The sequence below is a fragment of the Lithobates pipiens genome, unplaced genomic scaffold (genome assembly GCF_037356315.1).
Source record: "Lithobates pipiens isolate NorthernLeopardFrog02 unplaced genomic scaffold, aLitPip1_a1.2 Scaffold_22, whole genome shotgun sequence".
In the NCBI taxonomy this organism is placed as follows: Eukaryota; Metazoa; Chordata; class Amphibia; order Anura; family Ranidae; genus Lithobates; species Lithobates pipiens.
Genome location: NW_027507784.1, coordinates 50,640,266 through 50,712,354, shown reverse-complemented (window position 1 = coordinate 50,712,354; position 72,089 = coordinate 50,640,266).

The window sequence follows — 72,089 nt, the reverse complement described above, 5'->3', positions numbered from 1 at the left end:
ACACTTATTTCACAACCCAGACTTCTACCCGGGCCTAGACATCAAAGCGTTCCAGTGGTGGCTAGACAAAGGGCTCTACAGAATCGGTCACTTTCTCAGACCTTTAGGGCCCCTAACGAAGGCCTATTGCGTGAGTAAACTGGACATGCCCAGATCTGAATTCTTCAGATTTACACAGATATCTTTTCTTCACAAAAAATGCAGATCCTTCCCAGACGGTCCACAAATTACCCCTTATGAACAATGGTGTGGGCAAGGCATCAAGCAGAGGGGTGGGATCTCACTGGTTTACAGGGCACTCTCCAGTAAACAGTCCAAAACCTCTTACATGTTGGCTTGGGAAGATGACTTAGCCCAATCTTGGAACCTGGAGACTTGGCAAAGGAATTTCTCCTACTCATACAAGGGCATCATGAATACTGGTCTCATAGAAGCGAGCATTAAAGTACTTACCAGGTGGTACTTAGTACCCACGAGACTTGCCCACATCTTCCCGTCCACATCTCCTCTATGTTTCAGGGGCTGTAACCTTAGAGGTGATATGCTTCATGTTTGGTGGTCCTGTCCCAGGGTGCGACATTTCTGGCGTAAAATTTTCTCCTGGATAAGCATAATTACCTCACAGCCTATCTTACCATCCCCCCTCATTGCACTTCTCAACTTCCCAGTCATGGGAGCGCCCAAGATTACACAACACCTCATCCACTTTATTTTACTGGGTGCCAAACTTACCCTGGCAAAAGCCTGGAAGACGCCTACTGTATCACCCAGAGTAGCAAAGAAAAAAATTTCTTGGATCATGAACCAAGAAAAAATGGCCGATGTAATCTTGGATCGTTCTGAGAAATTCTATCACACTTGGGAACCTTGGGCATCTTTTGTTGGGATCACCCTCCCACATTGAAATAGCTGTACTACTGGCTGTCGCTCACTTCTCCAGACGACCTTCTACACCCCCCTTTATCTCCTTTTACACTCTTCTGCGCTAATTGCCTTTTTCCTCTACTTTTCCTCTACTTTTCCTGCTCTTATTTTCTTTGTCTATCCCCTTTTCCTCCTATACTCCCTTTTCCCCTCCCTGTAGGGGATGCTCCCTTTGGTTGCAAATATTCTTTGTGATTAGTTAACATTTCACTTATTGCATTTCCTATTCTATACGCTGCAAGGAAATCTTCATTTGTTCTACTATGTTCTTTTGCTCTCCCTCCCAGATATTGAGTATATATCACGTGTGCCTCATTCAGTTGCATAACTCATAGTTCTCACTTGCTATATTTCGAATGCATAACCAATGTAGTTGGTTGACCAGTCCCTTTCGCTGGGGGGTGGGGGGGGGCCTGGGGAGTTGCCCGGTCGCAGTGTGTTCCCATTTGGGGCGGCAGGGCGATCTTCCCTGGGCCCGTCTCGGCCTCGGGTGGAAGGTGTTAAGGGGGGATCTCCGGGTCCCCACGACTTAGGAGGGGGCCTCGTTGATCCCTTGTTCTCGAATGTACCATTGCTATCACGCGCTCTCATTCTCGGACTGGTCAAGGTTTATTCTCTTACCTTCTATATTGCAACCTTGGTCTGGGGAGGGATTTGTTTTTCTTACTTGTTTTCCCATTATATGCTTTACCAGTATGATGCATTTGTCTTTTAGGGGGCATCTCGCCCTACTGCCACTTATTATTGACATGTTTTGTAAACTGTTGTTATAATTATCAATAAAAATCTATTGCAACAAAAAAAAAATTTGCACAGCAGTAGTCACTCTCAATCAGATAATCAAGGAGTGCGTACATGCCGCAAGATGTACACCGAGTCGCATCTCCACACCCGCCAGGCACCAATTTAATAAGGATTGGGGATTATACCCTGTCCAAATTACATAACAACTAGCTTCCTGACTCTAATACTCAACAATACATTATACAGGTACTTAATAAGACAATACACAGGTACTTGCAGACCCACGTGCCCCTGCAGACCCACGTGCACCCACTGACCCACATGCACTCACAGATCCATGTGCACTCGCAGACCCTCATGCACTCACAGACACGTGCACTCACAGACCCACTTGTACTCGCATGAGTTGGCGTGGAGTAAATATGCTATACCAGGAAGCTACAGACCAGTCAGTCTAACATCAATAGTATTGAAGGCAGTTGAGGGAATGGTAAGGCACTCTATACAGAAATACAATATGTCTGTGATAAAGGTATCATAAGTGACAGACAGTATCAATGTATAGATCTTTCTTGTCAGAAAAGCCTGTTATTGTTTTTTGAGGAAGTAAGTGAGAAATCACATTGTTGAGTGGAAGTCCAGTGGATGTAGATTTTTTAGATTATCTAGATTTTGCTAAGTCATTTGATTTTGTACCTCATAAATGTTTATTCTATAAAATAATGTCTGCTGGAGTTGATAAAATTGTATGTACGTGGATAACGTGCTTACAAGAAGAGGTCCAGAGAGTCATCATAAATGACTCATTCTCTGAATAATCTAAAATTGGGAGTGGTATGCCCTATGGTTCTGTTTTAAGGATACAGAGCAGTGGTTGTCAATTACAAGGTGTAGGGGGCTTCAACTATGGCCCCTGAGAGCACCAAAGCACCACACATAATATTCAATATATGATAGAAGACACCACACATAGTAGAGGAAACAATCACAGACTGCAGATGGTTGGAGTGGTTGGAGACTGTATACACATCTAGGGAGATAGGGAGAGGCTGGAGACATGCTACATAAAACTGCCAGATCACTGTTACTATAGCCTCTTTACCAATTAATTCTTCCATTACTGACTGCTGAGGTCTGCAAAGGGCTTCACAGCAAGTACCAAAGGGCCACATGTGGCCCTTGGGCATAAGGTTGGGCACCAGGGATGTAGCTGTTGAATTCAGGAACTCAATTTCAGTGCTTTCATATGATACAAAATGATGCTGTAAAACAACTTCGGCACAGGATTTTGCATCATTACGGGAAGATGTTGAGAAAGTAGGTGGTTGAGCAGCTACATGGCAAATGGAGTTCAGTACTGAGAAGTATACATAGTCGCATCTCCACACCCGCCAGGCACCAATTTAATAAGGATTGGGGATTATACCCTGTCCAAATTACATAACAACTAGCTTCCTGACTCTAATACTCAACAATACATTATACAGGTACTTAATAAGACAATACACAGGTACTTGCAGACCCACGTGCCCCTGCAGACCCACGTGCACCCACTGACCCACATGCACTCACAGATCCATGTGCACTCGCAGACCCTCATGCACTCACAGACACGTGCACTCACAGACCCACTTGTACTCGCATGAGTTGGCGTGGAGTAAATATGCTATACCAGGAAGCTACAGACCAGTCAGTCTAACATCAATAGTATTGAAGGCAGTTGAGGGAATGGTAAGGCACTCTATACAGAAATACAATATGTCTGTGATAAAGGTATCATAAGTGACAGACAGTATCAATGTATAGATCTTTCTTGTCAGAAAAGCCTGTTATTGTTTTTTGAGGAAGTAAGTGAGAAATCACATTGTTGAGTGGAAGTCCAGTGGATGTAGATTTTTTAGATTATCTAGATTTTGCTAAGTCATTTGATTTTGTACCTCATAAATGTTTATTCTATAAAATAATGTCTGCTGGAGTTGATAAAATTGTATGTACGTGGATAACGTGCTTACAAGAAGAGGTCCAGAGAGTCATCATAAATGACTCATTCTCTGAATAATCTAAAATTGGGAGTGGTATGCCCTATGGTTCTGTTTTAAGGATACAGAGCAGTGGTTGTCAATTACAAGGTGTAGGGGGCTTCAACTATGGCCCCTGAGAGCACCAAAGCACCACACATAATATTCAATATATGATAGAAGACACCACACATAGTAGAGGAAACAATCACAGACTGCAGATGGTTGGAGTGGTTGGAGACTGTATACACATCTAGGGAGATAGGGAGAGGCTGGAGACATGCTACATAAAACTGCCAGATCACTGTTACTATAGCCTCTTTACCAATTAATTCTTCCATTACTGACTGCTGAGGTCTGCAAAGGGCTTCACAGCAAGTACCAAAGGGCCACATGTGGCCCTTGGGCATAAGGTTGGGCACCAGGGATGTAGCTGTTGAATTCAGGAACTCAATTTCAGTGCTTTCATATGATACAAAATGATGCTGTAAAACAACTTCGGCACAGGATTTTGCATCATTACGGGAAGATGTTGAGAAAGTAGGTGGTTGAGCAGCTACATGGCAAATGGAGTTCAGTACTGAGAAGTATACATGTATGCATTTGGATGACAAAAATACACATGCAGATTACACATTGATCAACAATCTTCATGAAAGACATGTCTATATAGAAAGAAACAAAATTAGTAAAAAGGATGGAGGACCTCAGCCATGAGGATTAGTTACTTAGATTATAGTTATCACTTTTGAGAAGAGGAGCATAATAAGGAATATGATTACAATGTACAAATGTATCAATGGTGACTCTAGTAACTGTGATAAACTAACCACTCTAATGCCGCGTACACACGGTCGGAGAATCCGTTGGAATGCGTCTTATCGGACCGTGTCATCAGATAATCTGACTGTGTGTGGTATGCATCGGACTAATTCCGTCCGAATCTCCGTCGGACCCAATTTTCCAACATGTTGGAAATATTTCCCGACCAACTGGGCCGGTCGGACGTAATCCGATCATGTGTAGAGAATTTTGATCGGACCAAGTGCCACGCATGCTCAGATCAAATTCTTACATTAAAGCTATTGGCTACTAGCCTAAATCTAGTCCCATCGTAACGAAATTACGTCATCACGTTCTGAAAGATCGGATTTTTCGACAACTTAGTCCAACCGTGTGTATGCAACAGTTTCGGACACAATCCGTCAGACTAAATCTGACGGACAAAATCCGACGGATTTGGTTTGCAGAATCTCCGACCGTGTGTACAGGGGCTTAGGTTCCTGAAAAGAACATGTGGCTACAATTTGTATTATATGTACTTCATATGTACTTCATGAAAATCTTGGCTTTCGTTCAAGTGATAAAACGCTATTTTGCATCTGCAATATATCATCTAAATTGAAACATTCAGAAGCACCTTTTCTCCACACTGTCCAATGAGAGTCACTTATTTGGCCACTGAGGCATACTCATTGAAGAGGGGAATTGTAGCTGTTGGACCTTAGTCCTAAAGACAGAGATATAAGATCTCTAATAATATGCACAAGAAGCAATGGACCTTGGTCTGAGACCTCAACAATGAACAGATCGTCCTTCAAATACTCATGAATATAACTTATTCAAATTGAATTTCATGTTTCTTCTTCATGTTAGCCTCATTTTACCATGCTAGTAAGCATTTGTATTCCTTTTTTAATTTAAAAATGATGATCAATGTGTTTTAAGCCTAATTTTTACTAGTAGTAAATGTTACCAAGCAAAAATCGTAATTAGTAATGCTTGATTATAATTGTGCATACACACTGAACATTGAAGAAACGAGACTCATGGACTGTTGTTACATAATTGTAAAACAATTTGGTTTTTGTAAGAAAACTTTATAGTGCAATTTGCTTAATGGTGTGAACACTTGTTAATTTAATTAAAGGGTTCAATAAAACTGAATTCTCCATAAGTTTTTTTCTTTTTTCCTGTTCATGAGATGTAAAAACTACTTACAGGCAAATTATTTTATTTTTTTATTTTGTGAGGTTTTGTGGATTTTAAGTTGTATTGGTGAAGTTATTTGCTGTTGAGGTCTGGACTAAGACTTGGCCAAAGTACACATTTTTTGCCTGTATAATCTGTTGTTGTTTCACTCAGCCTAAACAAGAAACAAATTCAGAATCCAGAAGTGAGGTCAATTTTTCATTACCTAACTTCATACATCTTCAAACAACATTCTAAAAAGACAGAAAACAGACAACTTAATTGTGGTTTTATGATGATTTGTTCTTAATTTTAGATGGCTGGCAAGAATTAGCACCCCCCGTTGGGTTTTTACCAGGGCTCCAGGGCTCCATTAAAGAGACTTACTCTAACTTCCTGTCATTATGAAATTGTTTTATCAGACAGGAAGTAAAGAGAATTCTCTAAACATAAAAATGGGTTTATTTAGTAGAGTAGTGAATGATTAGAACCTCGACCAGATTTTTATTTGTCTGTATCCCTGGTGCACACTTTCATTCACTTCCCATCTGGTAACATTGTTGTCACTGTAACAATAACCGAGAAGAACTCTCACAAATGTATTTTTTTTGTTTAGCAGTAAAAAAAAAAAGCTGACGTGTTCTAATCCTTCCTCACTCTATCCAAAACTAAAAAAGATTTTCTCTCACTTCCTGGGTGGCAAGCTTATTGTCAGCAAGTAAATCTCTCTAATGGAACCCCAGCAGTAAAAACCTGCAAAGGAGGTCTTATCCATCTGACTCTAAATAGGTCTAGAAAAAAGGTTGTGGCTTGATATATGAAATGGACAGACCATTATCTTTAAAGTGAAAATAGAGTAAGTAGTGATGCAATGTCAACCAAAGCAATAATAATGACTTAGCATATACAATGTAGATAATTCCTGTGCAATAATAATAAACACATGTGTCTCAAGGATGGACACCAATAATTGAGTGAAAATTGCCTGTAATTTTTTTCCCTATCTCGTTTCCTTAACGGCGTCACTTCCGGTATGCCTCAACTCACACCCTACTGTATGTGTTACTTCACGCCCACGTGACTTCTTCAGTATGTGGATTTATGTGTCCATCCTTGAGACACATGGTTGTATTTCACTGCACAGGAATCATTGCCACCTAATATATTTATTACTGTTTACAGGCATTCTTCACTCAATTATTGGTGTCCATCCTTGAGACACTTGTTTATCATTATTGCACAATAATTATCTACATTGTATATGCCAAGTCATTATTAATACTTTGGTTGACAGCGCATCACTACTTACTCTATTAAGGCTTACCTGAACCTTACTGTAACTATCTCCTCAACATGCACCATTTAGGACATATTTACTATATACGCTACCGTCGATGTCATCAGTGCATGTGCACTGAAGGAACGGGCAGTGCCATGATCAGCGGCACCCACGAGCATAAGCGGGAGTGACGTAATTGCAGCTCTGACTAATCACAGCACCGGAGCCTGCAAACCCGGAAATAAGTCCAGGAAACATATCAGCCGTGTGAGCGGTGTGCTGGTGCTGATCCAGGGCATTGTTCTAAGGTAAGTATTTCTTAGTGAGCTAGCATGCAATGCATACTAGCTCATTGTGCCTTTGTTTTGCAGGTTTTTTTTGGAGGGGGGATTTTTTTTGGAGGTTTATAATCTTTTTAAATGCATGCTTTTAAGTACTCCACAAACTTTTTTGGAGTAAGGGCTTCTGCTGTGGGTCCTTTGCGATGCCCTATAATTTTGTTTCATCCCTTTTGCTATTGAATATTTCACTGTTACCAAGATATTTACAGGGTGTCCACCCTCAAACATTAGGAAGAACACTGCCTTTACTGTAGACAATTTGTTTTACTGTGGAATGAGGAACAGATAGCCATTTAGAAATGTTTTTTGCAACTTTTTGTAGCTTGAGTTATCTTTACAATTATACTATACTATATCTTGTAAAGGGATCCTGCTCTTCTCCCAGAGCTGGTGAATGAGTCTGGGTTAGACCCTTGACTGGGTTTAGCAGAGTTCAGGTGCTGTGTATAGTAAGTCCAATGCTCGGTATGCAGCAGCTTGTGAGGGATGGAGCAGAGCTGACAGGTGATGGATACCCACAGGTACAGGTAGAGTGTAGTAGGGAGGTAAGAAAAATGCTGGATGGAGGTAGATGCAAGGGATGTGCAGGGTAGTGTCGATTTAGTCTCACCACTCTTTGACAGCATGAAAAGACTGGTATGCTCCGGGATCAGCCTCCAAAGCACCGTGATCACCGGGTCAAAACACCTTTTATTATCTCTGCTGGTTCCTGGAGCAGAGAGGCAAATCTGTTGGTTCCTGTCTGTGATGCTCAGACAGGAACCAAAAGACTCCCCTCTCCGGGGTATCCACCACCTGTCGGTTCTGCCCCGTCCCTCCCAAACTGCTGTATACCGAGCATAGGACTCACTGTACACAGCACAAAACTTTGCTACACCCGACCAAGGGTCTAACCCAGCCCCATTCACCAGCTCTGGGATCAGAGCAGGATCTCTTTACATGATACATCCACCCCAGCAGAGTCTGTGTCTGGATCCAGTCTCCATGGTCTGGATTCCACACTGATATCCCCAGCAGTACAGTTGTGGACTGAGGAATATTTTCCATTCCAAACTGCCTTGTTTGTTATCTCAGTTAACGAGATCTAGGTGTATGTATGGGGATGGATGTGCATCTTTTGCAGCTGCCTGTCTCTGATGACAATGTTTTCATATTTGAATAATTGCAGTGGTGGAGGTGTTGATATTTTATATTAGTGTTTGTAATTTTAAAAGAAAGATTTTGCAATTTTTCTGATATATAGGTCTTGTGGACCTTCAGTGCTCTTTGCCTATTCTGACTATCTTGTGTAAAAAGATTTGTATACGTACCTATTTTCAGGCCGAACCAGTCCAGTCACATGATCTCCCCTGTGTCAGCCTGTACTGGATGTGTTTTGCAGTTATACTGTTTCTTCAGGCAGCATAAAGAATAAACATAATTTGGCTTTGTGACTCTCAGTACAGATTACAATATATCTCCCATGGGGCTGCAGGGCAACCAATGACCTGAGAGCAGATTTTACAAGTTGAGAATATTTTACATACATATGGCAGTATTTAACTCAATTGAGTAAATAGAGTGGATATTACTCTCTTCTGATATGACTATTAGGTGTGTAATAATACTGCTCAGACAAACAGGGTGCACATCGCACCGTGTCCCCCTGTAGTTCGATCTTACTAAAAAGAAGCTGGTAATGAATGTCATTAAAGTCTAGTATGTATCTTAAGGAGGTAAAATGTGTGATATCCCCCAGGAAATCTATTTTAAGGGGGCCCTAAAAATCCATACCTGACTCTTAATCCCAACATGCATCATGGCTATAGGGAAAGTGTGGGGGGGGGGCGGGGGGTTGGGTTCACCATACTATACCAAGTCACATGCCCTCAACAATGGGGGAATACCTTAGCAGGGGGCCCTGTGGGTGAGGTGCTTATTGGAAGCCCCTTTTAATATTAAAATGGACCCCCCCATATGAGCTATCATCAGCTATATAAGGGAAGGGGCAGGGATGTTGACTTAATTGACCAAATATAACCATGGCCTTTTGCTTAAAAGAAGTGGAGATTTTTTTGGAGACATCAGGAGCAAGGATAGTGGTGACATCCTTGACCAAATATGGCCAGTGGACATATATGTCATCCCTTTGCTGCCAGAATGCCCGAGCAACAAAATTCAGTTCTAACCAGCAGCGGCTTGTCCATAATGGGAGCAGGGATGCTGCCCCCCCATCCATGTGTCCAGCCCCCTAATCTACATGCAGGGCACCAAAAGCATGGATTCCAATTTTTTTTTTTACGTACGTGATCAGATCCAGAGGCTCTACTAGGCTTCAAAAAAAGTTGATCTCTGGGGCTGGCAATGCACCCTGGAGCACAGCCACTTGTGTGACAATAGAGATAAAAGTGTGTATAAGGGCACTCTGAGTAACAGACCAGGCAGATATCAATCGATGTAGAATAAGAAGATAGTCTACATGCACTTCCGGCAGCCCTTGAAGAGAAAAGCAAACTCTGGAAGTAAAATGAAAAGAAAAAAAGGTGCCTCTAAGCGCAGAAGTAGGTTTAAAACAATTATAAAAGGGTGGATGGGTAGGAGCACATCATATTAGTAATATGGCAGGTGGTGCGGTGTTCTGGGAGTCTCAGGGATATCCGGAGATGTAATTCTATGGTAGCATATTCTGAAGTGGCTAGCAGATGGAAGCTACAACTCTCCTGGATACTGGGAAGACAGCTAGGCTGTCTAAGACAGCATGGAAGCCAAATCCGGGAAGTGACGTCAACAGGAAGAGACCAATAACCAGCGTGGACAGCAAACTGGAAGTGATGTCATCAACATACAACACTTTCAGAACAGCTAATTGGTTCCTTCTTCAAGCAATTCTCCTCCTGGACAATCAGGAAACAGGTCCTGAGACCTGTCACCCAATTGGCTGAAAAGACAGGCGATCCTATTGAATGCCCAGGAGGAGGCAGGAGGAGACACACGGTGGAAGCTGCCGTGATGCAGAGGAGGAGGCAGAGATGCGATGACAGCCACTTCCTGTAGGAGCCTTTCCCGCCTGTGACATAGGTGGGGTAAGTGCGGGGTTGGATTACAGACCAACAGCCCAAGGGGCTGGGGGGACTTGGTGCGGGTGACCTGGCTGACCACTGGGGGTGGTGGGGGGTCAGATTAAACTGTTGGCTCAATTCAATTGAGCTGACAGTTCGAAGTGAATGATCTTCCTGAGCTTGAAATTAACAAGAAAGTGTCACACCTACCAGGTCTTGGCTTCTTATACACTGTACATAGTGTACACAACATTGTCTCACAATAGCAAAGAAAAAGGGGCACACAGAAACAAACAGTGGACTTAAGGTGTAAAGAGAAATATCAAATCTTTTCACCTTTTTCCTTCTTTTCAACATTTATCAAAGACGTATCCAGAGCGAAGAATGATCCAAGCTTCTCAATTATTGACATAAGCATTCTTAGCCCCAACTGCAAGAAAAAAGAAACTACACTAATCTAGAAACAGAGACTCTAGAAATGTACCTTTGATGACTAAATATATGTGTATATTACCCTGTAAAGTTCTGTTGATAGATATTTAGCAACCACCTACAGGTATTTCCCCAGATCATCACAAGCTTAGGACAAAATGAACACTTTTAGCTATAGCTATACTGGAAATGATTCTGACAAAATTTCACTACACTGTTTAACTCACTGTATAGATAAATGCTTTCTTTTTCTTTCACGGTACATTAAATGCAACATTACTTCACTAGAGGGTGCTGTGAAGATAGAACAGAAAAAAATAAAGCATATGTTCATTTGAAACATAGGCATAGACAATTGTTTAAGAATGATTCCTCATTGCGTTGTGGAAACAGCAGAGTGCGAGGGAGAGAAAGAAGGGGGACAGAAAAAAGATAGGTGTAGAGAGATTAGAGAGATTTTTTCCATCAAATACAGTTGTGATAAGATCCATGTACTGCATTTGTATACTTTTTTTTTTTTTTTTTACTTTGCATGCATATCAGAGCTTTACAGTATAGTGTACAGTGACTCATCCACACATGTTCCTGCCCCAGAGGAGCTTATTGTTCCTGTACCTATAAGCATTCAATGTAGCTTGAGACCAGTTGACATACAAATATGTATTTAGACACTGGGCATAAAAGCTGCTAGAGGAAATCCATCGATATTTAAAAACGTACAAGCTCCATGCAGATATATTGCCAGTCAGCATCATATCTAGGACAACAGTGCTACAGGGCGAGTACTAACCTTTATAAATATGTGTATTCCACTCAGTATTTCTATAAACTCAAAGGATTTTAGCTATACATCTGGGGAGAACTGAGCTGGGGGTGGAGGGGGGAGGCATTTGTGACACAGGCCAGTGCAAAAAGGATATATTAGACTAGTATCATAGGATAACCTGAAGTCGGTGAGAATTTTATTGTTACCTGTTTTTTTTTTTCAACCTGCTATTACAACAGCTGGCAGAATAAAGATTTCCACTACTGACTTCTTTACAGCTCTGAGATGTCATTTGATCAAAAAAGCTGATGCTGGAAGTTGTAATCACACCTATGAAATTAAGATCACAGTAAAATCTTGGATTGCGAGCATAATTCGAAACATGCGTGTAATCCAAAGCATTTATATATTAAAGTGAAATCCCCATAAGAAATAATAGAAACTCAGATGATTCGCTCCACAACCTTTTATTCATAAGCCCTTTAGTTTATATTCCATATAAAAACAATTCTAGCAATGTGATAGGTTGTGTACCCATAAAATGTCCATCCACAAATGGCAGCCTCCACAAGGGGATTAGAAACAAAATTTAGCAGGAGCTACAGAGTATAAAAGTGACCATGGCGGAGGACCTGATGCACGTGGCCGGTGGGCGCGATTCCCGCCGGCCACCCGAGATAGCAGGCACAAGAGCAGGAACGGGATTTGTGTGTGTAAACATATACATCCCTGTCCTGTCAGGGGAGGAGAAACAGAGCATGTGTTCCTACTAATTAGGAATCTGTCTTCTCTCACAGTCAGTCCAATCCCCTCACAGTTAACCCCTTGAGCCAGTGACATCTATACAGTAATCAGTGGCTATTTTTAGCTCTGATCACTGTAAAAGTGTCAATGGTCCTAAAAAAGTGTCAAAAGTGTCCGATTTGTCCGCCGCAATATCGCAGTCCCGATAACAATTGCTGACCGCCGCCATTACTAGTAAAAATAATATATAAATAATAAAAATGTCTAAAATTGATCCCTTATTTTTTAAACGCTATAACTTTTGCGCAAACCACTCAATATACACTTATTGTGATTTTTTGTAACACAAATATTTAGAAGAATACATATGGGCCTAAACTGAAGAACTTTTTATTTTATTTATTTTTTAAATTGGGGATATTTATTATTGCAAAAAGTAAAAAAAATATTGAGTTTTATTGAAAAATTGTCACTCTTCTTTTGTTTATAGAGCAAAAAATGAAAAACACAGAGGTGATCAAATACCACCAAAAGAAGGCTCTATTTGTGGGAAAAAATGTTGTTTAGGTACATCGTCGCACGACCGTGCAATTGTCATTTAGAAATATGCAGTGCTGTATCGCAAAAAATGGCTTGGTCAGGAAGGTTGTAAACTCTTCTAGGGGTGAAGTGGTTAAAGCCAAATTCCAGGCAAAACTTTAAGTAGGGAAAATTTACAGCCTCTATCAAGTTTTTTTTGTGCTTGTCTCTCTGTACTGAATAGGGCATAATGGGACATCTGTCCAATCTTAACATGGACAAGGGGAAAATGGAAGGGTTGGGACTTTATATGAGGCACAGACCATAAAAGTCAATTGCCTCCATCCCTGATTACAAGACTGCTGAAAAGAAAAAAAGGTTGGGCCTTTATATACAGTATATCTGTGAACACTGTGCACCATTTTGGACAATATGGGTTGGTTATGGAGTTCAAGAGTTACTATGGTGATGCTAGTCACATCACCTTCATCACCTTGGAGGTCCACACTCCCAGGGTATACCTGTCTCCTGATGGTGTTCCACCATTGTGCCATGGGTTATACCATCTCAGCTCCTGGGAATGATGATCTTCCCAGCCCACCTTCAACCCTCATCACTGTAATTCAGACTCTTAGTTGATCTGTAAGCAGGATATCAATCCCACATCTGCTCCTGATGAGCGGAGGTCATCCACAAAATGTGTTGAGCTATTTAAATGCTACAATCATGTGTTTATATCTCAGAATTATCACAACTCATTTTCTTACTGTTTAATGCTATAACAGTTATGAACTTTGATTTATATAGACAATCTTAATATGGATCAAAGAAGTCTAGTGTTTTATATATGTTGTTTTTATTGTGTACTACTATGCTACTAAGTTTTCATGCTATGATGCTCATGTGTGTTATATATATTAAATACATTTCATTCAATTTATAATTCTTGTCTACAATATATATACTATGATATAGCGTTTCTAGATACCATTACAATCTATTCGCTAGACATATTTTTTTTCATTGTCACCTTTCCACGATATGCTTCAAATAAAGTCCCAACCTTTTTTCTCTTAAGCAATCTAGATATGGACACAGAGCAGGTAAATATCTAGCAAACAGACTTAAAGCATCTTGCACCAAAACGAGAATTGCACACCTGATACACCCTACATCATCACATAAAATTGCCAACCCCCATGAAATAGCAAACCAGTTCTCAGAATATTACAGCTCCCCATATAATCTACATGCTGATCCCAACACACCCCAACCCACTATAGGTAAAATACAAACATTTCCAGAGAAGATAAGACTCCCTGCAATCGGAGAAACACCTAGAGGAACTAAACCCAATCACAGCCCAAGAAATAGAAAAGATTATACTTACCCTCCCAAATGGGAAATCACCCGGACCTGATGGCTTCTCAAATTAATACTTTAAAACGTTCAAAGCCATACTCTCCCCTCACATGTCAACAATATTTAACAAAGCCACAGAATCAGCAACCATACCCCGGGAAATGCTGAGGGCACACATAGTGACACTTCCGAAACCAGGCAAAGATCCCAATACACCAGCCAACTTCAGGCCATTTTCACTTCTCAATTCAGACATTAACGTCTATGCGAAATTACTAGCCAAGAAATTAACAAACATCATTCCCATGATAATACAACGCGACCAGATGAGTTTTGTGAGGGGGAGACAAACCGCTGATGCTACTATTATTAATTTAATACACCATGCTGAACAGACTCGAACGCCTTCTCTGCTGTTATCTATTGATGCAGAGAAGGCATTCGATAGAGTACATTGCACCTACATGGAAATAGTTTTGGACAAGTTTGGATTCACAGGTTGCATACTGAGGACAATTAGAGCTCTATACTCAGGCCCATCGGCACAGGTATACTCGGCAGGCTTTTTATCCACTCCCTTCAACATTTCTAAAGGGACGAGACAGGCTGCCCCCTGTCTCCGACCATCTTTAACTTAATGATAGAACTGTTAGCCAAAGCTATTAGAACCCACCCCCTGATCAAGAGTTTCCAGTTTGGCTCCAGTACACACACTATAAATCTGTTTGCAGATGACGTAATGTTGCTCCTCACCAATCCATCTACATCTCTGCGTGAAGCACACAAAATTCTTGCCATCTTTGGAGATATCTCATACTACAAAGTAAATTATACCAAATCCCTAGTACTAGACCTAGGAGTTCCAACTCAATCGAGAGCTAATCTGCAAACACAGTTACCCTACACATGGAGTACAGGCGGCATCACATATTTGGGTATCACTATTACAAATAAAATATCCACACTAGCCAAAACCAATATGTCTTTGCTGATAGCCAGACTGGAAACCCAACTCAGAGACTTATCAAAAAGTGAAATATCATGGATGGGGAGGATTAACGCCTACAAAATGCTGATACTATGCACACATTTTATATACTTTTCATACATACCTCATCACATACCTCATCATTACCTCAAGAGTATAACAAATTTCAATTGCAGGTACATCTGGAACGGAAAAAAAGCCAGATGCTCACAAAACAATTTAACAAACCACAGGAAAGCAGAAGGGGCGGGACTAGCGGACATATATGACTACCTCTGGGCAGTATGCTTGAATCAGCTCAAACACTGGTTCCAAGAGAACAACATGCTTTTATGGGTTGCCATCGAAAGACTTACATCACCGACCAAAGACCTAAAACTACTACTTATGGGTGACAGATGGGCACAGTGGGATACGACATCACTTCCACCTCCAATGCAAACTTCAATTAAAGCATGGAGATTCCTCGTAGAACAATACCACCAAGACCTGATAGACACAAAATACGAACTACCCCTAATATTGCTAGAAGCCAAGATGCAGATGCTCAAAGTTAAAGACCTGACAGAACGAGGCATTACTTATATTTCAGACCTATATAAGGGAACGCGACACAAGTCAGTAGAACAAATCATGGCACAATATCATCATGAACGATAAAACATTCACATGCATAATAATTATTCACTTCATCAAACTTTTAAACCCCCCCCCCCCCCCCCCAATACGTCCATCCCCAGTAAAATATGGCATTTTTACTCTACAGCCAAACCAGAAACAAAAGGAATTTCCTTCTTTTACAATGTACTTCGAGACAAGTTAAAATTCTCAAAAACCACAGCTATGCAAAAATGGGAGGTAGACCTGGGTACCACATTCTCAGAGGAACAATGGCGGCACGCCTTTACAGAAACATACAAGGCATCCCACTGTGTGAACCATTGGGAACTACAAATTAAATTGTCCAATAGATGGCACTACACACCATATAGATTAGCCACCTACTTCCCAGGAACATCAGCAAAATGTTGGAGAGAATGTGGCCACATAGGTAACCTACTACACATGCTCTGGTACTGCCCTAATGTAAAGAGCCTATGGAAACACGTTTTCCAACTAATCTCATCTCTAACAGGAACAATTACAGACCCTGACCCAGCCCTAGCACTACTACTCTTAAACATAGACAAATTTCAGAATGCCATCTGACCAGTTATAACTCACATACTTCTAGAAACACGCTCACTGATACTGAGGAGCTGGAAATCCAATAAAGCTATAAACATATCTGACGTCATAACATCGGTACATAAAAACTATACATTTGAACGTCTTATAGCTATCAACTCTTTGAAATGCAATAAATTTGATAACTATTGGTCTATTTGGCCCAAAAGTGTTTAACATGTTAAATAACTGTTCAATTGTTATAATTCCCACAGTTTATGAAGTCCTGTAAAAGAACATGTAATTGTGCAAACTCATACCGGACAATGTGTATATCAATGTACTTTTCTTTATATATGTTAAATAATGAAAACTTTCAATAAACGCTATTGAAATAAAAAAATAATAATAATTTTTAGTAGCGTGGAGAAGGGTTCAAACCTTTGACAGTATTTTTAATGCTGTCCATGCCTTCCTGTCCCTGAGATGACCACACACCTAACTTTTGGCATGAGAGTTACAGGAACAAGAATTAGAGTGTTACTAAACCAAGGACCCTGCATTCGCTATATTAGTGAATGCAGGGTATATTATATATACCACAATACACAGAACGTGGACATGCAATTATTTTAGTAAATCTAAACGGCTAAATACCTTTTCTCATCTGCAGTGTATAGCAGTCTTGTGACTTCTATCAGTTCCTGGTAGAGCTTGTAGTAGGGGTTTTCATACTGCACTGAGCTGTACTACCAGGATCCAGGACCCAGGACCCCTGACCCTCTGTCTGGACAGTGCTGATTGGCCCTGTGCTGATACATGCACCTTCCCAGTCAAAAATAACCTCTCTACCAATACACACCAAACTGAGCATATGCAGCCTGACTCCAAAGGCTCTGTCTTATCTGGACTTGTTCTGGAGTCAATGGAAGATGAGGGGGATCTGTGCATACAGGATCAAACAGCCTTTTTACACAATGCAGAGGATTAACCCCTTAGGTTCCACAGAGAGTAGTATAACAAGCATGCCTTACTGCATATATAGACTAATTTTACTGTTGTGGGTTTATTAACAATTTAAGGGAAAATTTTACCAAAAGGTGACAGAGAACAATAAAATACCAACAGAAGTTCTGACTTCTACTCATTCTATTAAAAAATATACAAAATTACCTGGGTCTGAATTTGGGCTCTAAATCTAACTGGCTACCATAGCCACATCCCCATATTTGCAACAAATCTTAATTTGTATAAAACTATTTTTAAAATTAACATTTACATTGTTTCTTACATATGCACATGGCAAGTACAAGCATGTTACATGCACAGCTTTCTACTTTTTGACGCCAAGCACTCTTTAATATATTCAAAGGAAATATTTCACATATATATTAAAATTGTAGAGAATCTATTTGCATATATACTTCATTGCTTATAATGCATATGTAAAACCCTAGGGAACTGAGATAATGTACTTGTTTGGACCACTTTAATCAAGCTGGCAGATCTGGATGCATATCTATTTTATTTATCTGACTGTCTATATTTCTATCTATTCTTTCTTTTTTTCTCTGTATGTACATGCACACACACACACACACACACACACACACACACACACACACACACACACACACACACACACACACACACACACACACACACACACACACACACACACACACACACACACACACACACACACACACACACACACACACACACACACACACACACACACACACACACACACACACACACACACACACACACACACACACACACAAATGTGTTTCCTGCCTTATCCATCTTCCTAGATATAAAAGTCATATATGACTCTCCGTGCTGCTGTCTTCTCCTCCGAGAATACTACATGACCACTGTAGTTTTTTAACTACTTTACGCATCTAAATCCATGGTTTCCAAACTATACCCTTGGAGATGCATAACAAAATAGATTGTGAGCACTATCCATGAGTCAATAACTCATTTTTAGTAAATCATCTGCGTTCAAGTAATGATGTCAACTGTATCTGATATACCTTCAGCAGGGGAACCCTGCTAAAAATAACATAAAAGAGATTATTTAGCATTATAAATTTGCAATAACATCTCAAATGTTCACAGCTTTTGGACTATGCTAGGGGATACCTTTGCATGCATGTTTACCCTGTAAAAGTTACGTTCATTCAGCATTAATGTTTCAGGTATTTGTGGATAGTGGTGGGCTGACCACTCCCTCCCATGTGACTTCATAAATGCTCCTAAATTTTCCCATCAGAGTTTAAGGCTTTGCATCAGCATTCTAGGAAGTCTTGCTCCAATGTATCTGTGGTAGGTGAGCAGAGCTGGCAACCAATCCACAGTTACGAGAATTGCCAGGATATAGGAGAATTCAGTGACTATTGCAATATCCAGGCTTCTAAAACAAAAATTGTAATATTTGTTGTGGATAAATAGACCCTATAACAGAGAACTTTACTCGGATGAACAAAAAAAATCACTGGTGGAAAAGAAAATATCACTTTAATAAAGACATTTTAATAATATTTAATAATAAAAAAATCATCATATCTTATTTAATAATAAAAAAGGCAAATGATTTCCCTAAAAGTGCAACTTAAAAGTTGTGACTTTAAAACCATTGACCTCTCATCTGAGGAACATCCAAATATTTTAGCATTTAAGGCTGATATTTAATAGTGACTCATGTATAGAACATTTTCTGCCATTATGCAATAAAGAACAGCATATGAAACTACACTCTGGCGCTTACTGCCTGTATCTTAAATATGCCAAGATTTTATAAATTATTCATAAAACTTTCTCAGTTTTTTTCCCTGCTGAGCAGAATGTTATATCAATCATGAGTAAACTGGTAGATAATGAGTAATAAACTCTTTCTCCAAACAATGGAATGTAATCTGAACTATTTTAAATATTGGTGGGATCATAACCCTAAGCCGTGCGATGGTAGATCTGGAAGACAATTGTCTCTAGGATGCTGTTTGTCACAGACGAAGCTGGTTTGTCATGGCATTTCTAGCAAGAAAAAAAAAAATAAAAAATCTGTGCCTCGTATTCTGCAAAATGATTTGCAAATTCATTATGAGATATACATGTCTTAGTAATAACTGACATATTAGATTAAACATGTCAGTCAAAGTCATTAAGCTGGTAAAGTGGCATTGTTGGAACTCATATTTAGCAATATCTTCATGCTTTTACGTTTTACTCTGCAAATGCAAATTTGTGGAATATTTTGTGCAAAAAAAAAAAACAAGTCAAATTACAGTATAATGTTATATTATTTTTATACTATTAATTATGGCTTTCCGCTGTCCTGATGATCTCTTATCTGTAATGCTTACAGATGCACAGGAGTATGTATAATGGCTGTCACACTGGAAACATTATTATAAAAACTGAAAAATATGAAATATGTATATTCTAGATAAATGTAAGGCCCACATTCACATACATGCTCTTAGCAAAGGACTGGATACACATGATTGCAGTGGCATAAATATTTGGGTAAGAGTCCTGGATTAAATTTTACAGCAGGAAGCTCCCACTCCCCACCCCCAGGTCTCCCCATGTCATTGGCCTCTTTTGAATATGCAGGGTGATGTGCTCAATAACTGAGCTGTTCAGCGAAATTACAATGCTTCTTAAAGGCCTCCTGAAAGTGGACCTTTCTTAATAAGGATCTCTAGGTAAAGTTATTTATTTGTTTTGAATAGCATAAAACCCTCTGTAAAGTTTTTATTGCTATTTAGAAGTTTAAGGCTGATGTCCACCCGCTCCGCTGGTCCAAAAAAAATTAATTGACCAACATTTAGTATGTCTCATAAAAGTACTGGCAGAGTGACTAAATAAAGACATTGCTATCTGTTCTATAATTGAATGAGTAAAACTTTATTTTATCCTCATAAATTACTAAAACTGTGTATAGACCTCAACAAATAAGATCCACTGCATAACACCATTAACTACATTAAATAAACTGCATAAAAACAACTTTCATAAATAAAAATGCATTTGTGTGGACCCAATATGGCAATATGTCTATGATGACAATTTCTCTCACTTTGGGAAATTACCTCTGTTGCATCTCTTTTACCAAAAAGAAAAGAGTGGGCAGCACAAAACAAGCTCATGCCTGCAGTAGCTCCTCTGTCAGACATGTTAAAGAGCTCAAGTAGTTAACTAGATGACATTTAGTTTGCTAAAGCTGATCACCATATTTCATTTAAAGTGTTACTAAATCCACAACAGTAAAATCAGTCTGTATATGCAGTAAAGTTAATCCTCCGTAAAAAAATCTGTTTGATCCTGTCTTCCCTGATCCTCCTCTTCTTTTACTGTCCCCAATCCATATACTGATAAGACAAAGTCTTTTGAGTCATTTTGCACATGCTCAGTTTGGTGTGTATTGCTAGGAAGTTTTTTTTTATTGGGAGGGTGCATGTGATCAGCATAGGGCCAATCAGCACTGTCCAGACAAAGGGTCAGGAGTCCTGCAGCTTTAAAGGACAGTCAGAGTAGAATGAAAACTCCTCCTACAAGCTTTAACCAGAGCTCGGCAGTACACTGATAGAAGTCACAAAACTGCTATATACTGCTGATGAGAAAAGGTATTTAGCAGTATTTACTAAAATAATTGCATTTCCATGTTCTCTGTACTGTACTTTTAAATATGAGCCACAAAATTAAAAACAAGAGCTAAGCAGGACTTTAAATGAAGTACGGGGTCTTTTATTGAAAAAAAAGGGAAACATTTTATTATTTGTTTTTATAGTAAGACATGATTACATGTATATTGGAGAGGTGCGCAGACAAACACATTATTAACATTACCATTTTGCTTTATACAATCTTATTGACCAATACAGAATAGGTTATAAAAGCGCACCTCCATTATAAACATATAACAATCAAATATAATAATAAGTTAAACAAATAATGCAATGTAGGCAACAACTTTGAACCTATGACTTCTTGGTTGTTGCAATAAATTAATAAGAAAAACATAATTGATGCAATGTTTCAAAAATTGATGCTAATTGAAATTGGGGTACCAAAATACACGGCAATTGTTAGCTCTACGCGTTTCGCGGCTTACTACCGCTCGTCAGGAGCAAGCTCGTGATTGGTCTGAAAATACAAAGTAATAGTAAATTAGTATTTGCAATGATGGAGCATGGGGAGGTTGCCACTTAATTGATTAAGTGACTTACAAAATAGCCCAAAAATTGGGCAGAACTTCCAGCAATGGGAACTGCTAGAGCTGAGATAAAACCGTCTCATCCGGGGTTGAGGCAGGGTTCAGACCATCCCCCAACAATGTCAGGGGGCAGGCCAGGGGGGAACCGAAACAGACATCCTCAACACAGGTCCACTAGGTGCTAAATGTATATGTGTGTTACCCAAATCTGCAAAAGAGAAAAAAAAAGGGAAAAGTGTAATGGGTCACAAAAAAACAAAAACAAAAAACAAAAAAACAAAAGCAGGACACTGAGTGTGGATTGAACGTGTTGAATGAATATAACTAATTACTGAAAAGTGTATGTAAATGAAATATACATAAATGATTGGGAAATAGGAGAAGGCTAAATGTGTGTTAAATAAGTGGGAATGGATGATGGGGAAATACAAAATCATCCAATTCAAATGTGTAAAAAAGTATGTGCAGTGCTCTGAATGAAACAATGTGTGTGCAAAGAGGAAGGAAGAAAAAAGAATCAAAAGCAAAAAAAAAAAAAAAATACCTGAATAAAACTCTATTACCCATATGTAGAGTTAAGGAGTAATCTCTTCCTAGTGGAGCACAGTGGAGGAGTGAACTGTCTGTCTGTCCCAGCTCATATACCCCAGGCCCTGGGCGGATCCCTGCCAGCGTCATGTATGATGTCTTTTGCAGCTGTGAGAAGATGAGGGAACACTCACAGCTGAGGATAATCCATACCTCAGTGGGTGCCCCTCCATCTTAGCTGCAGCATCAGGTGGAAAGACAAAAAAAAAACAAACACAAAAACAAACAATAGACTCCCACCTTGCAGTGTCTATTGACACCACTCGAGGGGCCCATTTATGCATGGCGCCGATGCGCTGAGATCGAACCCCACCACCCCCTGTGATCCACAAAGGGAGGTAGGGAGGGAGCTGAGCGCATCGCAACCCCAGAAAAATGACTGCAACATACCCAGCAAAAACAGCCCATATGTTCAATTGATTGATAGATAAATTCCAAAAAAATAAAAAACTGGAAAAAATAATATAAAAAATATAGTATGCAAAAAATTTTTAAAATTTAGAAGAAACAGTAGGAGCTGCTATAGCTAAAAAAATGATACTTGAAACAATATGGAAATAAAATTCAAACAAACTTTTAAATAGTTTGTTTGGACCAAGCTGGTCCAAATGAACTATTTACTTCACTAACTGTTGCACTAACTGTTGCATCTGTATAAACTGTAACCTCAGCTAAATACAGTATACAGATCTGTGTTCCAGCAGCAGGACAAGAGGTTTCCATCCCACTCCAGGGACAAAATCGAGCTTGGCTGAGAGCTGCTCAACCATTCACAAGAAGCTTTGTAATCTATGAATGGATATAAAGCTTCCTTCAGTTAGCTAAGGTGGATCAATTTCTTTTCAGGAGTAGAATGGGAAGTTCTCATCCCACTGCTGGAACACATTGCTGTATAGTGCGTGTAGCTGAGGCCACATGCAGTTTATACCGCACACACAACAGCTATAACTGTTAGTGAAGCAAATAGTTTGATTTGAATAAATGGTTTAGATTTATTTAGATTTATTTTTAAGAAAAACATCCATTGATGTTATTATTCAGGGCCTATTCATACTTTTCCATACATTACATTATGTACATTATATTAAACTTCATATGAATTGGCTGCCAATGCACCAACATGGACAGAAAAAATGTATGTGCAGCATTTATTTCCTGATGCATTGCATCATATCACATGAATGTGTCATTGTGCACTTCCATGCATGTACATTGGAAATGCATTACCTTGGTGTGTTGGGGTGCCATTAAAAATGGACACCTGCGAGGTGCACAGCTCACCAGACTGGTTAGATGTAAATAGGCTCTTTGTGTTTATGGAAATCCTGTGCCTCTACTGGTAAGGTATATGTAAAAGAAATGTAACATTTCTGAATGAAAAAATAAAGTTCTGCTTACACAACATAAAAAAAAGTGTTTTCCCTATTCTGCTATATGCAAGCTGTAGCGACAATAAGCTGCTCAGACACAACGTCTTTCAAGCTGTCAGCTCCTAGACTGCTCATTAGCCATTCTCTCATTTCAAGCAAAGAAAGCAAAGTGTAAATCAGTTACATTTAGTAATATCAGCAGCTTCTCATTCTGAAATAATTTACTTGTTTTTTAATGACACCAGAGCGCTTCTTTAATATTTGTAATTTTGTTCATGTTCACTCTACTGACAGATAGTTTCCCTCTCATTCTGTCATTTCTAGCATATATTAGACATGTGCATTCGTTTTCGTCCGAATGCATTTTCGTCCGAATTTCAGGTATTTTCGTTTTCGTTTTGACAAACGATAACGAAAGTGCAGAATCCGAAAAACGAAAAAGATCCGACATAAATAAATGCTTTATTTTTGTTTTCGAAATAGAATAGGGGATTCGACGTGACTCTGACAATAACAATGTGTCTATTGAACCTGTGGTCGAATGTGCCTAACCTTAAGGCCGCGTACACACGCGGGGACTGTTCGCTCAACTTTGTCCGCTGAACAGTGTTTCAGCGGACAGTCCGCTCGTGTGTGGGCTTTCAGCGGACAGTTTCAGCGAACAGTCTGCTGAACAAAGTTTTTCGGAATTTCCGAAAAACTGTCCGCTGAAACTTTGTTTCAGCGAACAGTCCCCTCGTGTGTAGGCTTGTTCGTCAAACTAAGTTCCGCGCATGCTCAGAAAGGATTTGCACGCCGAAGGTTGCATTGCAGTGTATAGGACGTCATTTTCTAGTCCCGTTGTACGTGCCGTTCACGTCATCGCGCACGGTTTCAGCGGACTGTTCGTTCATCGTGTGTGGGCAAGTCCGTCCATGCTAAGTTTGAGCGGACTGTCCGCTGAAACTGTTTGACAAACAAAGTTGAGCGAACAGTCCCCGCGTGTGTACGCGGCCTAACTCTATTAGTTCAAGATTATATAGAGAATATATTCGACATAGAGAGAAAAGATTTGACAGAGAGAAAAGATTCTAGAATTGGGTGGGGGGAGTAAAATAAAAATAATGATGATGATGACTGTTATTGGCTGATTGTAAAATAGCTAGAACTAAGTACACACGTACAGCCAACTTACTTTCACTTACGATTGCTAGCAGATAGAGACACAGACACTGAACCATTTCAGAAGACAGTCAGTCTTAGCTGGTCCGTTTGAATTGTCACTTGTCAGAGAACCCGAATCTTGTTACCTGTCTGATCAGTGATCGCTATCACCAGTCCACTAGTTTCTGTTTGAACGAGTATATAATATATATACAGAAATACTTGTAGATGGCCCAGGAATGTCCTCCAATGCCGCCATGTCGCTCTCACAATGGGTTGCTGCCATATTCGTTATTATCAGTCACTCACTATCTGACACCTGACACTGTGAGACTTAGACCATTCATTCAACATGAACGACAGAGATTCGACAAATCAACAAAAAACACACACATTTATAATAATATTCGATGGAGCATCGAAAGTGTAATCGTACATTTGCGGAGTCAAATGCTCCACTTATAGGCTATAATATATAGAGATTAGAAGCTCCGTCTAATCTTCTTTATACATTCGACAGACACCATAAGCCTTCACAGACAGATTTGACCATAATTCCTGTGTATTTTCGGATGAATGCAATTTATGAACGAAAAACAAAATAAATAAAAACTAATTTCGGGAGTAACTAAATACATTTATTTTTCAGACGAAAACTAAATTCCGAAACAAAATATTGCATTCTGCACATGTCTAGCATATATACTGTATATGATATATATATATATATATATATATATATATATATATATATATATATATATATATATATATATATATATGTCTCAAAACGTGAGTACATCCCTCACAATTTTGAAAAATATTTTATCATATCTTTTTATGTGGCTACACACTGAAGAAATGACACTTTGCTACAATGTAAAGTAGTGAGTGTACAGCTTGTATAACAGTGTAAATTTGCTGTCCCCTCAAAATAACTGAACACACAGCCATTAATGTCTAAACCTCTGTCAACAAAAGTGAGTACACCCCTTAGTGAAAATGTTGAAATTGGACCCAATTAGCCATTTTCCCTACCCGGTGTCATGTGACTCGCTAGTGTTACAAAATCTCAGGTGTGAATGGGGAGCAGGTGTGTTAAATTTGGTGTTATCGCTCTTACTCTCTCATATTGGTCACTGATCTGCTTCAGTATGTCACAGTACATGTTGGCATTCATGGTTCCCTCAATGAACTGTAGCTCCCCAGTGCCGGCAGCACTCGTGCAGCCCCACCTGGTTGCCGACATACACTTGACACCATCTTAGCCAAATACGTTTATCTTAGTCTCATCAGACCACAGGACATGGTTCCAGTAATCCATGTCCTTAGTCTGCTTGTCTTCAGCAAACTGTTTGTGGGCTTTCTTGTGCATCATCTTTAGAAGAGGCTTCCTTCTGGGACGACAGCCATGCAGACCAATTTGATGCAGTGTGCAGTGTATGGTCTGAGCACTGACAGGCTGACCCCCCACCCCTTCAACCTCTGCAGCAATGCTGGCAGCACTCATACGTCTATTTCCCAAAGACAACCTCTGAATATGATGCTGAGCATGTGCACTTAACTTCTTTAGTCGACCATAGTGAGGCCTGTTCTGAGTGGAACCTGTCCTTTTAAACTGCAGTATGGTCTTGGCCACCATGCTGCAGTTCAGTTTCAGGGCCTTGGTCTCATTATAGCCTAGGCCTTCTTTATGTTCTTTGCCTTGAGGTGTCAATTTTGAACTTCCAGTGACCAGTATGAGAAAGTGAGAGCAATACCACCTGTAACACACCTGCTCCCCATTCACATCTGAGACCTTGTAACACTAACAAGTCACATGACACCGGGCAGGGAAAATAGCTAATTGGGTCCAATTTGGATATTTTCCCTTAGGGGTGTACTTACGTTTGTTGCCAGCGGTGAGAGCGATTACAGCAAATGTAGCAGACCTGCTCCCCATTCACATCTGAGACCTTGTAACACTAACAAGTCACATGACACTGGGCAGGGAAAATAGCTAATTGGGCCTAATTTGGACATTTTCCCTTAGGGGTGTACTCACGTTTGTTGCCAGTGGTTTTTATGGCTGTGTGTTGAGTTATTATGAGGGGACAGAAAATTTAACCAAGCTGTACACTCACTACTTTACATTTTTAGCAAAGTGTCATTTCTTTAGTGCTGTCACATCAAAAGATATAATACAATATTTAAAAAAATTTGAGGGGTGTACGTACTTTTGTGAGATACTATATATATATATATATATATATATATATATATATATATATATATATATATATAAAATAAATTATGCAGTATGTCTTCTTTGTATGATTATATAAATAGGTAAAAACTGATAAGCTCCTTGTGATTCTTTCATAAAGGCAGGTTGGATTGTAGTCTGCACATATTCATGAATCTCTTGAGCACAATATACACTGTTCTCTAGAGGACAGCTCAAGAGTGTATCATTGTTTCAATTGAGTATCTTCATTCAAACTAAACCAAACATAGAGAAAGGTGAATGCCTCATTCCCGACTTAATCCGATATCTTGTTAGCATTTTATTCAAGCTCCAGGTGTCATTATTACTTTTAAACCTGGATATGTACAAACAAAATGCAAAGTAAATTAAATTGTAGTGTTTAGAAATCAAAGCAGCTTTTATGGTGATTTATAAATAATGTCATTCTATGCAGTGCATCATAGGTTGCTGAAGCTATGTGTACACATTTTACACAATGCATTTTAGTATTCTTAAAGTGATATTATTGTCTCCAATTGTTTTACTTAAAATTAAAAAAAGTTATACTTACCTGGCCTGTGCAAGCATTTTGGACAGAGCTGCCCTGAACCTCCTCTTCTGGGGTCCCCCGATGGTGGCACTCTCCACCCATTTACTTCTGTGTCTGTTACCATAACAAGCCCAGACATGCAGGTGAGTACAATTATAGGGGTCTGATAATGTTGAGTTAATATATATATATATATATATATATATATATATATATATATATATAAAACTATCACTTTAAGAATTTGTAATACACTTTTTTGTTTCTTTTTAGACACAGAGTTTTCAGTCTATGATGACCTTCACCGCCAGATAAGAAGCAACAGTTTAGGCCTCACGCACACGAGACGCAGTTAAACGCGTGTTCAGATGCAGTTGGACACTTTTTTCAACTGCCCCTGAACTCATTCAATGTTATCCTATGTGTCCATGCACACAGTCTAGTTTTTTGCAGTTTTTATGCAGTTGCGTTTAACCTCGTTTTTCCAGAAGCAAAAAAATGGGTTCAGACGCAAAAATTTCCATGTTTCAGACGCAAAACGCGGCACCCGCGTTTAGCCGCGTTTGCGTTTATATGCATTTTTAAAGGAACCCAATTTTTTGGACCTGAAAACTCATAAATATGATCTGAGAATGACATTTTGTGACCCGACTTTGGGGGCCCATATCTTGGGGCCAATTATTGCCAGGAACCCCAAATTTGGTATGCAGACACTGTGGATCTAGCACTACAACATCCAGCTAAAATTTAAAAACTTGTCGGGGTCGGTACGCAGCTGCACATACATGTTTGTTAAATATCCAACGGACATTCGCTGTCCCATCAATGGATGGGTCCAATATCGATGAGCTCTGACTCTGGACCTCTCACGAAATTTGCGACGACGTTGCTGTCTCATCAAGAGCAACATCAGGAGCATTTCCTGACATATATTCAATATGGGATCCATTTCAAAATATATACCACAGAAAGAGAGGCAAATGCAAGTGTACAACTGCTCTCTATGCTGCTGCTGCTGCTCACTCTGATCAAAATAGCAGAAATAGTTAAAAAAAACATGCTTTGAGAGCTTGGGGAGGGTCTACATGATGTTATATTTATAAACGCAAACGCGGCTAAACGCGTCTAAACGTGTCTAAACGCGGCATGCAAACATGGCAAAACGCGCGTTTCTAAACGCACGTTTCAGCTTTTTTTGAGCAGAGTTTTCACCTGCGTCTCGTGTGCATGAGGCCTTACTCTCTTTTTTGCACCAATAAATGGATGGTCTTATCTAGCTGGTCTGATCCAGTACTGTCATGGCGGTGCCCATGTTTTCTTTTCTATCAATCACATGATGTAACCACCCATTTAACTGCTCCCTTGCTACTAAGAAGATATGAATGCTGATTGGACTAAACTATATGATCACACCCACAGTGGTGTGAAAAAGTGTTTGCCCCCTTCCTCATTTCCTGTTCCTTTGCATGTTTGTCACACTTAAGTGTTTCGGAACATCAAACCAATTTAAACAATAGTCAAGGACAACACAAGTAAACACAAAATGCAATTTGTAAATGAAGGTGTTTATTATTAAAGGTGAAAAAAATCCAAACCATCATGGCCCTGTGTGAAAACGTGATTGCCCCCTAAACCTAATAACTGGTTGGGCCACCCTTAGCAGCAACAACTGCAACCAAGCGTTTGCGATAACGTGCAATGAGGCTTTTACAGCGTCCTGGAGGAATTTTGGCCCACTCATCTTTGCAGAATTGTCCTAATTCAGTTACATTAGAGGGTTTTCGAGCATGAACGGCCTTTTTAAGGTCATACCACAACATCTCAATAGGATTCAGGTCAGGACTTTGGCTAGGCCACTCCAAAGTCTTCATTTTGTTTTTCTTCAGCCATTCGGTGGTGGACTTGCTGGTGTGTTTAGGATCATTGTCCTGCTGCAGAACCCAAGTTCGTTTCAGCTTGAGTACACGAACAGATGGTCGGACATTCTCCTTCAGGATCTCTTGGTAGACAGCAGAATTCATAGTTCCTTTTATCACGGCAAGTCTTCCAGGTCCTGAAGCAGCAAAACAGCCCCAGATCATCACACTACCACCACCATATTTTACTGTTGGTATAATGTTCTTTTTATGAAATGCAGTGTTCCTTCTACGCCAGATAAACTTGGACACACACCTTCCAAAGAGTTCCACTTTTGTCTCATCGGTCCACAGAATGTTGTCCCAAAAGTCTTGGGGATCATCAAGATGTGTTGTGGAGAAATTGAGACGAGCTTTGATGTTCTTTTTGCTCAGCAGTGGTTTTCTCCTTGGAACTCTGCCATGCAGGCCATTTTTGCCCAGTCTTTTCCTGATGGTGGAGGCATGAACGCTGACATTAACTGAGGCAAGTGAGGCCTGCAGTTCCTTGGACGTTGTTGTGGGGTCTTTTGTGACCTCTTGGATGAGTCGTCGCTGCGCTCTTGGGGTAATTTTGGGTGGCCGGCCACTCCTGGGAAGGTTCACCACTGTTCCATGTCTTCACCATTTGTGGATAATGGCTCTCACTGTGGTTCACTGGATTCCCAAAGCTTTGGAAATGGCTTTATAACCCTTTCCAGACTGATAGATCTCAATTACTTTCTTTCTCAATTGTTCCTGAATTTCTTTGGGTCTCGGCATGATGTGTAGCTTTTAAGGATCTTCTGGTGGACCTTACTGTGTCAAGCAGCTCCTATTTAAGTGATGCCTTGATTGTGAACAGGTGTGGCAATAATCAGGCCTGGGTGTGGCTAGAGAAATTGAACTCAGGTGTGGACAACCACAGTTATAGTATGTTTTAACAAGGGGGGTAATCACTTTTTCACACAGGGCCATGATGGTTTGGATTTTTTTTCACCTTTAATAATAAACACCTTCATTTACAAATTGCATTTTGTGTTTACTTGTGTTGTCCTTGACTATTGTTTAAATTGGTTTGATGTTCCGAAACACTTAAGTGTGACAAACATGCAAAGGAACAGGAAATGAGGAAGGGGGCAAACACTTTTTCACACCACTGTATAACACGCCTAGAACTTAGGCATATTCCTATGTATATATTGTTAAACTTGATGTTTGTACAGCAGAAACACTTTCACTTTTACTCACTCATAGTAGTTGAGAACTGTGTTGTATTTCTCCACTGCAGTGTATGGAATAAAAAGCACCTATTTATATTTTACAATGATCTGGGTCTACTATCTCATCAGAAAAATGTCTTGTTTTGAGACTCCCTAACCTGATTTAACACAGGCTTACTCCTGAGCAGGGCTGCACGTGTGTCCATAGACAAACACAGCTTGCCTTAACCCCACCCCCGTTCCTTCCTCACAGGATTTGTCAAACAGCAGCAGGAGCCAATTGCTTCCACCACTGCCTCTGTGCCTCTGTGCCTGGGGGAAAAGATATGTACTGCTGCAGATGGGAGCTTTACTAATCTAGGGATATTGTGCTCAGCTGATTGATACTGCCCTTTCATAAATGCTCCTCGCCTTTTCCTTTATATCTTTTAGTTTCTGTAGCAAAAGAAAACTGCCATATGCTGCCTTTGGTGTTTATTGGTCTGGGTCATGCTGAAAGAGATAATAGTTGTGTGACCAGTGCTATAGAGAGTCTTCAGATTGTTTCCTGGATTATTTCGAATAAATGTAGATTTCATTACTTGCTGTCCGCCTAACTGGGCATTTACATTATGATTTTGACATTAAATTCCAGGGTTATGGCTGCAGCTAGATGCCATAACCACAGTATCATTTTTTTTCCCTTAGGTGGCCAGATTTGCATTAAAAGCGATCCCAGTGGTGGATTTACCATGAGATCACTTTTAGAAGTGGTGCTTTTTAGTCCTTTCCAAGTTTATCGAAGCTGATCTGTTAAGGCTAGAAGTGATCCGGTATGGCTATTTGCTGGGCAAGAAGCCGAGTGAGGGCAAAATGAGCCCCACTCGGCTATATGCTCTTGGAGGACCGGAGAGACCTCTGACTTCATTGTAACTTTCTGTAAGCTCCAACAACTATTTTAGAGCAATGTTGACCTGATATATAGTAGCTCAGCTCTGCCTTATCCTGCAACAAAAGATTACCATAACTGATTGGTGACAAAAGAAAAAAAATGACTATTATATGTGGAGATGAGTGAAGTGATTAGCATGAGTCAGAACATGCAGACGATCAGGCAAGTTCACAAACTTAGGCTGAGCACAAGGTAACTTTCATAAGCATAGTAGGAAGGACTTTCTGCCCCCAAGTGACCTGGTGGGATCCAATAGGGATCTTGTTTTTACCCTAAATCCCTGCTTCCTATGATGTTATTGCTAAAATAAGCAAAGGTATATTTCCTTTTACATTGTATCCCAATAAGGGTTTATAGTACTTCCTTATAAGGGTGCTGATATCACACAGGCAACTCTTAAAAATTGTACCCAAAGCAAAACTGCAAGTTTTTTTACTAAAGATGAACTATGGGCAACATAAAAATTAGATATATGATGCAGTCTGTCACTAGTATTAACAAGCTTACAATGCTTTTATTCATTTATGTAACATCCCAAAAGGAAATTGATGTGACTACTTAAAAAGTAGACATGTGCACGCAGAAAATTTAGTTTTGTTTAGTTTTCATTCGTAAAATAAATAATTTTGTTCTGTTATAGTCATTATGTTACATTAATAAATTTTTGGATAATTTATTATTTTATGTAGAATATAGATATTTGTTATAACAAATCAATTTGTTTAATTTTTTTGTCTTTGGATAATTCGGTATATATATTTGTGATAATGAATCGTACTTCTGAAAGTCGTTTGTTTATTGAATTCATTAACACCCACTCACGATGATAATGTCTCTTCTCTTGCTTCTCAAAACTTGTCTCCTCGGCTCAAATGCAATACAGCACTCTTCTCAGGAATGCACTTCACCAGTGGTGGTGCTGTGTCAATGTTGCTGGAACTGATGTTTAGAGCTTAGAGCGCGCACACACACACACACACACACACACACACACACACACACTCACACTCACACTATCTTTTCTGCTGCTTCTCAAAACTTTTCTCCTCTGTTCAGATACAACACCCTTCTCACTCAGTTTTTAGGAATGCACACAGCTGATTGGGCTGTACGATTTAGTTAGTCAACCTGCTGTTTCAATAGACCTTTTAACAAATGAATGGATCGTGCCAAATGAATTTGTTATTTTCATTATAATTTCTTTCATATTAGTTGAAATTCATCATTTTTTTTTCTTTGGCCATTTTAATGTATCCGAATGTCCTAATGCAAAATTTGTCCGAATTTTGAGTCGTAATGTAACGAATTTCAGATTCTATTAAAAAGTGTCAGCTGGAGTTAGTCTTTAACTACATCTACCAGTAGTATGCTCAAGAAAAGACAGTGAAGAAGTGAACCACCATAAGACAGGAAGTATATAACTTGCCGGATTGCCAGGTAAAAATAACTGAACAAACACAACAGAAATAGAAAACAAATGTAGTCACTACATTTTAGCATCAGTAAGGCCCAATATTTGTAATTGTTGTTTCTGAGTGTAGATGTGCTTTAAATAGAATGTTTTCTTCATGGCACACTTATGCTCTTGTAAGAATAGTGCCAACATTATGGTGGGAAGTTCTCATTACTAGAGTACACAAAAGATATAGGAACCTGAAGGTGACCAAGCCCTCCAGGCTCTGTCTGTAACTTAAATATTACATGTGCATGAACAGAAAAGAGAATTGTGTAAGCATAAAACTGCTCTCTGTGCAGACTGGCCACTAGACTCTGAAAACCTCCAGCCAAGAGATGATGGCATCATAGTAAAGATATAGAACTGACTCTTCTTTTTTGTCCTACAACTTGCCTTACTTAATTCCATTATTCATATTTTCCATTACACTGCAGAGCTGTACAAACAAAGTAAACACAGTTGGGACGATCTATTATCAAGTTGAAGATCTTCTCTTAATGAATAGTGTGAATATTCAGTATCCAATCATGTGAAAAGCAATTTCCTGCTTGTTTCATCTGTACATCGTTTCCTTTTACATGATTGGATAATTAAAAAAACACTATGTTAAGTGACTATTCTCAACACTTTTAGCAAAACAGCTTCAATTTGTAAATACTGAGCTTTGGTGCTGTCCTTTCTCTCCCTGTCCTATGTGTCTTATGATAAATACAGCCCCACCGATATTAAAACATGTTGCATGTTGCCAAAGGAAATACTCAACATTTTATGTTGAAAGGAAAGTATTTTTTTTTTCCTTACTACTGGCGGCTCATGATAGAAACTGTTTAAGTAGACTGATAAGAGAACAAGCTACACAAGGCTATTATACTGCTTGGGAATACACTTTTCTTACATGGCTCTCACGTACTTTTATGTTCCATTTGAAATTGGCTCAAAGTGCACTTTGACTTTTCAAAATCAGCTAGTAAGGTCTGACATGTGGAACTTTGAATCAAAAAAGCCATTTTTTGCTGAAATGTGAAATAAAAGTTTGAAGATAGAATTGCTTTTGTGTAATAAAGATTGGTATAGATTAATATAAAAGGAATTTAGGTATAAATAGTATACTGTCCATGATATATATAGTAGACAGAAAATCATTTTATTCTGGTAAGTAATGTACAGCAGATACTACATTATTAGGTAAATAACATTCATTTAGACAGTGGCTTAGTGAACAATACATTTTATGAAACCTGCCCGTCAGGAAGATCTTGAAGGTGCAAAAGTCCAAAATTATATAGAATTAGGCAAATACATGTGGATGAGTGCTAAAGAGAGACCCATTAAAATGTACCAGAACTTATAAAGTGGAAAATATATTATAGGGAATATAAAAATATGCCCAAGCAGTACCATGAAAAATGTATCATTTGTCCTAAATAGAGATGAGCCAAACACCCCCCTGTCCGGTTCACACCAGAACTCCCGAGCAGAGATAAAGTTCTGACCCGAACGGCGAACCCTATTAAAGAGGAAGTAAACCCTCTCTAATAAAAAAAAACACCCTTCAGGACAAAGGAATATTAGCTCGTTATGAATTACTTACCTGAGATCGAAGCCCCCAAAGCGGCCCTCGTTCACCTCCTCCATCACTGCCATGATACCCGAAGTGACTTCCGGGTATCGCTGCTCCGATACTGTGACTGGCCGGAGCAGCAATGACTTCACTCTGGTGCATGCGCACAGGAGCCGTCAGTGGCAGCATGATCACCTTCACTAATGGCACGCTCAGTGCGCCTGCACCATTGTCTATGGTGCGCATGCACTGTAGACATCACAGCCCGTTTTTAGGAAAATATCTCCTTAACCATGTAGGTTAAAAAGATATTTCTTGCACCTATAGGTAAGCCTCAATCTAGGCTTACCTGTAGGTTAAAGGGGTCTGTGAGGGTTTACAACCACTTTAAAGTCTATGGGACCCAAACTTGAAAAATCAAAAGTCCTCATTTTGAAGGTTTATATGCAAGTTATTGGCCATAAAAATGTTATGGGGGTCCAGGTACTGCCCTGGGGGACGCATATCAAGGCAAATATTTTTTTTTAAAAAGATTGTTTTTACAGGAGCAGGGACTTTAATGATGCTTAAAGCGCAACAATAAAAATAAAAAATTCCTTTAACCACTTCAGCCCTGGAAGATTTTACCCCCTTCCTGACCAGAGCATTTTTTGCGATTCGGCACTGCGTCTCTTTAGCTGACAATTGCGCGGCCGTGTGATGTTGTATATAAACAAAATTTATGTTCTTTTTTTCCCACAAATAGAGCTTTCTTTTGGTAGTATTTGATCACCTCTGTGGTTTTTATTTTTTGCATGATAAACAAAAAAAAGAGTGACAATTTTATACTTTTATAATAAATATCCCCAAAAAACATATAAGAAAACAAATTTCTTTCTCAGTTTAGGCCGATATGTATTCTTCTACATATTTTTGGTAAAAAAAAATCAAAATAAGTCACTTATAGCGTGTACAAAATAGTGGATAGATTTATGGCGTTTTTATTATGATTTTTTTTATTAATATTAGTGGCGGTGATCTGCAATTTTTATCATGACTGTGACATTATGGCAGATGCATTGGACACTTTTGACATTATTTTGGGACCATTGTCATTTATACAGCGATCAGTGCTATAAACTGATTACTGTGTAAATTACACTGGCAGGGAAGGGGTTAAACACTAGGGGGCAATCAAGGGGTTAAGTGTGTGCTAGGAGGTGTTCTAACTGTAGGGGGGATGGGCTACCACTGACATAACAGTGATCACTGCTCCGTCATGTCACAAGACAGAACAGGGAAATGCCTTGTTTACATCTCCCCGTTCTGCCGCTCCACACCACAATCGTGGGCCGCAAGCAAACATTAAGTTCCCGGGACCTGCAGGCATGCTCCTGTTGTGTGCAGCGAGCGTGTGCACCTGATAGGTGCCAAATTAAAAGGGACGTACAGGTACGCCCATTTGCCTGCCTGTGCCATTCTGCTGATGTACATCTGTGTGCTGGCGGTCGGAAATTGGTTTAATATAGTGCCTAGGGAGTCCCCTTAACCTGCCTGTAAAGTGGTGCATATGTACCATGGATAGAACCTACTGCAGCAAAACTGACATTTCTAAAGGAAAAAAAAATGAATGAAATGACATTTAAATTGCCAAATTCCATACCAGATCCTTATGCGCGCATGCAGCCTGGAAGGTCAGGAAAGGGGGGCCAAGCAAATGCCCACTCTCCAAAACCATTCCAGGCCACATGCCTTCAACTTAGGGGGTGCCCTGGGGTGGGGAGGGCCCTGACCCAATTTTTTTGTAAAAAAAATCATGAATTTAAAAAAAAAAACAGAACAGTAAAGTTAGCCCCTTTTTTGTATAATGTGAAAGATAGTGTTACGCTGAGTAAATAAATACCTAACATGTCATGCTTTAAAATTGCATCTGCCCATGGAACGTTGCTTAAAATTCTCCATAGGTGATGCTTTAAATGCCTTTACAGTTTATGAGTTTAGAGTTGTACAGGAGATCTGGTACTAGAATTATTGCTCTCGCCCTGACATTTGTAACAATTCATCACATGTGTGGTTCGATCACTTTTTACATATGCATGCGGGAGTAACGTATGCATTTGCATTTTGTGGGAGCATGGTGAGACGGGGCGCTTTACATGTTTTTTATTATTGTTTATTTATTTATTTTATAAAAAAAAATGTTTACACTTTTTTTGTAATAACTTTATTGCTATCACACAGAATGAACAACATGGGCCATACAGGTCCTCTTTATGGAGAGAGTTTGGGCCTATTAAACCCTAAATCTCTCCTCTGGCCTCCCATGCAGCCTATCAGACACAGATCAGTCAGATCGACTGCTTATCTGGCCGCTGGTGGCCAGGTAAACAAAGAGGAGGAACCAGGAGCTACAAAATACTCATAGCTTTCCAGGGTTACAGAGAGAGGGTAATGACTTCAGTTCTTCTCTCTCTGTACAGGGCAGCCATTGCTGCCGGCTACATCTCTCCAGGCCTCCCTGATAGGACCGGAGAGCCCGGCCTGTAGGTGCAGGCATCATCCCGGTATAACTACTGCAACTCAAGGACGTCCATTTACAGTAGGTGACCGCGATATTGTGTCAATCTTGACGCTTTTATCGTCGTGGGAGCCAGCACCGAGCCGACTCGCGCCGGGAAAGGAAAAATGTTTATTTTCCTTTCCCGATAAGCGACAAGCATCGCTGGCCGGGTTCACGCTGGTGCGGGGATCCGAATTGGATTCCCACCAATACCAGGCACTGTATTTGGTATGAATCCTAAGGGAGAACTCCACGCCAAATAAAAAAAAAACCGACATGGGTTCCCCCTCCGGAGGCATACCAGGCCCTTAGGTCCGGTAGGGATTTTAAGGGGAATCCCTATGCCAAAAAAAACTGCGTGGGGTCCCCCAAAATCCATACCAGACCCCTATCCTAGCACGCAGCCCGGCCGGTCAGGAAAGGGTCAGGAAAGGCCCCTTTCTTCCTTTAGCTCTTTTACTAGCGGAGGCCTGGTCTTCCATCGCCGCCCCTTCTTCTGACTTCGGGGGTCTTTTCCCCCTCTTCTGTTCTTGTTCTTGTTCTTCTTATTCTGCTTCTTCCTTCTTGAGATGTTGACTGGATGCTCTCTCTGGTCCGCAATGCCAGGGACATGGTGTGCGGCGACTTATATAGTGACAAGGGGCGGGGTCACCAGTTGATGTCACACGGTGACTCCTCCCCTTCTGATGTCACATTCCTGGGGGATGCTGGGACTATGACATCATAAGGGGGCAGAGTCACCATGTGACATCAACCAGTGACCCCGCCCCTTGTCCCTATATAAGTCGCCGCACACCACGTCCCTGGCATTGCGGCCGGAGAGAGCATCGAGTCAACATCTCAAGAAGGAAGAAGCAGAAGAACAAGAACGGAATGCGGTGGCGGCGGCAGCAGAAGACCGGGCCTCCGCTGGTAAAAGAGCTGAAAGAAGAAGCGGTGGCCTAGCAAGAAGAACCGAAGAGGGGGACAATACCCCCGAAGTCAGAAGAAGGGGCGGTGATGGAAGACCGGGCCTCCGCTAATAAAAGAGCTAAAGGAAGAAAGCGGAGGCCCGGCAAAAAGAACCGAAGAGGGGGGCAAGACCCCCGAAGAGGGGGACAAGACCCCCAAAGTTGGAAGAAGACCCCCAGGCGGCGGCGGCGAAGAAGAAAGCCGGGATCCTCCGCTAGTAGACGGAAGAATCCCGGAGCAGTGCAATAAATTATTTTTAAACCTTGTGTGTTGTTTTTTTTAAACATTTTTTTCACAGATAAATGGGTAGGGGTAAATTGTACCCCATACTCATTCACATAGGGTGGGGGGCCGGGATCCTGGGGCCCCCTTATTAAAGGGGGCTCCTGGATTCCGATAAGCCCCCCGCCCGCAGACCCCGACAATCAGCGGCCAGGGTTGTCGGGAAGATGCCCTTGTCCTCATCAACATGGGGACAAGGTGCTTTGGGGTGGGGGGCCGTGGCCTGGTACGGCTCAGGAGGGGGGACGCTCACTCGTCCCCATCCCCTTTCCTGACCGGCTGGGCTGCGTGCTTGGATAGGGGTCTAGTATGGATTTTGGGGGGACCCACGCCATTTTTTTCGGCGTAGGGGATTCCCCTTAAAATCCGTACCGGACCTAAGGGCCTGGTATGCCCCCGAAGGCATGCCGGCTTCATTAGTGAGGCGACATTATCACCTCTCTCTCGCTCGCTACTGTAGGAAAATTACATTTTCCTATAGCAGCCAGCGCGAGAACCAGCGCGACGGGATCGCGCTGGTTAAAGAAGCCTGTCGCCGGGAACCAGCGCGACAGGATCGCACTGGAAACACAATATCGGCGTCACCTACTGTACATACCTTGGGTGGCAAGTGGTTAAGCATTAGCCCATAAATGCATTATAGCAAGCACAGCCCTACCTGCAGTCTTGTATAAGAATTATGACCATGAAAATATGGAACAAGTAACAAAAAATTTTAAAATCACATTAAAAATACTTTCGGAAAATTCTATAAAAGTGTAAGGTAATTGATTTTAGAAACCATTAGTTAAAGAACTAAATTTTATTATCCTGAGTGTGTTATTTTAAATCTAATAGTTGTAAAAGAAGAAGCTACAAAAAAAGAATCTTCTTTTCACTTTTATTTTTCAGTGTTATTTAATGTCAGCTATTAGGTGCTTAATGATTAAATCCAGCCGTACAAAGCTATTTTTTCTACTTAGTTTTCAAATTTAAAAATACTGCTGATAAAACAAAACACTCAGCCAAGCTTAGAAAATTCCTCTAATGTTTGTTAAGACAACAGAGTTTGCAAGTCTTGCACAACATTATGCACAATTAAGTTTAAATGCAGATAATATAAATATTGTTTGTACATTATAATGAGTCTAGCTGTAGACAGCCAAGCATAATAGATTTATTAAAGAAATATACAACTGGTTTATTATTGAAAGTGATTCACACTCTTTTGTTCCTGGTAGAAATGTAAACAATTACAGCAATAATAATAAAGGTACATATTTATATTATTACTTTAAAAAACAAAAATATCTATCTGGTTCAATTTTAGGTCCTACAAAAATGTGATGATTTATCAATGTCACAGGTATATTGCATTAATGCCATTGCATAATAGAATAAAGAAAGTTAATTTGCTTGTTCTTGCTTCAGGATATAGGCAAAATAGATTTATGCTACAAAATATATTATTACAAAATGCAGATGTTGTTTTAACATCAGATACACCATAGTACGTCTTGATCAAAGTATATCTGGAAGGGAGTCTGTTGGATAAGGCTATAAATATTACCTTGATTTTACAGAGGAAGTAAAACATGGAAGAATGAAGGTGGGAGCATATTTTTTTTTAAAGGTAACAATGCATACAACTTGAATTGGCTGAAGTTTATTTCTAAAATTAGTGTCCAACCCCTTTATGACCAAACAGCATTGAAGTTTAGATGCCCAGACCAGCAGCATCATCATTTAACATTTAGCATCATCATTTAGCAGCATATATCAGTTAACTTGACTTCAGCTCTATAATTATTTTCTTACCTACATCATTCTTACGGATACATAACACATATGTTTGGCTTACTATTTAAAAAAAATAAGCTGCTAATGTTTTTGTTTTGTTTTTTGTTTTTAATTAGCTGACAAATAGACAAATAGACACAGTGAAAAAACATGCATTTTTGGCTATTTTGCACAGTTTGTAGACAGACCTTTAATTATTTAGATTTTTCTTATATTAAAAACTAAAATTCTTTCTATGACAAATTCTATTTCTCTGTCAAATGAAAGAGAGGCACAGTGCCATCTGTAAATGAATTTTGCGTGAGCATTATGATAAGCTTTCATGGTGATCACATGATTTAGACAACATGGTGACAAATTTAGAAGCACTCACAGCTGCATGTTTCTACTTCTCAGATGAAAAATATATTAATGTGCAAATGGCTCAGAAAGGTTTAGGGTAGCAACCTCTGCACTCTAGCCAGGGTGAAACTAAAAATCATGACTTTGTCTCTGCAAGCCATACCCGTGGTTGTCAGAATCTTGCAAGGTTTGATGGGATTTGTAACTTCACCACAACTGGAGTCCAGAGGTTGATACCAAGTGGTTAAAGAATATTTTTTTCTTTTTCACTTTTTAAACTTCTTCACTTTTTCAGTTATATTTAATTTTATTTCACAATTAAAATAATTCTTTATTGTGTTTTTTCTGGTTTCAGTGACTGCTACAAATGCTTATGGTTGCTTGATGAGATACCATACCATCTGAGATGGAACAGTTACCTTGAGCCTACTGCAACAGATGAAGCAGCAGTGGGGAAGCACTGGGAATGTGAGTATAAGTGGGTTGGAGAAGGGGGTAGATGATCTTTAAAGAGAATTTTGAAGTTTGTCTCCTAGTCTGGTTGACAAACGATGAGTCCACTCCTGTCTGCTGAGTAAATGAAGACACAAATTGATCTGGCATCTGTCCCATTTAGCTTCGATTTTGCAGGGGACCTTATGGATCCCCTACTGAATGGAGCAAAGTAGCATCATGTGAAAGAACCTAAATGTTTAGGGCTTGCTTAAGGGGTTAAATTAGGTGTTATGATTAGAAGGTCCAAGTGTTAAAGTAAAGTAAAGTGTTGGCAAGGGACAAAATAGCAGAGGTTAATTTTAGGGGTTAGATTAAGAATTACATTCAGGATTTGGTTGTGTTGTGTTTTTAGTGTACATGTGTGTTTGTGTATAACCCAAAGATTATTTTTAGTTTTAGGATAGGAAAAGGCTTAAACCCTGTCAGCTGTTTTTTTTCATGTTTGTTCCCCATCAGAGATATTTACATTACAGTCTTGTCTCAGAGATGAAACAGGAAGTGGAAACAAATCTCTACAAAGTGAGTTTACTTTTTAAAATATTGTTTCTTTCCAAGGTTTGTTATCATCAAAGCAAATAGCTGCACACAGGCTACTAGACATGTGCACACTGAAATATTTTGTTTCGGAATTTTGTTTACGTCCGAAGAATACATTTATTTAGATACTCTGGAAATTAGTTTTTATTTTGCTTAGTTGAAAAATGTATTCGTCCGAAAATCTGAAATAATTAAGGTCAAATCTGTCATTGAAGGCTTATGGTGTCTGTCGAATGTTCTAAGAAGATTCAACGGAGCAGCTAAACTATACAACGTCACTAACAATAAATAGGGGTGTGTATCTATCACAGGGTGGTATCTGTGGATACACTAGACAAGAAACCAATTGCCACGTCCTAATCGTAACTTCGAAAAAATATATTATTAGGGAAAAGGAAAGGGGGAAAAAAAAGAAAAAACCTACACACAAAAGACCTCAAAGAGAAGTGTTGGTTCTGTTTGGACTTTTTAGGCAAAAAATGAAAAGTAAAAAAACAATATAGTCAAAACTATTATTTATGTATGTCGCTGTCCCATGGGGGAGTCTGACATTATCAACTCTCCTCTGGGGTTCCCTTCGGGTTATCTGCCTCGACCTGTCCACCGGCTGGTGGATGGGTTTGAGGGGTCCCCCTATTGTTCGGCGTGATTGGCTGGCTAGGGGGCGGGACGACTGTTACGCCCGCTTCTACTAGTTGTGTCGACCTTTGGAGATGCCGCACTTCCGGAACTTTGCGGCGTTCTAGCTCACGGGGGCCACCCGATGGGGGCGTGGTCAGGTTGCTGAGCGTCACTTCCGCTAATCGCGGAGTGACGTCACTTCCGGGGCGGCTGTGTACAAGTCGGACACATGGGGCCGGCGTCTGTGCACAGCGGTCCCACTTCTGTACCAGATGGAACAATACAGGGGCTAACAAGGATCCCCCTCTTAACTTGGATAATTTTGGGAGAACCTGTTCCCACCTCTTTTGCACTTTGATGCTGCTGGAAGTTACCACTTCATTCTAAAAGGTGCCACTACTCTCTGATCTACCCTTCACCTTCTATCCTGCTTTTCATTGCACCATCATTAGCACATGCTTAGCAAATTTTTTGTGCATCACCTTTCTCCCCTCCTTACTTGCTCTTATATTTATCATTATGTTTGTTTTTACATCCTTTTTAGATATACCTATTTTATATTACTTGATACCTATCAATACTCATGGTTGTTTTCTTAAATGATAAACAATCGGCTAAATTATTGAAAATCCTTTTATACTCACTTGTTTCACTACCCTTTAATATTAGTGCATTCTTTCATAGTAATTTCTTATATTAAACTTGAATACATTTACACACTACCTTACATAAATTTCTCTATTATCTAGTTTTCCAACACTCTAAAAAGTATTTTTATTTTATTTCTTCTACACAGAATACGGGGTACCAGAACCCCTTCCTATGCCGTCTCTGGCCACTCCATACTACATGGTATCTGGGGCCTCTACACTAGACTGCAGGCATATACATAGATTGAAGTGTCTTCCTGAATTGAAAACTGGTTACTTTATTCTATTTATTTGGAAAAACATTCTCTGGTTATCTTCCCTCTTCCCTTTGGTACATTTCTCTTGGGGCATACCCATGAAGAAACGTAAGTAAATTTAGTATAATATCTACACTACATGCACGAAATTGAAATGTCACATCCGTTCCCATATTGTTTCAAATCATGAGAGTCCTCACAACACACAACCCCGTCCCAACACCCCCTTCCCCCCTTTTTTTTTCTTTTTTTTTGTCCCTCTCCACCCCCCCTCCCCTCTCCCTCCTTTTAGGTGTTTTTTTTTCTTTCCAACATTTCAATATATTGATAGACTGTATAAATAAATGTATGTGCAACGTTTTATATTATGATTGATATAAATATTTTTTATAGTTTAGAAAATTGTTAAAGCTCCTGAAGAAGCGTTCAAAAATGTGAAACATGTAGCGCGCCACAACATATTTAAGTTTTAATTTCATACCTGATATCCTGTCTCATTTACTCCTTGTATGAATATATAAGCTCTTTAAAAAAAAAATTTGGGATACTTATATGGAAATGAATATAAACTCTGTGTAGATTGTATAAATCTTGACAGGATATTAAGTAAGACTTGATGTGTTTCCCCTTGTGTTGTTTTCATTCTTTAAAATCTTTTTAAAAATAAATAATAGTTTTGAATATATTGTTTTTTTACTTTTCATTTTTTGCCTAAAAAGTCCAAACAGAACCAACACTTCTCTTTGAGGTCTTTTGTGTGTAGGTTTTTTCTTTTTTTCCCCCTTCCCTTTTCCCTAATAATATATACGACGTCACTATCGTACATTTCCAGTCGAATGTTCCACCTACAAGCGTAGAATTCTAATTTTGTATGACACTAGCAATAATTATATTTATTAATTATTATTACTGGTCAACCAACATTAGAATTCTTCTATAGCCAATGGGCGGAGCATTTGACTATAAATGTCCGCTCGCGGGTGACTGCTTTGTCGAATAATCTTGGACTAATAGAGTTAGGTTAGGCACATGCAACCTTTTTTGAAATTGTCTCTATAATGTTGACTCTTTTCTCTCTATGTCGAATCTTTTCTCTCTATGTAGAATAATCTTGGACTAATAGAGCTAAGGTTAGGGACATTCGACCACAGGTTCGATGGACACAGATCACTATTGTCAGCGTCATGTCGAATCTCCTATCTATATCGAACTGTTGTCACAACAAAAACTAAAATAAAGCATTTGTTTATGTCAGATCTTTCGGTTTTCAGATTCTGCATGTTCATTATCATTTGTTAAAATGACAACAAAAATACCCAAAATTCAGACGAAAATGCATTCGGACAAAAATGAATGCACATGTCTACAGGTTACTGAAAATCAAATATTCACTCTATTTATCACCTTACTTATATCTTTTTTAATAAATGTTTGTCATGACTGATTCATATTTCCACATAGGACAAAACCAAGGACAGCTACCACTAAAATACAATTTTTTGTAAAAAAAAAAAAAAAAAAAAAAAACGGAAAAAAAATCTGCATGCCTAAAAAAAAACAAATGGGTGAGATTCTGGAATATGCATTTAAATTAATACATTTACAATTTAAAGTTACAGTTTTTTTCCTGTAGTGGTGGTTCAGTGTGCTTTGGGGTTTATCACATAACCAGTTTTAATGGACCAGCATACTTTTGTACAGTTGTCCTATAATAAGTTTCTACCACCCCCTGAATGCTGGCCTCCAGTTAAAATACCAATTTTCAGCCCCAGTTCAGCTCTGCCCAGAGCCAAGCAACCTTTCCTTGAAAATGGTTAGTTCATACTGTGCATACATATTGTGGACCAAGGCATTCTTTTGAGAAAGCCATACACCTTTAGGTCTCAAGTGGTCACATAGGGATGACTAGGATCATGGTGCGCACATGCTGTATGAACTGCCCATTTTCAGAAAAAATATTGTGCGGCTTTAAGTGGAACCATTCAGTGAAGACCTTTGGATAGGAGCTGAAGGTAATTATTCCTAGTGGGAGACACTCAGGGGCTGGGAGAAGCATATTACAGGGTAACTAGGGAGGTACTCAGGAGGTGTAAGAAGATTATTATAGGATAACTGCAAAAGTACATTAGTACTTTAATATAAGAACATTTTTAGCCTGTTTAATTTGTATCACATCTTTGGGAAGATCAAAAGTATGGTCTTTATTTATCAAGTAACACCAATAAACTATATGAAAAACAAAAGGCTCCTCTTTTTTGCATGTTTGCAATACACCACAGAAGTCAATTATTTTTCCACCTCATCCTGAATGAATCAGAGATCAATATGTTTATTGGCCTGCTTACATTGGTATTATATAATATATACCTTGAAAGGGGTTTCTGGAAAATTGTGCGTAAATATTTGAGATTTTTTGTATCAATAGAACCTCTTTAGAAACATTATTTGTGACCTGAAAATGTATACTTTTTTAGAACTTAAAAATTATTCTTAATGAACCAAAAACAAACCTATCAAGCTGGAAACTGGAATAACATTTTTGACAAATCATATTTAGGAGTACAGAATTGTTGTGCTAGACAGAACTAGCAAAAAACTAGCCCTTAATCTCCTTTCACTGTAATTCAAAGTATTTTCCAATTTGCACTTGAATTTCCCATTTGGATCTCTAATGCTACCCTCACCCAATAACAGACCTAAAGTGGCCTGGAATATTTGACAAGACAAAAAACCCTGTGAAACTGAGAAGTAATATTTACTGATAGTTTGTAGTGATAAACATTTGGATTTAGGCCTTCAGAGCCATCAGGTCCCAATGCACTCCGAATGGTCATTTTAAGGAAACTCTGATATTTTAAGGAACCCCAGTCAGATTTGAATGATATTCACAGCTCACAGTTCACAGCTGTTGAAGAGATTTTCCTTTCTAAAGCTGGCTTCAGATTGATCAAAATTTGATTGGTTCAAAAGGGACCTGCTGAATTTTGATCTAGTTATGGCTTTTCCCATTCAAGAGGTATTAATACAGTGATCGACTCCTCTCAAGCAGGAATGTTGGAAAATTTGTGTTCAATCAGTGCATGCAGCCATGTACTTGTTGCACTGTTGATCAGTGTATTTTGACAGCAAAGTAGTCCTGCTGACAGAATACATAAAAACAGCGGGGAGGATTTCACTTTCCATCTTGATTGTGTGGATTGGAGAATACATTCTCTTGGTTTTTTTTTTAAGCAGCCTGCTGGCTGATCAAAACAAATGAGCCAGCTATGGCCAGCTTAATTGCCCCAGTGTCATTGTTTTCACGAGTCACAAAGACACAGATAAGTGAGAGATAAAACGATAATTCCGCTCTACAAGACTCTGGTCTGGCCACACCTAGAGTGTGCTGTCCAGTTCTGGGCTCCAGTCCTCAGGAAGGATGTACTTGAAATGGAGCGAGTACAAAGAAGGACAACAAAACGAATAAAGGGTCTGGAGGATATTAGTTATTAGGAAAGGTTGCGAGCACTGAACTTGAGAGGGGATATGATTTAAATATACAAATGCAATACTGGTGACCCCACCATAGGGATAACACTTTTTTGCAGAAGGGAGTTTAACAAGACTCATAGCCACTCATTAAAATTAGAAGAAAAGAGGTTTAACCTTAGACTACGTAGAGGGTTCTTTACTGTAAGAGCAGCAAGGATGCGGAATTCCCTTCCACAGGTGGTGGTCTCAGCGGGGGCATCAATAGTTTCAAGAAACTATCAGATAAGCACCTGAACAACTGCAAAATACAGAGATATACAATGTAATTCTGACATTTAATCACACACATGGGTTCGACTTGATGGACTTGTGTCTTTTTTCAATCTCGTCTACTATGTAACTATGTAAGATAATTGTAGGTGGAAAAAAATGCTTTCCTTTAGAAGAATAAGAGAAGACTAGAACCCTTGTTTCTCTCACTTCCTCTCTGATGAAAGCATTGTCACTAGAACAGTACGTAAGTGGAAAACTCTCTTAAAGAGTCCCAGGTAGTAGGAAAACCTAATGAAGTTCTAATTTAATTTTCATTGTATCCAAAAGTAAAGAGGAATTGTTTTGGCTTGACATTCACTTTATTAGGATAATGAATTCCTGTTGGAGTGTAAAATCAACTAAAAGATTTAAAAAAAAAAAAAAGACACAATTTGCATTGTTCTGCGTTAACAAAGTGGCCCCTGTGCCAATAGATCACTTGTGATGGCTCAGATTCAGAGAAAATCTACGAAGATTTAAATGTAAAAACTGCTAATTACAGCTGGGCTGACACAATCTTTCTATTTTATTTTAGGGCTCTTTGTACTTACCACTTTGAAGAGTAATTCCTGTATTTAGCGCACTAATGAAAAACATATGTCTTCTCATAAGAGAATAATGCACTTGTAATTTGGCTGAAACAATTACTGCAAACTCGAACAGATCAGTTTTTTTTTTTTTTTTCAGCAGAGCTGCCCTAAAGTAATGTGTGAATTTAAACATACATACAGTATTCTAAATCTGTTTTTTAGCTACTTAATGGAATGCACAATTACGTTACTTGCCAGAAGCAAAGAAAATGTACAACCTAACCTGGTAATTGAATGTGGTAACAGCAGGATACAAACATTTTCAAATGAATGTTGGAATTTATTTTGTTTTTTATGCTACAGTTTAGAAAGTTGCCTTCTGTAGTTGAAACAATGAGATGTCTTAAATTTGACTCCATTTAGGTTTTCTTCAAAAAAATGTGTTGTTCCTTTACCAAACCACACACACACAAGGCTTAATGACCTGATCAATAAACTTTTATTGTGAAGTAGAACACTAGCAAACTGACACCTTTTCTTGCACACTGAGATAGGACTTTAAGGATGAGAATGTCAGTTAACATTTAAACTAAAGCTGGCCATATATGGTCAAATTTTGAAAGAATTTTCTTTTTAAAATCAGAAAATTTGTGTGTTTGGTGATCCGATGGTGCCACCATTGATTTCGAAATTCCCCCAACAAAGCCTTCAATTTCACCTCATGTTGCTACAGAAAATAATTTTATTTTCTTGCAAATGCGCATTTCTTTTTTGATTACATTTCTCGCACGATTCTCCCATTATTGATTAGAAAATCATTTGTTTTTTTTTTAAATTTCCAACATGTCCGATTACTCAAATTCGATGGCTACATGAAAATCGGCTGTTGCTGCAGCCCACTAATGGTGCGAAATACAAAAGTAAATTCTTAAATAAGATTTTCTAAAGAAAATTCTTTCAAAATTCGACCCATATATGGTCTGCCTAAGTCCATAGAATAGTAAAGAAATAAGGAATTTGCCCAGTCAGATTCCGTACAATCTAAAATCCTATTCACATCTTCATAAAGTATAAATTCAAATTATGCCCTTTGCACTTCATGACTTCTGTCACTAGTTCACAATTTCAAATCAAAAATAAATAAATAAATAAATAATATGGTATTTACAAATTGCTAAACAAGCCATATTGTAATGTAATTTTATTAAAAAATTACCATTCCTTTTCAATCTGCACTACTGTAATTTTCTGAAAATAAATTAAATGTATTATGGCATGGGTGCTCAACCCGTGGCCCTCCAGCTGTTGTGGAACTACATGTCCCATCATGCCTCTGCATTTGGGGGCATACATGTAACTGTCAGAGGCTTGCAATGCCTCATGGGACATGTAGTTCTGTATGTGTCATGTATTATGGCAAACTGGGGGCCTTTTGTACACAGCTTGTGTACAGAACATCTCTAGAAATTAATTTCCTGCTTGTATGATTGACTCAATAATTTTCCCAGAAGTCTGCAGTAAGACACAAGTCAGATTTTAGGCATCCTCTGCAGCAAAATGTTTGTTTTTGGTAAGATATTCCCAAAGGGTTTATTATTTACAAAGAGATGTTAACCCCGCAACTTTCCTCATTAGAATACTGCAATTGAATAAGCTGATTAAAGGGGTTTTAAAGTCAGAAGGCTTTTTATCTTAATGCATTTTATGCATTAAGATAAAAAAGCCTTTTGTGTGCAGCAGCCCCACTTGCCCCCCTAATACTTACCGGAGCCCAATCTCTGGTCAACGATGTCCATGGGTGTCTTAGCCGTCTGGGGGTCTCTCTCGTTATTGGCAGAGACACAGCAGCGGTGCCATTGGCTCCTGCTGCTGTCAACCAAATTCAGATAGCCAATCAGGAAAGGGAGGGGGCCGGGCCAAACCACAGCTTTGTCTGAATGGACACATGGAGCTGCAGTTTGGCTTGGGTGCCCCCATATGCTGTGGGGGCACTCAACAGGAGGAAGTGGCCAGGAGTGCAGAAGAGGGACCTGAGAAGAGGAGGATCCGGGCTGCTCTGTGCAAATCCACTGCAACAGAGCAGGTAAGTATAACAAGCTTGCTATTTTTATAGAAAAAAAATACTTTACAATCACTTTAATGATAGAATAAGAGAAGGCTAGAACTCCTGTTCCTTTCACTTCCTTTCTGATGAAAGCATTGTCACTAGAACAGTGAGTGGAAAAATCTCTAAGGGCTAGTTTACACTTGCTTCAAAACATGGCTTCGGATAGACTTTGTTAAAGCTCTCTGAGCACCAGTCAAAGCTCCTGTCACGTGGCTTCGGTGGGGCTTCGATGAGGTTTTGGTGGAGCTTCAATTAGCTTTTGGTGGGGCTTTGGCTTCAAGCAAACTTTGCCATAGACTTCTATGGAGGCTTTGAAGATGCTTTGAAGGATGACTAAAGCTACATGGGGTATCATTTTTGAAGCAAAGCCGAAGCAAAGCAAAGCAAAAGCAAAGTGTAAACAGGACTGTAAGCTAACCATTTTATTCAGTGACAGAAGCTTTCTGCAAAATGTGTTATATTTCTTTCAATGTACATAGATCACCCAGAAGGGATTGCTTTTTTTTCTCTACAAGTGGAGTTGCTCTTTAAGTGTACATGACAGGAGTGCCTTTGAAACAAAAATCAGCATTTTTAATCACAAATAATATTAAAGCCAAGTCATATTCTAATGTCATGTTCATATTAGAATGTTATCTGTAGCAGTATATTTTATGTCAAACTTTTTTTCATGTGTTGTAGACTTGGGGAAAAGGACAGAAATTGATGATGCAACTTATTTCATTGTATGCTGTATTATAGCAATTCTCTCAGTTTTTTTTTTTTATTCCACACTATAATGAGCAGAATCTCAGAAAATATTGTGTACCAATAACATATATTAACTAATAATTCACTTTTAGATGTAACAGGAAAAAGCAGGTGTATGCCTGAAGCAAATCTTCGCATAGATTGTTGAAAAATGTGATTAAACTTTCGTACATTTCCTCTGGTGCTGTTTCGGAGGCAAATGTTTCGCAATCTAGGTTATTTATTAATATGCAGCCCATAAACACTAATGCAATTTTGTTTTTCAATTCTTACACAGAAATGAAAATGAGAACGCAATTCACCCACAGCAATACCTTTGTGTAGAAAAGTAAGGCTGATAGAGAGATTACTTAATAGCCCCAAAATAGAATTGTTTCTTTTATTGTATTGTTGAAGATTTTATTATTCTTAAACTAAAAATGTGTTTATCATGTATATTGAACAAAACATACACCACTGGAAGCAAAGAAAACAGATCATCTGCTGTAACAGTAATCTGCGCTACATAGCTCTGCAATTTTTCTTTGCATTCATAAACTCAAATTTAATAACTTCATAATATGTTGGCAATACAGCATTTGCATTACTGGCTTCATGTACTGAATAACAATAGTTAAAAGTGTAACTCTCCCTGTTGGGCAAAATAAAAACTTAGAATTTGAACTAGGATACATCACCAAATATACATCTTTTACTAAGTGTTTCTGTGATCCTCTTAAAGTGGAGCTTTAGTCAGAAAGTCCAGCTGGATCACTTCAGGCTGGCCCCTTTTGTAGGTAAAGCTATGTAAAACATTTAGGCCTCGTGCACACTGGATATTTTAACAGCAGCTGTTTTTGACTTCAGACCAATATGTATTCTTCTACATATTTTTGGTAAAAACAAACGCATGTGCAAGCGTTTATTGATTGGTTTGTGCAAAAGTTATAACTTCTACAAAATAGGAGATAGTTTTATGGCATTTTTATTAATAATTTTCCTTTTACTAGTAATGGCGACAATCTGTGATTTTTATCATGACTGCGACATTATGGTGGACATATCAGACACTTTTGGTACTATTTTGGGACCATTCACATTTATACAGCGATCAGTGCCATTAAATTACTGTGTAAATGTGACTGGCAGTGAAGGGATTAACCAATAGGGGGTGCTGCAGGGGTTAAGTGTATCCTAGGGATGTGTTATAACTGTAGGGGGGATGGACTACATGCGACACGACATTGATCACCGCTCCTGATCACAGGGAGCTGTGATCAGTGCCCCGTCACTAGAAAGAAAGGGGAAATGCTTCTTTACATCAGCATTTCCCTGTTCTTCCTCTCCGTGAGATGATCTCTGGTATCCCCGCGGACTCGATCATACTCACGGAGCTCGCAGCGGGCGTGCACGTGCCTACAATGCCACGTCTTAAAGGGCAGCACACAGGTACATTATTATGCCTGTACGTGCCCTTCTACCGACGTATATCGGCATGAGCCAGTTGGCAAGTGGTTAAAAAAAAAAATTGTGGGTTTTGAGAAGAGTTTTTCAGCTGTAAAATCACTATAGCATCAAAAAACCCTGATAAATGCCTATAAGCGCTCAAAAACGCGGCACACCAGTGTTTTGACGTTTTTGACCCATTGAAAAAAATGTATATATATTTAACCCCTTCAGCCTCAGAAGAATTTAGCCCCTTTCTGACCAGAGCACTTTTTTCAATTCGGCACAATTTTTTTGCACTATAAACAAAAAATGAGCGACAATTTTGAAAAAAAATCAATATTTTTTACTCTTTGCTATAAAAAGTATTCCCCAAAAATATACAAAAAAACAATTTTTTGTCCTAACTTTACACTGATATGTATTCTTCTACATATTTTTGGTAAAAAAACCGCAAAAAGCGTATATAGATTTTTTTGCGCAAAAGTTATAGCGTCTACAAAATAGGGGATAGATTTATAGCATTTTTATTATTGTTATTTTTTTTTACTAGTAATGGTGGCGAGCTTATATTTTTATAGTGACTTCGAGATTATGGCGGACACATTGGAAAATGTTGACACATTTTTGGGACCATTGGCATTAATACAACAATCAATGCTATAAAATTGCATTGATTACTGTAAAAATTTCACTGTCAGGGAAGAGGTTAACACTAGAGGGTGCTCGAGGGGTTAACTGTGTTCCCTGGAAGGTGATTCTAACTGAAGGGGGAGGGGACTGACTGGAGGAAGTGACGGATCGTTGTTATGGAACACACGATCTGTCACTCCTTTCAGAACAGAGAAGTGTGTGTTTAAACAGACTCATTCCTGTTCTGTCTCTCCTGCTCATGATTGCTCATTGCTGGCGGTCATTGCAACAGTCGGCCATGAGCACTGGCACCCCCGCTGTGCTATCCTGACCACACGAGCCGACATAAAGCTACGACGGCTCGTGCAGGGCCAACCTGCTGCAGTATAACTGCAGCGGTTGGTCGGGAAGTGGTTAACAGGAATAAACACTTGCGGACGCAGCCGCTAAATGGCTTGTACATCAGAAAACAGAGATCGTACGGTTTGGTTAAGCATATTTATAACAGTAAGACTAGCAATTTAAACTTAACATGAAAGTCGATAGTTAGTCCAAAGTGTCTACATGTTCATAATAGTATCATCATTTACACCTGGATTAATTTTGATTGCGAATTTTGGGGTTGAATAAATGAAAGTTTGCTTATGAGTAATCAATGATCAAACAAAATGACATGGAGCTTAGTAGTTGATGGGGTTTATTGGTAACGTATTTTATCTGTGTGTTATTTGTAGTATTTGTATAAAAAGAGCATTAAGTATCCATTGTGATAGGTCTATTGGGGGAAGGGTATGAACTGTTGAGCCTAGCTTGCGTCGTTGCTATCTAGTTTCTCCAGGGGGTCACCACAGCTCCCACTGTTAGGTTATGTGAATATATTACTGTATTCGTCTGTTGTACGGAAATGTAGCCAGCATGACCAAACTTGAGTGTATTTGAAAGGGGTGTCTCTAGCCTGGTGAATTAATTCCTCCATTTCTGCTGTTTTGTTAATGCACCGAAACCAGTCTTTTAAAGAAGGTGGTTCAGACGATTTCCATTTAGAGGGAATACACGTTTGCTGCCATAATCATGTGCATGGGCAGGGATTTTAGGTATGCGCGATGTGGTGGAGGCGTTTTGTGCAATAAGAGTTGTTCAGGGGTGTATTCCAAAGTGTATGTGGTGATTTGTTGAGTAAGTCTATGAACTTCTTTCCAGTATGGTTGAAGTTTGGAGCAGGACCACCATATGTGCAACAGGGATCCGTTCTCTCGTTTTGCATCTCCAACAGAATGGGGAGGTTGTCGGGCAAATGTTGTGTAGTTTTAGGGGTGTTCTATACCATCTTGAGAGTAATTTGTAAGCATTTTCTTGAGCATATACATTTAGGGATCCTTTATGGACAATTGTGTAAATGTTTTCCCAGTCCCTTTCCGTAAAGTTAATAGAAAGTTCTTCTTGCCACTTATTATGGGCCCAGTTGTCAGAGAGTTGTTTGTTTGTGAACAGTAGGTTATATGTGAATGATATTAAGTGCCTTTGGGGCTCTTTACGTATACACATTTCTTCAAAGGGTGTCTGACGTCTCGACCATTCTAAGCTCTTAGGCCGCATACACACGGGCGGACTGTTCGCCCAACTTTGTCCGCTGAACAGTGTTTCAGCGGACAGTCCGCTCGTGTGTGGGCTTCAGCGGACAGTTTCAGCGGACAGTCTGACGAACAAAGTTTTTCGTAATTTCCGTAAAACTGTCCGCTGAAACTTGGTTTGAGCGGACAGTCCGCTCGTGTGTAGGCTTGTTCGTCAAACTAAGTTCCGCGCATACTCAGAAAGGATTTACACGCCGAAGGTTGCATTGCAGTGTATAGGATGTCGTTTTCTAGTCCCGTCGTACGTGCCGTTCACGTCATCGCGCACGGTTTCAGCGGACTGTTCGTTCATCGTGTGTGGTCAAGTCCGTTCATGCTAATTTTGAGCGGACTGTTTGTCAAACTGTTTGACGAACAAGGTTGGGCGAACAGTCCGCGCGTGTGTACGCGGCCTGAGCGTTGGTGTCCAGAAAATGTCTGATTTGAGTGTACGTCCAGAGTGAGAGTTTGTCCGTCATTAATTTAGTCCTTAGGTTGGAATATGAAAGCGGGCTGTTATTCTTTCTCAAAAAATTGGTCTGCAATAACAGTGGTATGTGGCCAGCAATCTGCTAGGAAGGAAGACTGCATCCCCGGTAAAAAGTCTGGGTTGAGTTTAATTGGCGTCAGGGGTCCTAAAGTTGATGAAATTTTGTATTTATCACATGTGAATCGAAAAGTGGAGAGTGTCAGAGAAATTATTGGGTGTGAGGAATATGTTAGTGGGACTTGTTTCGGAATCAGCCACGGAGTTTGGGCTACCGGGATCGAGGCAAACAAGTTTTCTAATTGGACCCAGTCTTTGGTGGTTGAGTGGATATTCCAATCAAGTATTCTTGTCAAATGGCAGGCTGAGTAATATTTTTGTATGTCGGACAAGCCTATTCCTCCCTTGAGTTTGGGGATAGCGAGCCTCTCAAAGCTTAATCTGGGTCTGATTGTGCCCCAGATGAAGTCTGTGCAAAGCTTGCGATAGGATGCGAAAAATGTGTTGGGAAGCTTAATCGGGATTGTTTGAAAGAGATATAGCATTCTCTGTAAAACATTCATCTTTATGATGGCAGCTCTGCCAAACCAGGAAAATACCCCCAGAGACCATTTCTCCAGATCTTGGGTTATGTTTTGGAGAAGAGTTAGGTAATTTGTAGAGTATAGGTCTGTCAAGGAGGTAGGTATTTGAATGCCTAAATATGAAGGAGTATTGTGGTTCCATTTAAAGGGAAAGTTATTGTGGCATTGTGTGCATTGTTCCATGGGTAGTGATATGTTTTAAAGCATTGGATTTCGCAACATTTATCTGGAGATTCGAGATGACTTTAAACTGGGCAAGAATTTTAATGTTCATTGTGCAGAGGCCTAAAAATAAGTACCTATACTGCTTAAAATCCTGTCATATACTGTCTCACACTGCTCTGCACATGCTCAGTTGCTCTCCATTATTAGGCTCTGCAAAGTTTGTAGAGGCCGATTTGCTGACGGCCTTAAAGCAGAATTAAACCCTGCTATTCTTTACAGCCAAGGAAGCTGCTTCTGTTTAATCAACAGCTGCCATGGTGCTGCCCATGTGATCAGTTATGACTCCAGCCATTTGGTGGTTTGACATTTTGGTTGAGGACACAATCAAATGTGACAGTTATAAATCTAGCATTCCAGGAATGTACCTGTTTTTTTAAACTAATAAAGCAATGTGTTTAGATTCGCTTTATGATTTACTGCTGCTCAGGTGCTTTGGGCTTCAGCAAAATGGCAGCTTCCAGCAAGAAGAAACAGGAACAATGCAGGAGGCAATAATTACAGCATAATTATTAATGTGGAATGTATTTATGTTCCTTGCTAAAGAACATTAATTGTTAACAAGTTCTGCTTTAAAGAAAGCCAGGCTGCAAAAAAATACAGGTTCACTTAATAACTGGCATCACAAGTTTATACTTCTATGTGCTCCCCTACTGCCTCCGTCTGTCACTAGAGTTTGTCCAAAAAAACAATATTTAGGGGAACATTTAGGGGAACATGTGCCCCCCCCCCCCCATACACAGCCAATATTCAATGTTTATGCAACCAGGTGCCAGGAATGATCACTCTCACTTGGGGAAAAAGTTAGTTTGCATAGCCCTGAGCAAATTTTTGCCATGCATTGTGGCATCAAGCCTCTTTTTAGGATGTCAGGTTGTGCTCTCAACCCTCAGTGTACCATAATGCAGCATGCTTTGAAGCATGAGAACATGTTGCTTTATTGTGCTGCACATGCTGAATAGGCTCTTTGATTTTGAAATCTTTCATTACATCTATAACTTGTACTTTCTTCCTTATCTGACCCCATACACATCTCACCACAGGCCACATCAACGTTGTACCTTTTCTATGCAGGCACAATGAAAGATGGGGGAACACAATAGTGTGGAACCAACTATGGGACCTGGGACCGACTCAAATGGGCAGTTTAAATGTAATTTAATTTGATTCGCCACCTGTGATTTTTTTTTTCAAATCTCCTGTAAAGTTCAGCAGCTTGTCAGGTGACCCAACAGACCTAAGGGATTACAGAAGAAATTTAACAAATGCCAGATCAACGGCATAAGCTGAAGAAGAAACTTCTCCTGTGTTGGCTCTCCCTCTCACCATGGAATCTTTGTTGCATCAGTGATGGAGCGGGGCTCTGCTCCTGATGCCTGGATGCGCTTAGGCCTTTCCTCCACTTTCATCTCCACAGCTCCCTTCTGCACTTTCCTCTTCTCAGCTTCTTGTGTATCCTGTGGTCCCTCCACTATTGTCTTCCCCTCCACTTCCTCCTGTTATAGCTCCTCCTCCCGTCCAACTCCTTAATGTAAAAGAACAAAATATTACAGTGCAAGGCTTATTTAAACAGACATTTTTAAAAAACATTATCAAAAAATATGGGAAGTTGGTCACACCATATTGTTTTATGGTGCTTAACCACTTAAGCCCCAGACCAATTTGCAGTCAAAGGACCAGGCCCCTTTTTGCGATTCGGCACTGCGTCGCTTTAACTGACAATTGCGACGTGCAACGTGGCTCCCAAAACAAAATTGTCATCCTTTTTTTCCCACAAATAGAGCTTTCTTTTGGTGATATTTGATCACCTCTGCGTTTTTTATTTTTTGCGCTATAAACAAAAATAGAGCGGCAATTTTGAAAAAAAATCATTATTTTTTACTTTTTGCTATAATAAATATCCCCAAAAAAATATATAAAAAGACATATTTTTTCCTCAGTTTAGGACGATACATATTCTTCTACATATTTTTGGTAAAAAAAAATTGCAATTAGCGATTATTGATTGGTTTGCGCAAAAGTTATAGCGTTTACAAAATAGGGGATAGTTTTATAGCATTTTATTAATATATTTTGTTTACCTGTAATGGCGGCGATCAGCGATTTTTATTGTGACTGCTTCATTATGGAGGACACATCGGACATTTTTGAAGTGATTCCTGTGTAAATGACACTGGCAGTGAAGGAGTTAACCACTAGGGGGCGGGGAGGGGTTAAGTGTGACATGTGTGTGTTTTTTTACTGTTGGGGGACGTGGCTTGGCATGTGATGTCACTGATCATCTTTCCCTATAACATGGAACAGACAATCGGTGACAGCCACACTAGGAAGCATGAGGAGAGGTTTGATTACACATACCTCCCCTTGTTCTTCAGCTCTGTGACCCGATCGTGGGACACGGTCATGGAGCTCAGTGCCAGGTCGTGAGTGTGCCGCCGGTGGCGTGCGCGTGACCCATGGATGGGCACTTAAAGAGACAGGTACGGGATTGTGCCCAGCTGTACCATTCTGCCAACGTAAATGTACAGGAGACGGTCCATAAGCAGTTAAGCCCACTTACTGCGACAAAGTAACCCATGATTAGTGGGTTCTACACTATCCATAGACAAAGTTGGAGACCTCTAGTTCTCCCATATAGACAAGTGTATTGCTCCCTTGGTTCAGAAAAGCAGGATCTCCCAGTCTATGGATAGTGTAGGACCCACTAATCATGGGGTACTTTGTCGCAGTAAGTGGGCTTAAGCACCATATAGCAATATGGTGTGACCAAATCATGTTTTTTTGAAAATGTCTAGGTGTTTTAATTAGCCTTGCAGGAGGTAAATGTCTTTTTTGCATGTGTGCTCTGTAATATTTTGTTCTGTTGTATGGCCTTATGGCTGCACCATCTTTAATGCATCTTTTAGGGTGTGCCCCCAAATATCTTGTTTGTCAACTCCTTAATGTGTCCCCTTCTTCATCCTCAGTTTGCCACTCCTCTGCTCCTCCTAGCATAACCTCATCACCTCTTCCGCCGGCCTCTGTTCCTGGCCCAGAGCTTGTGAGCAGTGCTGGAGCATGCGCAGTGAAGAAAAGTTGTCAGCAGTTGAGGAAACAGAAGTCAGTCCACCAGATCGAAATCCTGGGGGCATCGCCAGGACCTGACGCTGCTAGGACAGTGAAAGCAGCATCCACCTCTGCAAATAATGTGTTCACTTCCCCTTCACTTCTCCCTTCTGTTCTTTTACCAATCCCCTCCAGGAATTTGGAGAATTTGCAACTTAACCCTTTACTTCCCTCAGCTGTTCAGTCTCCTATAGAAAATGTATACATTCCCTCACACTATGCTACATTTTTGTCAATCAACAATAATGTGCTTAGTTTTTGATCTCCTTTAGCTAATTTACCAAATGCCATGATGTTTTCCACGCCTACGCAGGTATGTGGTAGACATCTGCAGAATGAAAAAATGTGTTTCGTTTAGTTTTGGTATTACATAAATTAGTTTAGTTAAATTTGTTTAATCCGTTTAATTTGTTTTCGGAATTTGTTTTGTTTATTTGTATTCAAATGAATTGAAATTTTCAAATTCGAATTTGGATTGATTCGAAAAGTTTTTGAATCAGTCTTAACTAGTTTTGAAATTCAAAACATTTTCCAATTTCCAAAGAGATTAAAATAGAACAGAAAATAAAGGAATATAATAGAAAAAATATAATAGAATAGAAAAGAATATAACAAAAAAATAAAATAAAAGAATAGAATATAATAGAGCAAAGCAGAACAAAATAGGACATTTTTTACATTCAAATTCAAATTTATTCTATTCGAACTTCCAATGTCAAAAGATGGTTATATATTTTCTATTCTATTCTGTTGTTTTGTTCTATACTATTTTGTTATTCTCTATTCTATTGTAATCTATTATTTTCTATTATAGTCTATTGAAATTCAAATTGATTCGATTTGAATTTTGGGAAATGGTTATATCCTTTCTACACCATTCTAGTCTATTATTTTTTTATTCTATTCTTTTCTAGTATATTATAGTCTATTCTATTCTTTTTTCTATTCTATCGTTTTCTATTAAATTTTTTTCTAATGTATTCAAATTCCAATTTATTCTATTTGAAATTCGAAGTTCAGAAGATGATTATGTTATTCTATTCTATTTGTTTCTATTATATTCTAGTCTATTCTGTTCTTCTATATTGTTGTGTTTTACTCTATTATATTCTGTTTGTTTATTTTCTGTTATATTCTTTTCTATTCTTTTTTTTTCTATTTTATTCCTTTATTTTCTATTCTATTGTATTCTCTTTGGAAATTGGAAAATGATTCAAATTCAAAAACATTTTGAATTTCAATTTAAAAACTATTTTAATTCAAAAACGTTTCGAATTCAAATTTGAAAACTATTCAAAAAGTCTCCAAAAAAGATTTGAAAATGATTTGAAAACAATTTTGATTAAAATTTTGTCCAAATTTTTTTTCATTGTTTCAGATTTGTTTACATTTGGTACTATTGTAATTCGGAAATTCAGATATATCCGAATTTCCGAAAAACTAAAATTTGTCCAAACTTCAGTTCGGATGGAAACAAACCACACATGTCTAGTCTGGGGAGCCACTTGAATCCTCAATGCCTGTGTCACAGATAACTTCTGGTGCTGAGTCTGACCAGTTGTGTTCGTTACTGCATTGGTTGAATTCCTTTGCTTCTTTAGTAGACAATTTTAAACGCTGTCTTTCTGCGGGTATTCTTACTTTTTCTGAACTTCTATTGAAAGTTTAGAATGATACAAACGTATCCATTTCCATTTCTCATGTTGTCGATTTAGTTGAAGTTTTGCCCGTTATGAATCCAACACCATCTCCTCATTTGGCTTCTATTTCTTCAGTTCTGGAGAGCTGTCTTATGGAGGCCATGGCATATGAAATTTCCCCCCTTGGGGTTTCACTTGTCTATGTCGTTTAAGGAGAGGATTTGGAGAGGCAATTATATTGTATTGTATTGTATTTATTGTGCCGGTGATAAAGGACCGTGGCCATTCATACCACAATATTGGGTCTAGTCATCATTATTTAAAATGTATATATTAGAAGTAGTATTTGAATTTGGTCTTCAGTCCCATAAAAAGTTGGGGGAACGCAATAGTGACCCCTTGCTATGGGACCTGGGACCGATACAAGAACCACATGGCCTATCTAATTCCAAAATCTTCCACTATATACAAATTAAACATTTCTACTCCACCAACTGTATATTGACCAAGGTTCATCTTTACATCATATGATCCAGTTTGAATGCATGTGAAATCATGACCCTCACTCTCTAGACCTAATTACCGGTTTGTATTGCCAACTGTTAGTCAAACCTACTTCCATGCCCCCTGCATATAGATGGAAATGGGAACATGATCTTTGCATGCACTTGCCTGGAATGCTATTTGGGAAATGACCAAATTCTTAGCACAAAACATTAGTGCCCTGGAAACCAACTGCAAAGTCCTGACCTGATGATACCTGGTCCCTATTCATCCCAAATTACCCGCATCCCTGTTAACGTGGCTGCGGAAGCTATGGTACACATTGGTATATCTGGTGGTCCTTCCCAATTGCATGTTGCTTTTTAACAGCAATACTTCAAATCATTTCCATACTATTCTCCACTGCAGTTTCCCCTGATCCACTTCTACTATTGCCCTAACTTGACTCAGGCCCAATTCAAACTGTTTCTACAAGTGACAACAGCTGCTAAACAGGCTATAGGGAAGAATTGAAAGTCTAAATCTTGTAACATAGTGGCGACTAAGCATAAAAGCAAAAATTTAAGCTGTCATGCATCTGCCCCTGAAGAGTGGTATTATCCACGAAATGTGCGTCGGGCTATATTAGGATGCATTCTCACACCTATTGATAGGAATCTACTTAGACTCGTTATCTACAACCAAATGATCCTATATTTTTTACCATTGTTTATACTGCATAGTGCCATTTAGATGACATGTATACATATGAATCTGCAATAATTCATTGTACATTTTATATGCCGTCCCTTTGACATGTATATGTAATGTATTCATGAGGTCAACTCCATATATGTGTGTGTGTACAGTACATATTAAACCTTTTCTACTACATGTGTAGTCAGACTCCATATGCCAATTAAATATATTTTCTAACTATCTCACCCACACAAATCAGTAGCCTCATTTAAAGTCCCACCTTCCTTTTTCTTGTTCCTGAAGAAGGGATAGAGGCACAGACAGTGTGCTTCATTTAAAGTCCAAAACTCCCCCCCCTATTATTCATTATCGTGATAATTAACCCGTAGCCTAGCTAGATAGAGCATACTATAGATGATGTACTCATCTTGGAGTCGTTGTTTCACTAAGAGGAAGCCAGCCGAGAAATCAGGAATGATGACGATGATTTTGTCATTATACATCAGATGCCCTTGCTCTCTGGCCATGTGCAATACTGCTTCCTTATCCTGAAAGTGCAGTAGATGGATCAGGAGTGGTCAAGGAAGTGCACCCGATGGCAAAAGATGCAAAAAAAAAAAACTGTGGCCACGTTTAATAGCAAATATAGGTGAAAAAGTTGTGGTCCCAAATGTATCGGTGAACCATTTTTCTGAGAAGAATTCTGGATGTTTGCCCTCCAAGCCTTCAGGAAAGCCCAGCAGTAGACATGTGCAGAGTAAAATATTTCGTTTCGGAATTTCGTTTTCGTCTGAAAACTTAATTTATTTAGTTACTCCCGAAATTCGTTTTTATTTATTTTCGTTCAAAAATTGCATTCGTCCGAAAATCCACATGAATCATGAATGTATAAAGAAGATTCGACGGAGCTAGTATATAGCATACTTTAGAACCCTATTAAAGTCTATGGGACTCCAACGTTCAAAATCTAAAGTGCTCATTTTAAAGGCTAATTTGCAAGTTACTGTCCTAAAAAGTGTTTGGGGACCTGGGTCCTGCCCCAGGGGACATGGATCAATGCAAAAAAAAGTTTTAAAAACGGCCGTTTTTTCGGGAGCAGTGATTTTAATAATGATTAAAGTGAAACAATAAAAGTGTAATATTCCTTTAAATTTCGTAGGGGGGGGGTTGTCTATAGTATGCCTGTGAAGGGGCGCATGTTTCCCGTGCTTAGAACTGTCCCTGCACAAAGTGTCATTTATGCAGGAAAAAAAGTCCTTTAAAATCACTCGCAGCTATTATGAATTGTCGGCTCCCGTAATACAGAGAACACTCATTGAAAGTCATTGATAAAAAAATAAATAAATAAATAAAAAAAAAAAGCGTGGGGGTCCCCCAAATTCAATTACCAGGCCCTTCAGGTCTGGTATGGATATTAAGGGGAACCCTGCCTCAAATTTAAGAAAAAATTTGATGTGGGGTTCCCCCTAAATATCCATAACCAGACCCTTCAGGTCTGGTATGGATATTAAGGGGAACCCCGCGTCAAATTAAAAAAAAAATTGACGTGGGGTTCCCCCTAAAAATCCATACCAGACCCTTTATCCGAGCAAGCAACCTGGCAGGCCGCAGGAAAAGAGGGGGGGGCGAGAGAGCGGCCCCCCCTCCCTCCTGAACCGTACCAGGCCACATGCCCTCAACATTGGGAGGATGCCTTGTCCCCATGTTGATGAGGACAACTGCCTCATCCCCACAACCCTGGCCGGTGGTTGTGGAGGTCTGCGGGCGGGGGGCTTATCAGAATCTGGAAGCCCCCTTTAACAAGGGGACCCCCAGATCCCGGCCCCCCCCCTGTTTGAAATGGTAAGGGGGTACAAAAGTACCCCTACCATTTCACAAAGAAAGTGTAAAAAATGGTTAAATAAAACAAACACACTTTTGAAAAATTCCTTTATTAAAAATAAAAAAATAAAAAAAAGATTCCAGCGGCGGTAATCCACTCTTGCTATCCAGCGACGGACGATCATCTCTCCAGCGCAGCGATCCATCCTTCTTCTGTCTCCGTGGAGGAGACACTGCAAGGATTCCGGCGGCTGACGTTTCTTATATACGGAGGGCGGGGCCACCCGTCACCTGACCCCGCCCCCCTCTGACGCAAGGGGAAACCTGGGGTTCCCCGTGACGTATAGGTGACCCCGCCCCCCTCTGATGTAACGGAAACCTGCCTGTGTTACATCAGAGGGGTGCGGGGTCACCCATACGTCACAGGGAACCCCGGGTTTCCCCTTGCGTCAGAGGGGGCGGGGTCAGGTGACGGGTGGCCCCGCCCTCCGTATATAAGAAACGTCAGCCGCCGGAATGCCTGCAGTGTCTCATACACGGAGACAGAAGAAGGATGGATTCGCTGCACTGGATGAGATGAGACATCGCTGGAGAGATGACCGTCCGTCGCTGGATAGCAAGAGTGGATTACCGCCGCTGGAATCTTTTTTTTATTTTTTTATTTTTAATAAAGGAATTTTTCAAAAGTGTGTTTGTTTTATTTAACCATTTTTTACACTTTCTTTGTGAAATGATAGGGGTACTTTTGTACCCCCTTACCATTTCAAACAGGGGGGGGGGGTGGGATCTGGGGGTCCCCTTGTTAAAGGGGGCTTCCAGATTCTGATAAGCCCCCCGCCCGCAGACCTCCACAACCACCGGCCAGGGTTGTGGGGATGAGGCCCTTGTCTTCATCAACATGGGGACAAGGTGCTTTGAGGGGTCACAGACCCCCAAAGCATCCTCCCAATGTTGAGGGCATGTGGCCTGGTACGGTTCAGGAGGGAGGGGGGGCCGCTCTCTCGTCCCCCCCTCTTTTCCTGCGGCCTGCCAGGTTGCGTGCTCGGATAAAGGGTCTGGTATGGATTTTTAGGGGGAACCCCACGTCAATTTTTTTTTTAATTTGACGCGGGGTTCCCCTTAATATCCATACCAGACCTGAAGGGTCTGGTTATGGATATTTAGGGGGAACCCCACGTCAAATTTTTTCTTAAATTTGAGGCAGGGTTCCCCTTAATATCCATACCAGACCTGAAGGGCCTGGTAATTGAATTTGGGGGACCCCCACGCTTTTTTATTTATTTATTTATTTATTTTTTTATCAATGACTTTCAATGAGTGTTCTCTGTATTACGGGAGCCGACAATTCATAATAGCTGCGAGTGATTTTAAAGGACTTTTTTTCCTGCATAAATGACACTTTGTGCAGGGATAATTCTAAGCACGGGAAACATGCGCCCCTTCACAGGCATACTATAGACAACCCCCCCCTACGAAATTTAAAGGAATATTACACTTTTATTGTTTCACTTTAATCATTATTAAAATCACTGCTCCCGAAAAAACTGCCGTTTTTAAAACTTTTTTTTGCATTGATCCATGTCCCCTGGGGCAGGACCCGGGTCCCCAAACACTTTTTAGGACAGTATCTTGCAGAATCTTTTCTCTCTGTCAAATCTTTTTTCTCTGTCGAATATTTTCTCTATATAATCTTGGACTAATAGAGGTAAGGTTAGGCACATTCGAACACAGGTTCTATAGACACAGATTGTTGTCAGAGTCATGTCGAATCTCCTATTCTATATCGAACTGTTGTAACAATGAAAACGAAAATAAAGCATTTATTTATTTCGGATCTTTCGTTTTTCTGATTTTGTGCTTTCGTTATCGTTTGTCAAAACGAAAACGAAAATAGCTGAAATTCGGACGAAAATGCATTCGGACGAAAATGAATGCACATGTCTACCCAGCAGTCACATATTATTTCACCGCAGGCAATCATCCAAATCATTAAGCTTTTCCATGGCAGTGACAGTTACCTGCCAATCAAGTGGCTGCATTGTATCTTGTATTCAGGTTGCTGATGCGTTGTTCCACATTAGACACACGGTGCCTTATATTGTGCACATCTTGTTTCAAAAAAGACAAGTTCACCTTTACAGAGTCAATTTGTGCTGTAAGGGATGCCTGGCAGTGCTGGATTGCCTCCATAATCTGACACAAGGTGGGTTCTGCACTAGCAGCAGAAGGGTAAATCCCAGCAGGAGAGGGCAGAGCAGCAGCCTCAGGGAGATCATGTAGCTCAGGGCTCAGTGTAGAAGTTGGAGGGGAGAGGAACTCACCCTGAATAGGAGCTGAAGGTGCTGCATGTAGAAGTGGCTCAGTGTCAATGTCAGAGCCATGCGGTGAGCCGGATCCATCTTGGATCTTGTCTCGGGGGGGGGGGGGGGGGGGGGGGGGGGCGAGGTGGCTTGCCTGCGTGAAGATGCGTGTTGGGCTTGCTGATTTTAACCATATTGGTAGCTCCTCCGACATCCCTCAGATGGGGGTAAAAGTTGTGCAGGGCAGGGAAAGCTGTCAGAATGGCAGGATCATCGGAGGATACAGAGATTGAGTTGGAGCTCTGAAGAGCCACTGCTCAGATCCCGAAAGTCAGCCATGCGTATCCTGATTGTTTGACATTAGGTGGTCGCAGATAATGTTGTTTTATTATGCTGTCCTGGAGTTGGCCCTTTATAACAAAGGAAGATATGGAACAAGTTAACCGCCAAAAGTGGAGAAGTGAAAAACTCAAACAGGCAGGCTAGTAAAGGACCCCAGTGATGCCCTTTATATTTAAAGTGTTAACGTTAAAATGGATAACATGGATATAGATAGATAGCGGTTTATTTATTTTTAATGTATAAAATCTGCACATTTGGTAAACCAAATATATCTTTCCACCGTGATATATATAAATATATATATATATATATATATATATATATATATATATATATATATATATATATATATATATATATAGATATATATATAGATATCTCTATCTATCTATCTATCTATCTATCTATCTATCTATCTAGATATATCTCTAGATATATATATCTATCTATATATATATATATATATATATATATATATATATATATATATATATATATATGTATATATACAGGGCTCAAAATTTCAAGTCCTAAACTACTAGCCAGGCCTCAAAGGTTACTCCCCACCAGTGCCTCACTCAATCTCTACCCTGCCCCGCCCCTAATTCCGCCCCTAGACCCGCCCTCATAAATTATCTCATGAAATTACACTTAAATGTTTTATGCAAAAATAAGTTACAAAAATATTATTAATATAAATATTAACAACAACTTTATCAGTGCAACCTCACCTGTGTCCCTCAATGTAGCTTCACCTGTGCCCACCATTGCAGCCACACTGTGCCCACTATTGCAGCCACACCGTGCCCATTTCAGCAACACTGTTCCCACTGCAGCCTTAATGTGCCCATTGTAGCCTGTGCCATTTCAGCCATACTGTGCCCATTGCAATCCCATTGTGCCCATGTCAGCCATGCTGTGTCCATTTCAGCCATACTGTGCCCATTGCAGTCCCACTGTGCCCATTTAAGCCTTACTGTGTCCATTGCAGCCTGTGCCCATTTCAGCCATACTGTACCCATTACAGTCCCACTGTGCCCATTTCAGCCATACTGTGCCCATTTCAGCCTTACTGTGCCCATTGCAGCCTGTGCCCATTGCAGTCCCACTGTGCCCATTTCAGCCTTACTGTGCCCATTTCAGACATACTGTGCCCATTTCAGCCTTACTGTGCCCATTGCAGATTTTCTGTGTCCATTGCAGTCCCTCTGTGCCCATTTCAGCCTTACTGTGCCCATTGCATCCATACTGTGCCCATTTCAGCCATACTGTGCCCATTTCAGCCATACTGGGCCCATTGCAGCTTTACTGTGCCCATTGCAGCCTGTGCCCATTTCAGCCTTACTGTACCCATTGCAGCCATACTGTGCCCATTGCAGCCTCACCTGGGCAGAGGAATGCATAGCTGGAGGAAGAGGAGAGCTGCGGGATAGCACGCTGTTACCGTCGCTTACATTTTAATTGTCACCGCTCTGCTCGACACAGCCCCGCCTCCTCCTGACCTGCGCCTGTGATAGATAGAACACATCACAGCATTGTTCTGTCTATCACAGTCACAGGTCAGGAGGAGGCAGGGCTGTGTCGAGCAGAGCAGTGACAATTATAATGTAAGCACCGGTAACAGCATGCTATCCCATGGCTCTCCTCTTCCTCCCTGGGCGATCACTGGGAGAATGGCTTCCAATCAAGCCCTGGTGGTGGTGCTCTCCCCCCCTCTCCCAGGCAGGCAGCCCAGCTCGCAAGCCCTAATTTTTCACTCGCAAAATGCGAGTAGGCAAGTGGAAAATTTGAGGGCTGGATTTATTTATATATATATATATATATATATATATATATATATAGTACATACATACAGTATATATTTATATAACAGAATCAATAAATTTCCTGTGAGATCATTACTTGCTTCAGTTACCAACCCATTATGACAACAGCTTTGCATTAACATTTCATTGCAGTGGCTAACCTGTTTATGGCAAGCTTCACATATATCAAAACTGCTTTTCTTTCTGATATATGCTTTGTTTATAGCCTGCGGTTTGTCGTCAACAATGTCCTCAAAATGTGATGTTGTTATAGACCAGGAAGAAAAAACATGGAGGCAGAGAAGTACAGAGGGAAAGAAAAAATAGTTGGAAAGCATTAAAAAAAGAGAAATGAAAACCAAAAAAGTGAGATTAGGAAAGTTTGCACCACTATTCTGAAAACCAAATCTAAGTAAATCCATCTAGAATATAAATGAAAAATGCAATAGCTTGACTTGAAGATGATTCATTGCTTATATTACACCAACTATATTCCCTTATCCCAAGCAGAAAAAAAAAATTGTACTGTCAGTCAGCTATTGGAGTTTCATACAAAAAAAATAAATAAATTTAGTCACTTTCTTCCTGTTTTTTACTGTTAACTGCACTATTATGATTTTTTCCACACTTTATTGCAAATTCAATTATAATACATTCAATTATTATTACTGTTATACATTATATAGCGCCAACAATTTGTACATCGCTTTACTACGTGAGGACAGACAGTACAGTTACAATACAATTCAATACAGGAGGAATCAGAGGGCCCCGCTCATTAGAGATTACAATAGCGATGTTTAAAAAGTAATATTACCAATAAAGCAATTTGCTTAAGGCACACTATGTGTATCAAGTTTTAAACCTTATCATTTTTTTAGTATGTACATTTTTCTGTGTTAATGGTTAGACCTATTTGTTATATAATTATGCAGTACTGAATGTGACAATGATGGTTTTGAATTAAGGTAATAATCCATTGAAATTATTACAGTAATTCTGATTGTTTATACTCCTACGTAAACTATGTCCCTTTGTTGGGTATTGCAATGTAACTGTAAAATAAAGATACAGTATTTAATTAAATGATATAATTTCTATGATGAGAATCACAGTGAAAAGTATATGCAGTCTTCTCAGATTTTTGTTTGTTTACTACTTTTGATATACTGTAGTTAAGAAGAGGATTGTCTTGGTTAACCACTTCAGCCCCGGAAGGACTTACCCCCTTCCTGACCAAAGCACTTTTTCTGCATCATTTTAACTGACAATTGCGCGGTCGTGCGATGTTGTACCCAAACAAAACTTACGTCCTTTTTTTCCCACAACTAGGGCTTTCTTTTGGTGGTATTTTATCACCTCTGCAGTTTTTATTTTTTGCACTATAAACAAAAAAAAGAGATACAATTTTGAAAAAAACTAATTCTTTTTTTACTTTTTGCTATAATAAATATCCCCCAAAAAATATAAAATAAACATTTTTTTTCCTCAGTTTAGGCCCATACGTATTATTGATTGGTTTGCGCAAAAGTTATAGCATATACAAAATAGGGGATAGATTTATGGCATTTTTAGTAATATTTTTTTTTACTAGTAATGGCCCCGATCAGCGATTTTTATCATGACTGCGAAATTATGGCGGATAAATCGGACAATTTTGGAGCGATTTTGTGACCATTCCCATTTATACAGCGATCAGTGCAATTCAAAATGCATTGATTACTGAGTAAATGTGACTGGCAGTGAAAGGGTTAACCACCAGAGGGCGGGGAGGGGTTAAGTGTGTTCTGGGGCGTGTTTCTAACTGTTTGGGGGATGGGCTAGCAGTGACACGACACTGATCGCTGCTCCCGATGACAGGGAGCAGACGATCAGTGTCCTGTCACTAGGCCGAACGGGGAGATGCTGTGTCTACATCAGCATCTCCCCATTCTTCAGCTCCGTGGCATGATCGCGGGTATTCCCATGGACATCAAGTCCGCAGGTCCCGCGGGCATGGTCACGGAGCTCGCGGCAGGTGAGTGTGCACGCGCATGGCGGGAAATGCAAAGTAACTTATATATACAGGCGGCGGACGGCAAGCGGTTAATACAGGCTACTGCTTGAGATCTTCTTGTCAACTGGTCAAGATTTAAATGTTTTTTAAAGAAACAGCAAGGAGAGATTTTTCTTGGTGACAACTTCGACTAAGGCATAAACATAATCACCTTCCAATATTTTAAAAAAGAACACACTAAACTTTCTACAATTTGCAATTGTAGAATGGAATTCTGGGGCAGCAGGCTCAATATATAAATTCAGTCCGTATGAAATAAGTTACTATGGGAAAAAATGTATTCAGTGACTGGTGCAAATGTAGTAGTGGCAGGATATGTCAAGGTAAAAAAAGAAAGAGTTTATTCACAATAATCTCTAGGCTATATAAGCAGTTTTGGTAAAATATGGTAGCAATATTTTTGGTATAGAAAGGGACCCAATATTGTTTTTACAGTCAGGGATATTTTTTAGCTTATGTCCACATTCTATTAAAATGATGTCCTCATTCTCATAAAATGATGTCCTCATTCTATTAAAATCCTATTCTCTATTATAACCCGGCTTCAAAATACTATTGCTGTTTTTCTACATTAATCTTGGATATGTAGCAATAGTGCAGTACAGGGGGGTTAGACATTATACTATCCCAATAACATTGATGAAAATTATACATGTATATGCACATGCTTATGGCTATCCATGTGGAACTATTCTGAAGGGAAGGGGCAAAAAATGTAATTTTTACATTGAAGTGGCTGTAAACCCTTACACACACCCTTGCATATGCCCCAGGGATGGAACAATTCCTTCTAAATAAGTTGCACCTGTTTATCTGTGGTATTCTTTTCTCTACAGCTGTCAAAGTACAGCATTTACACAGCTTGTCTGAGCTTTCAGAATGCAGGGGGTTGGGAGCTGATGTTAGTCCACACCAGACCCTTATCTGAGCAGGCTGGCCAGGAAAGGGGAAAACAAACATGCCCCCCTTCCCTAACACACTAAGCCACATGCCTTCAATATGGCGGGGTCTCTTTCCCTTAACACTAGCCTGTTGGCTGTGGGGATTAATGGACAGGGGTATCCTTTAACAATAAGGGGACACCAAAATGGCCGTGTGAAGGAATGATGGGTATGTGCACACACAAAACATATGCAGTAAATAAAGTCCTTCATTTAAACAAACAAAAAAAAATCGATGTCAATTATGTCGCCCAGTGATGCAGACTCATGAACCATGAACAACCAAAAACCCCACTTATCACAGCAGGAGCGGGTTGTTAGTGGCGTGGACGCACAACCCACATGTCACATGTCAGATCATGTACGAGGTACGCAATCTAGTGCAGAACAGCCACCTTGCTGCAGTATGATAACGGTAGCCGAACACCCCCCCCCCCCCAGTGTGGTTCGCAGCAGAACATGCAAACAGGCGAACGCCATTAAAGTCCATGGGACACAAACGTGAAAATCAAAAGTGCTAATTTTAAAGGCTTATATGTAAGTTATTTCCATAAAAAAATGTTTGGGGACCCGGATCTTGCCCCAGGGGACATGTATCAATGCAAAAAAAGTTTTAAAAATAACCGTTTTTTCAGGAGCAGTGATTTTAATAATGCTTAAAGTAAAACAATAAAAATGAAATATTCTATTAACCACTTACAGACCGGACCATTTTGCTGGTCAAAGACCAGACCACTTTTTGCGATTCGGCACTGCGTCGCTTTAACTGACAATTGCGCGGTCGTGCGACGTGGCTCCCAAACAAAATTGACGTCCTTTTTTTCCCACAAATAGAGCTTTCTTTTGGTGGTATTTGATCACCCCTGCGTTTTTTTTTGTGCTATAAACAAAAATAGAGCGACAATTTTGAAAAAAAAAACGCATTATTTTTTACTTTTTGTTATAATAAATATCCCCAAAAATATATAAAAAAAATTTTTTTCCCTCAGTTTAGGCCGATACATATTCTTCTACATATTTTTGGTAAAAAAAATCACAATAATCGATTATTGATTGGTTTGCGCAAAAGTTATAGCATTTACAAAATAGGGATAGTTTAATAGCATTTTTATTAATAATTTTTTATTAGTTTTTTTTACTAGTAATGGCGGCGATCAGCGATTTTTATTGTGACTGCGACATTGTGGGGGACCCATCGGACATTTTTGACACCTTTTTGGGACCATTGTCATTTATACAGTAATCACTGCTATATAAATGCAGTGATTCCTGTGTAAATGACACTGGCAGTGAAGGGGTTAACCAGTGGGTGGCAGTGTAGGGGTTAAGTGTTCCTAGGGGTGTGTAACTAACTGTGGGGGGTTGGGCTTTAATTTAGTGAACACTGATCTCTGCTCCAATCACATGGAGCAGAGATCAGCGTCACTAGTTGCTAGGCAGAATGGAGAAATGCTGTTTACACGCATTTCCTCCATTCAGCCGTCCCGTGAGACGATCGCGGGTATGCCCGCGGCGATCGAGTCCGCGGGTCCCGCGACCGGACTCACGGGGGTCCCGACCACGGCGCGCTCCCGATGGCAGGGCGGCATTGAAGATTGGACGTACCTGTACGCCAATATGCCTGCCCGTGCCATTCTGTCGACGTACATCGGCGTGCGCTGGTCGGGAACCGGTTAAATAACATGCCTTAGTCTGCCTGTAAAGTAGGGCATCTTTCCCATGATCATAACAGTACCGCAACAAAATTACATTTCTAAAGGAAAATTTTTAATTTAAAAGTGCTCGCAGCTGTAATGTATTGTCGGATACCGGCAATATACATAAAAATCATTGAACGGTGTAAGTTCCCCCCAGTCCATTACCAGGCCCT